This window comes from Crotalus tigris, unplaced genomic scaffold (assembly GCF_016545835.1).
Source record: "Crotalus tigris isolate CLP2741 ecotype Arizona unplaced genomic scaffold, ASM1654583v1 scf7180000019227.483876, whole genome shotgun sequence".
NCBI lineage: Eukaryota > Metazoa > Chordata > Lepidosauria > Squamata > Viperidae > Crotalus > Crotalus tigris.
In genome coordinates, this window is record NW_024097445.1 from 9046 (window position 1) to 81134 (window position 72089).

Here is a 72089-nt window from a genome sequence, read left to right on the forward strand (position 1 = left end):
CTTTAAAAGATTAATTTTTTCTTGATATAAGGCTGCTCATTAAGCCCTTCACAGAAAGGAGAGCAAGACCTTTCTCACCCTCTCCATAACATGTAATATACTATGAATATACATATATACAGGTCCTTACTTAAGGACTAATGACTTAGTATCCATTTGAAATTACAACAGATCCTCCCTAGAACTACTCACAACCCATTTTCAAAGTTCCAACAAATGAACACACACACACACACACACACACACACACCGCTGCAAAAAAGGTCATAAAATTGGGAGTAGTCATGTAGTGACTTGCTTAATGATTGCCATGATTTATAATTCCTAGTTTAATTACAGTCATAAATAAAAGACTAGCCGTAACACAGAAAGACACTTAAATAAGGGCACTTGAGAAGTTATGCCATAATCTTCAGTTTTTTTCAAATCAAAAGCCAAAGCCTTTTTTAACATGTGGTCTAGTGTTATAGCCAATGAATTAGGGATTTTCCTTATCAGTTGAACTATTAATATGATGAAAGAAATTAGGGAAGTATAAATGCCTGGCACAAATAAATGTGGACACCTCTCAACCCCATTAGTATGTAAGCAAACATTACAAATATTGGTTGGCAGCCTTACATCTCTTAAATAATAATCTTATAACAGGTCTAGAGCAAAAGTAGCTCCTCCCCTTTTTCTCTGGGAAAAAAATTCTGGTCTTGCTAATTCCTGCAGGAAAAAGAATGGAGAAACCTATGCCATGAATACCAGATGTACTTTCTGGCTTCCTTTGGGAAGCACATTCTATCCGACCATAAGATTAGGATTGTTAACCTTTTCTCTTACTTTTTCTAATTAAACCCAACATGCATATGTATCTGTTAGAGACTTCTTCCAGTTTGCTGGATAGAAAAATCTGCCTACAGATTGTTAAAAAAAAAAAAAGATTTATTGGTGTTATTAGAGACGTTAAGCATATGCTTGATATCATTTTCCCATTTAAAAAATTCATGAAAAGCCTTCATGTAGACAGGATTGTGCTTTTATTCTGTTTTGTTGTTTTTTAAAAAAGGTTTGGCATTGATGTATGCAATATAAATTGTAAGACAGTAATCTCCAGCTCTATGGGCAGTAAACATGGTGCATTTTCTGATTTAGAGGAAAGTGTTAGCATTGCTAGTTAGATCCTTCCTTCCTTCTTTCCTTCCTTCCTTCCTTCCTTCCTTCCTTCCTTCCTTCCTTCCTTCCTTCCTTCCTTCCTTCCTTCTTGCCTGTAATACAACAATTTTTGATGGATAGGTTTTGGTGTGCCCTTTCCATTAACATTCTTAGGGTCTGTACGTACTTTGAAAAAATGGTTTGGCTGCTTGAAAACTTGCATGAAACTCATGCTGCTTTAAGAATGTGATGCATTAAAGCCCCAGGATCTTTTTTTCAGGCTCAGATGTGCTTTAATGAATAGCAGAGGTGGCTGTGCTCACATAAGATCCAAATCTTATCTTTAAAAAAATGTTTTTGAAGCATGCACAGCCCAATTATAATATATATATATATATATATATATATATATATATATATATATATATATATATATATATTTGTTTTCTGAGTTTTTCGCGGGTATTTGTATGTAGGTCTTTGGTTGTTCGGGTTTTCTCCCGTGTAAAATTGGAAGTGACTTCGTCGAAACATCGCCAAGACACTTCCAATTTTACGCGGGAGAAAACCCGAACAACCAAAGACCTACATACAAATACAAATATATATATAATGAATTAGGGATTATTAGAATGAAGAATCTCATACAGCCATTAGTCTGAAATGGTAAGGGTATCCTGCTTAAGCAGGGGGTTGGACTAGAGGACCTCCAAGGTCTCTTCTAACTCTGTTATTCTATTAGCTTCATGTAACTGCCTGTGTTCACTTACGTCATTTTTGGACAACATTTTCATCTTCATTACAAATAATAAAAAGAAAATAAAAGTTCACCTTTCTCATACTACCAATTCACAATCACTGGAATATGTTTTTATTATCAATGATTAAAGTACTATATTGTTTATGATTGCTCCCCTATATCATAAATGTAGCCAGCACCAAACAGTCAAGCATGGCATCGTGAACAGCCACACAGTGTTTCTTAAAGGCTTTGAGTTATATGATGTCTCCGTGGGACTAACTAGTTTAAATGAGAAATTGGTTATAGCAATAGAATCTTTCTGGCCATTGATTCAATGGTCTTACTTTGACCACTCTGCTTTGCCTTGTGTTGCTTTGTTGTTGTCACAGCTCTTGAACTTGTTCTTGTCCCCATGCTTATTCAACTCATTTTCATGTCCCTTACTAGAACTGCATTTTGGATTTGATCTGATCTTAACTCTCCTTGTCTTTTGGTTCCTTTTTCTGAGTATTTGTGCCGCTCAACCCACAGCCCCAGGTCTTTCAACAAGGTTTCATTCTGTCAGAGGCTTGTGGTTTCCTATGCATTCACTGGGTGCCATTTGGACAGATGATTGATGATTTTAATGGGCCCTTTTGACTTGGTGAGAGCTTCCAAAGAAGTATCTACTTTTTCTAATTTTCTACTTTGCCTCAAAAGCGGTGATTTGAGAGAAATGTCCTCTTCAGGAGGTATGGCACAGGACAATGTATGCCACTTAGCCCAGCTCTTGAAAGCAATTCTTTTTTACGGCCAACACAAATGACAATGTGAACTAAGATGTACAGACACAGGAGCTCAGGTTTTTGTGGTCGAAAAAAGCCTTGTGCAGAAAACCCACCTTAAAAAGATAGATGTATGATTTACCTCCCTGCAGGGCTGTGTTTATCAGCTGAATAAAACAGGTTAAGTATTCTCTGCATGTTTGCTTCTTCCACTTGATAATGGATATATTTGGCTGTTTCGTCTATCTCTAGGACAGTAAGAGAAAAAAAGTTTCTTTGCATTATCCAGGGAATCTAATCATGCTTTTTTGCTACTGTCTCTCTTTCATCCCTGGGGAAAATGCCAGTTCTTCAAGCTTTGTTCAAAAAAACAATTTCCCATTGCTCAAGATTCAGTCAGTGAATTTCTCAGTTCCTTTCTTCTCCCTCCTGCCTTTTTTTTATTATATTTGAGCAAAATTTTTACTGACAAGAGTATGCTGTACATTCAGCCCCTGAGAATGAAGGTATCTATCTACCTAAGCTCAATTATTCCTATCAATTCTTCCCCTCCCCTCCCCTCCCTTCCCTTCCCTTCTCTTTTCTTCCTATAGGGCAGTGATGGCGAACCTATGGCACACATGCCAGAGGCAGCACTCAGATCTCTCTCTGTGGGCACACGTGCTGTTGCCCCAGCCCCACCTCCCCACATGGCCCCCTCCTCACCAGCAGCCCCCCAGAGGAGAGTCATCACCAGGCGCGGCCTGTGCGGAGCAGTGCGGCCAAGGACATGGCAGCCGGGCAGCGGGGACAAGACTCTGCCCTCATGCCCTGTCGCGCACGGATGATGCTCCGGGGCATGGGCAGAGGGCGTGACTGCCATGGTGTTGCAGGGCTGCCTGGGCAATCTGCGGTGGCCATGGAGGCAGTGGGTGGCCCTGTGGGCGGGCGGGGGCAGGGCAGGGCAGAGTGGGGGTGGAGTGGGGGTGGGCCAGGGGCAGGACAGTTTTTGGGCACTTTGTCTCTAAACGTTTCACCATCACTGCTATAGGGAGATGGATCTTGTGCATAATTTTCAGCTGATTTCAAATAATTACCAGAGGTTCATTCCCCTCCCCATGTTGTGAGTGTAGATTCTTATTGAAATGCCCATTTAAGGTATTTCTCAGGGACTTCTACAATCTTATTTCTCTTTCTTTGTTGTCTTTAAGGCAAAGGTGGAAGGGGGGTAGTCAGGTATAATTCCGTCATATAGATTATTTAGCAGACTACTGTATACTGCTGGTCTAAAATTTTGCTGAGGAAGAGTTGGGGAAACAACATTATGGTTTTGTTAGGTTTGTTTTTTCCTGTAGCTGTAAATTCATTTCTGGGTCAATTTGTGAATCTGGCCTGTATAAGCAGCAGCAGCAACAACAATGACAACAGCTTGGAAAATCATCTAGATTTTCATCTGTATTTTTTCCAAACGAGCACATTTATCTCATGGGCACATTTTCTGGAAATAATGTTTGGTTAATATAATATGTTTTTGTGCATTTTTTTTTAACATATAGGCTTTGTGTGTTTTTCCTTAATACATTAATGTCTGTGTGCATTTTAAACTTATACGAAGTGCAGGATTCACTACAGTACGAACGTGCTTTCTGGGTCATATATAGGCTTGGGCAATATCAACAATATCAAGTTTGCTTAAAAATTTGGCACCAATATATTTTTATTCCCACCTAGACAGAGGCTAAATGCCTCTATCACTCCTACACATCCATCTGTCCTTTTCCTGAAGCCACACTATGGATAGCCCATGAGCCCTAAGCTTCATGCAGCCCTCTGAGGCTCTCATGTGATTCTTAGACACTGAAATACAATTGTGCCAGGCAAGAGGTTCTACAAGAATATCACTGAGGAGAGAAGTTAAAGATTCATTGCTCCTCAGCAATCCTACAAATGTCTCTGTGGGGTGTGTGTGTGTATGTGTGTGCGAGAGGGAGACAAATGAGAAAAATGGATGTGCATGGGTTATGCTCCATTCATTCCCATGGCCTTTCAACCATTTCATGAGGCCCACCAACCCAGATATTTCTCTAGGAAAGTTAAGAGGAAAAAGGAGCAATGGGTTAGTATTGCCATCCCTTTACTTCAGTCATAGTTCACTTGCTTGACCACTGTTGTCTGGTTATCTGCAGTTTTACATATCTATTATGGATTGAGAACAGATTTTAGTGTATAATAAATTTTATTGTTTCTTAGACTTACATCTTGCCTTTATAAACTCAAAAAAGGAATATGGTGGCATAGTGATTAGAATGCAGTATTGCAGGCTAACTCTACCCACAACCTGGAGTTCGATCCTGTCGGGGTGCAAGGTTGTTGATTCAGGCTTCTACCTTTCTGAGATCAGTAAAATGATTGTTGGGGGCAATATGTTGACTCTGTAAACCACTTAGAGAGTGCTGTAAAGCACTGTGATGTGGTATATACAGTGCATTTTTTCTAAAAAAAAATGGTGCCGGAACTCACACATGTCATACAACCTGCCTTGCCTATCCTACAATGTTCCATCCAAAAAAGGTACCAGAACTCCATTCTGGGCGTTCTATGACAAAAAAAGCCCTGGGTATATAAGTCTAAGTGCTATTGCTGTTGCTATATAATGCTTTCACCTCTTATTTTCTCCACAACAATCCCATGAGGTGGATTGAGCTGAATTGAAAGAGACTGATTCAAAGTCACCAATGCAGTTTTTATGCCTAAAGGAGGTCTTAAACTCATAGTCCCCCATTTTCTAGCCCAGCATCTTAACCACTCCACCAAATTGGTTCTCTCATATAAAGGCTTTTGGGATTCTACACTTTGGCCCTGTTTTCTTTATACATGCAGCCAAAGGCAGACAGACTTTGATGTATTTGTAAAGTACGTTTTTAAGGACTGGGATTAAATCATCTGCAAAGTGTATTTGCTCCTCCTTTTCCTCAAACCATTGCAGTAGATCTTGCTGTGTCCAGCAAGTTGTGAGGCATCAGATGACTTCCTAGCAGCAGCTGGTTTTCTTTGAAGCCACTCACTCAACTGATATAGAGGGAAGAGGGAGTGGCCTTGAAAGGCAGAAGGAAGAACCATCACCAAGGCAACAAATAAAAGGCTGTTAGCCTGGGCTAACAATGTAATATGGGTAAGCACCTCAGACATCTGACATCTCAGACATCAAGATTAACATCTCTTGGGAGTCATCTTGCTGAACCTTCCAACATCTCCCAGAGTTCCCAGTCTGTAATAGCTGGAATTTCTGTGAGTGTAGAATTAATTGGGTTTTAGTTTAGGGATTATTTTCACGTTTCAAAAGAAAACATACTCTGCCTTAGAGACTATCCTTTTCAACTGGTTTGCTATGAGGCAGGATTTCTTCCTCCTGTTGACTAGCATGAGAAAAATCACTAATCACTATAACTTATTTTTATATAGACCGCAATAAAATTTGCATTTCAAATGTATGCACTTCTTTCAGAAAAATATTTACAGAATGATCGCATCTATTAAATGTCAGATAACAATGTATTAATACCTCCCCACACCAACCCTTGTGTGGACAACATGGATGAGCCAGTGGGAGGAAATGAAGCAGGCTTTCTATCTCTCTAGAATAGAGTTCCCCAACATTTCTGGCTTTGTGGGCTGGCAGGAGGGGAGGGGATAGTTCGCACAAGTGGCCGGCAAGAATGTGCACAGGTCCATTTGTGCGAGCAGCATGCACACGTGCCTGCCGCTCAAACAAATGGAGTTCATGCACATGCGCTCACCCACTATTCGTGCAAGTGAGATTGTGCATGTGCGTGCACACATGCTCATCAGCCGTTTCCACGGCCCAGTTGCAAACACCTCATGGCCCACTAATGGGCCATGCCCACAGATTGGGGACCCCTACTGTAGAAGACAATGTCAAAATTTAATAGGTTCTCATTTGCTATTTGGAGGGAGTAAGGAAATTTCCTCTTTCAGTGGTATGTAATATCCCCTTGTAATGAGGGCTATTTCACTGGACATTCATCATTTTTTTTATTTTAATATGTCCCCATTTGCTGTAAGCAAACAATTTGTCATATAAAAACATTATGACGGTAAGCTCAGTAAAGTGACAGAAAGTAGGACAAATATGATACACAGTTGGAGACCCAAACCATATGGAAGGCATTGTTTAGAGAAGCTTGCTCTAAGCCCTCATAAATAGGAATTTTTCCTTAAACATATTCTACAGAGCTACTCTGCCCATCATAGCAGAGAATAATGGGAAGCAATAGATTCTCTGTCTTCTTCAGATGATAGTGGTCTCCAGGTTAAAGGATGCTCCTAGTCTGGATCAGGAATTGCTAGTCCAGGGCAGGAATAGAGGGGCCAGTAGCCACACAGGCATCAATACCAGAGTCTGGTGGCATACAGCAGTGTTTCCCAAACTTGACAATTTTAAGGCATGTGGACTTCAACTCCCAGAATTCCACAGCCAGCAACGCTGGCTGTGAAATTCTGGGAGTTGAAGTCCACATGCCTTAAAATTGTCAAGTTTGGGAAACACTGGCATACAGGGTCTGATACTTTAGACTCTTCCTCTTTTTCTATTTCAGAGAAGATAACCCTTGATACAAGGCCCTAACATTCTCTGACAAGAAACTCAAACTATCCTATAGTCAGAAAATGAAACTGGAGAGGCATCTGAAAAAGAAACAGCATGGCTGGGCAGTGCTTCAGATTCAGATACATATCAGGAGTTAAGATTGAGAAGTGAAGTGGCTATCTTTGCTTGTGATATCAAATTGTAGATTGATTGATTTGTTAGATTTATATCCCATATTTCCTCCAGGAATTCAAGAAGGCTAGAAAAATCGAAAAGGGATTTGTTAGGAGTTCCCAAGAGATCTAACAGTAAATAGACTTCACAATGCCAGATGCAATTCAGGGTAAAGAAACACAAAGCAATATATATTGACACAAAGAACTCCAATTTCTCATATAAGTTTAGGATATTTTTGCTAACTGTGACTAACCAGGGAAAGGATCTTGGATTCACAGTAAGCAGCTGAAATGAAATATCACTCAGTGTTCAGCTATTATAAAAAGGGAAATTCTGTAGTTTAAATTATCAGGAAGGAAACTCAAAACTCAAGAACTGGAACTTTTTAACTTAGAGTGAAGGCAAGAGAAGACATAATGAAAATAAGTCATGCATAATGTGGACACAAAGAAGTATTTTATCCTCTTATATAATGAATGATGTACCCAGTGTCCATATTGATATCTGTTGATATGTTTTAATTTTATTTGTATGTATGTTTTTGACCTAATGGGATATATACTAATGTGTGTTTGTGTGTGTGTGTGTGTGTGTGTGTACACACATATATATACATACACACATAAACACACATATGCATGCATACACATACTAGTTGGAAACATTAGTGATTGGAGCAGCCTATATACCCTGGTATGTTAGTAAATAAATAAATAAAAATGTATCCCTTTCTCAGAAATATCAAAATGTGGGCTCATTTACTGAGATGAAATGCACGAAAAATCAGAAAAGATAGAAGAAAATGCTTTATTTTTTGATACAGTGCTGAGTTAAGGGGTGGAATTTGCCCCTAGCAATTGGCTGGTTATGGCAGCCAATTTAACTGGTTGCAACGCTTCAGAGGTTCAGGCTATCTATGGCTCATGATATTATTGTTGCTTATTACTTGCTATATCTTCCTATATCATAGGCAGTGTATAATAAGTATTGGTTGCTGAAAAGTAACAGAAGAAGCTCTCCAGGCTTGGGTGCTAAGTGTGTCCAATTGGCCATTATGGCCACTGAATGCTGGGTAGATGGCGTAACCCCTGATCTAACAGGGCTCTTTGGATCTTCCTGTGGGTCAGGAAAGATACAAGGATATTTGAGGAAATAAATGGCCTTCATATGATCCAAAAGTTATTTATTTTTTCCTAGATCATCTGATAATTCTATATCTCACTTACTGAAGAGTTTAAAAAAAGTCTATCCTTCAAAAAATCTTCAAAATATCTAGGTAGATTTTTGGAATGTTATACACCATCAGTCTGGTGCTGAAGAAAAACCAGCAGGATTAAAGTGAGTGCTAATTAATCTATTAGCATTTCACGTTGTTTTGATCTTAGCATACAAGAAGTTGTCCTTTTAGTCTTTATGTTTAGAGTATACTTTGATACACATATCTCTGGTTTGCATAAAAGTGTATGTCAAGATCCATCTGGAACCTTATAGGGACAAAGCAGAATAAAGTCCCAAGAATTCATTCTATTGTCATTATTGGTCAGGACTGTTAAAGTCTAAGTGTGGTCAGGGGCTCCTTTCTCTCTCTTGAGTTAGCAAGAAACATTTGAAAGAGCTGCCATCATTTCCCAGAATTAGCTTAAGTGACAGTCACTTTGTACACACATGTTTACAATCAAGAGCAGATGGTGCAGCTATTGGATCAGTTTCAATACCACTCCAGTACATGCAGCCAAACCAGGAATTGGAACAAGACACGATGACAGATAAATACCCGTATTCTGTCGTTGATCCTCCGAAATATATCTTTATTTTGCTCTCAGGAAACAGTAGTTGGGTCCTGTGCCAGCTGTCAGTATTTTTAGCTGGCTTCCTAGGTTTTTTTAAAGGAAAAGACTCAAGGACTTTATTATTTGGCAGGTGAGGAGCAGAAGAATCTACAAATAATCACCATTATTTCTCTTGCCAAATTATTTATAAAAAGCAGGAGAAAAGATTTGCATACCCCATGCCCCTGAGGTGAGTTTTGATCACATATTTACCCAAACGTGATATAATAAATGAGGATTACTGACAGCAAGGAAGTAAATATTCGTTTTTAACTTCAAGAAAAAGGCATCATAATTGAGCTGGTTTGACACATTTGCTAGGGCAGTAATGGTAGTAGATGGGAATGGTGAACGAACCCTAATATACTGCATACGCTATGAAAAATACAGACTAAATGGATCTGCATGTGTGATAGGGAACAAAAGGAAGCTTGGGATAGACAGGATAAAACACAGAAAGTGTATTTTTAGTTAGGCTCCAAAGGCAAAATTTTGTATGGTTTGTGTGCTTAAAGAAATCCTACCAAGTAGGCCAGATCAGGAAACTGACTCCACAGGATGACTTTATTGAGATAGACTTTAATAACAGAATTTTGGTATTTATATTTAACAGATTTATAGGACTGTCTGGCTCACACAAGGTTCCACTTGCACATATGATTGTGTTTTTCCTCCCCTCTCCCTTATTCTTCAGTGGATCAGGAAGGTGTTCTGTCCCAGCCTACGCCCATTCTTGTTGCATCACAACAAGAACAACCCCTTTTTTGTCAGTAGGCTGGAAAAACCAACCCTTTTTATTTCATAAACAGTCCTGATAAGTTTTCTCCAAAACAAAAACAACAGAATACTTTTCCAACAGATAATTGGTTAAAAAAGCAAACAGAGCAGGAGTTAAACAAGAAATTCACCGGTAAAACAAACAGACCATGATCCCTTGAAGTTCTTTACAGTTGCCTTCAGCAACCAGCACCGCTCACACCTTCACTTTTTATAAAGCAGCCCCAAGGTGTGGTTTCTCAATGCCTTCTCCTCCTCCCTTGGAGTTGTCGTATTGACTCCCTCTGATTTGTTCTAGATAACTGCCTTCATTTACCAGCATCTATAATGACGTCCAGTTTGAGTCCTCAAAGTCTAACTCATCTCCCCCCCCCCCACAGCTATGTCTCATCCTGAACATGATTGGAGGGGCCAGGCTCTTCATCAGATTGTGAGTCTTGTAACTCATCACAGCCTTCCTCCGACTCTGATGGCTCCTCCTCCCCCTCCTCTAATTTCCCGGACTCAGCTGCCGGGATCACAGGCTGGCACGGACTCACAACAGGAGGAGCCAGCCTGGGTTTCTTTTTAATTTCCAGGATTTAGGGAATACTTAAATACATTTAACAGTTTCTGAAATTCTGCTTCAAAGCCACCTCCCAGGCTCCCTATAATTTGGGGATGGTTGCATCAGTAGCTAAGGGATCCTTTTAGCTGGCAGCATCTTTCCTATATGGGTCTTTTGTTATGCAAGCCCAGCTTATTATAACTAAGAAGTTATTTTAAGCCACCTAGAGTTGCTGTGAGTGAATAGGTGGTTGTATAAATTTTCTAAATAAATAAGTAAATTTTAAAGATCAGCTCAATCTTTAAAATGTGTGGCTGCATTGTTACATTAAGGCAAACCTAATTCTGTTCAAAGAAAAATCAGATGCTGCAATTTGTGGAAACAAGGAACACTGAGAAAAGTTTACACAAATTCACTTCTGGCATATTAATCATATAACTTTGATTGGGAGCCACCCAGTGCAAGTTATAAGATGGGAAGATATATAAACATTTTAAACAAACAAACAAACAAACAAACTTTTGCCCCTCATGGAAAGGAAGAAAGGTGTAGTACTACACAGACTCCTGGAATCTTACCTTATGAATGTGGTTACTGTAAATTTCTGGGTTGGCCAATACTCTTTCATGTTTCATTTCATTTCATTAAGACAACTGCAGATCTTCAGTGGGGTGCATTGCCAAAGGGTTGACCAAAGTTGCCGCTTGAAGTGGCTTCACGAAGCAACACAGTCCTTTTGCTTTACTTTGCCTCTTCTAGCCAGCCTTTTGGAATAGTAAGAAGAGACTCATGAGCTCTGGCAGTGCTGGAGGAGATTGCAAACTAATCTCCAGGAAGCACTTTGTCAAAGCAAATTGCATCACTTCTTTTGCCTCAATGAGGTGCATCACTTTGTGCCAAATCAGAGCTGCCTTTCATAAATCTAACAGCGCTGCTCCATGACAATTGAGACTATCTACTGCTCAGAATAATAGATGCTTGCCTTTTAAAAAAAAAAATTAAAGAAAGTAGAGTCCCCACAGGGTACAGAGATTTAACACTTGGAATCTAAGTTGAGTGATGTTTTTCTCAGTGGAGCAATGCCATTTTGGTAAGAGCAGAAGAAAATTCAGAGGTACGTATCAATAATGAGCTCAAGCTGATGTCTCATTCAGGCTGGATTATCTATATGAAGCAGCCTTTGAAGAATTTTAAAAATTGCACCACCTCCAACAAAAGAATACAAGGCCTAGGTGTTCAGACAGGAGGCACTGTTTATTACGACTACAGTATGTGTATTCACTGCTGGAAATGGGCAGCTCTATAAATTGTTTAAATAAATAAATTTGAAGATTGAAGTTAAAGACACATTTACCAAATCATCTCTTTTAGCCATATCACTGAATCAGTTTGATATTTTCAGTTGAACTGCATACTTCTGAGGTGAATCAACAATCTGAATCAATTCTGCTACTTAGTTCATTACTAAAATTGAATATTATAGATGGTTCTTAACTGAACTGGCACAACCTGACAAAGTGCTTGGGGGATGTACATGCATATTTATTAACAGCTTGTTTCTGTCCATAATTTTGACCTTTGAAAATCTTTAATGGGGATCTTTAAAAATGTACTTGGGCCAAGCCAAGGATATATTTGAAACCACCTTGTTCTATACCAGTTTATACTACTGTATAATTTAAAAGCTCCTCTGCTAGGATGGAGACCAGAATTGATGCAGTTCTTTGCTGAAAAAAGTTAAGCTGACAATTCTTAGTTTCTCTTCTGCCATTTGATAAATACTTCATTTAGGAAAATAAAGCCTTACAAAACTAAAATAGAAAATACATTTATTCAACAACACTCTTTAATTTTAGTTACTAGTCCTCATGATTCCAAGGATAATGGGGTACTTATTTCTGGTAATTAATATGGCAGGAATAGATGAATGAGTACTTACTGCTCTAATGCTGGATGCAAGGATGAGAAGGACAGGATAAGAAGGTAGAGGGAGATGGGGTGGGGGGAGGAGGAGGAGGAAGAGGAGGAGGAGAAGAAGGAGGAGAAGGAGAAGGCGAAGGAGAAGGAAGTTTTTCAAAGCATCAAAAAGTCCTAACATGCTAATGTATGTTGATAGAAAGCTAATGTAGTCACTGATCCTTTCAGTCTGGCTTGGTATTGAACTTTCCAATAGAACTATTTTTATCCTCCTGGTTTTTGCAATAAAGATAAATGTTGAAAATAGCTTATTCTATAAACTGGCGGGTTAAGTGTTGCATAGTTAGTCTTGGCCTTCAAGAGTGTGGAATAAAGTTGTAAATAAATTCATGTTCTCATTTCAAAATGACTGTGATCCAAGCCATTCTAGCCAAAGGACGTGAGAATACAAGATATTACAGCTGCCAGTTATCCTTTCAGAGAAAGGTATTTTGTGTCAATCATTTGATGAAAGCAAAGTTGGGCTGGAAAACAGGAAAAGATCATCTTCATCTAATTCTTCCAATACATATTCTCAGGCAAAGAGTATGTAACATCTAGTTGTGATGCTACTTTTAGTATGAGAAAAAACCTGGATTCACTTCCATTGATGTATACCAGTGGTTCTCAACCTGTGGGTCGGGACCCCATTTGGGGTCGAATGACCATTTCACGGGGATCGCCAAACAATGCAGTCCACCATTTTTTCCCCTTTTCCTTAGCTGTGCTACTCCCTTTTATTCTATTGGCTTTTGAAAGCCAATAGAATAGACTCTCTTGAATAGAATCTAATTCTATTGGCTTTCAAAAGCCAATAGGAATTGTCCAGGCTGCCTCTGCTATGCTGAGCCCGCCAAAAGTCCCATTCTGCAAACGGTGCTGAAAGTTGTCTGCAGCGAAGGCAAGCTGTCTGGAAGCTTCCACCCCTCCCTGCTGAGCAACTACTAAAAATGTAAGTAAAAGAGGGCCAGGGATGGGAGGTGGGAGGCCGGCGGGCGCAGGGAGGGTTGCTGGTGCGCGTGGGGCCCGGCGGGTGCCTTACCTCCCTTGGGCTGGGCCAGCTGGTGGCCCAGCCGGTGGTCGCGCTGCGCCATCGCTGCCCCTTGCCAGCTATGCCACAGCCGGCACAGGGGGCAGCACCATGCATGCGCGGCGCTCCCGGGCAGGGAAAGTCCTTGACTTATGACCGGTTGGGTAGTCCTTGACTTACGACCGGTTGGGTAGTCCTCGACTTACGACCAGTTGGGGGTTGCGGCATTAAAAAGGTTGAGAACCACTGATGTATACTATGGTAGATAAGAGATAAGCTAACCCGGAAATATTAAAAGATATTTTTTAAGATGGAGCTGGCAGTTAGTAACTACTATACGTATCAACACTGTCCATAATGTTATCAGCTACTATAAACAGACTAAGATATGGAACACATTTTATCTAATAAGATAAGGAAGTCCAATGGAATTACAAATTATAGGTCAAGAAAGTTATTTGAAAAGGATGCTTTATTGGTTATACAAAGAAAATTGGCTGGTGTTAAAAATTAAAAAGGAAATACAAATGATAAATCTAATGGACAATCACTTAAATATGAGCCAGCGGTGTGCTGCAGCTGCCAAAAAGGCCAACACAGTGCTAGGCTGCATTAACAGAGGGATAGAATCGAGATCACATGAAGTATTAATACCACTTTACAATGCCTTGGTAAGGCCACACTTGGAATACTGCATCCAGTTTTGGTCACCACGATGTAAAAAAGATGTTGAGACTCTAAAAAGAGTACAGAGAAGAGCAACAAAGATGATTAGGTGACTGGAGGCTAAAGCATATAAGGAAAGGCTGCTGGAATTGGGTATGTCTAGTTTAATGAAGAGAAGGACGAGGGAGGGGCATGATAGCAGTATTCCATATCTCAGGGGCTGCCACAAAGAAGAGGGAGTCAAGCTATTTTCCAAGGCACCTGAAGGCAGGACAAGAAGCAATGGATGGAAACTAATCAAGGAGAGAAGCAAACTAGAACTAAGGAGAAACTTCCTGACAGTTAGAACAATTAACTAGTGGAACAACCTGCCTCCAGAAGCGGTGAATGCTCCAACACTGGAAGTTTTTAAGAAGAGACTGGACAGCCATTTGTCTGAAATGGTATAGGGTTTCCTGCCTGAGCAGGGGGTTGGACTAGATGACCTCCAAGTCTCTTCCAATATTATTATTATTATTATTATTATTATTATTATTATTATTATTATTATTGATCATCGCACAGTCAGCCAGATGTTCAGACTGGATTTGGCATTTTGTCTACCTATCGAGTCCTTATCCAGGACCTGGGATAGGCAGATGTGGATGTTTGATGGTATTACAGGTATCGTCGCAGGATGGAAGCAGTTCCTCGTAAGGCCGCCTTTTGCAATTGACTAATAGCGAATTTGTCAATGCCAATGGTGTTCAAGTGGTGCTCCAGTTGTTTTGGGATTGCACCCAAGGCGCCTATGACTATTGGTACTACCCTTGCTTGCTTTGGCCACAGTCTTTCTATTTGTAGGTCTTTGTATTTTTATTATTATTATTATTATTATTGATCATCGCACAGTCAGCCAGATGTTCAGACTGGATTTGGCATTTTGTCTACCTATCGAGTCCTTATCCAGGACCTGGGATAGGCAGATGTGGATGTTTGACGGTATTACAGATATCGTCGCAGGATGGAAGCAGTTCCTAGTAAGGCTGCCTTTTGCAATTGACTAATAGCGAATTTGTCAATACCAATGGTGTTCAAGTGGTGCTCCAGTTGTTTTGGGATTGCACCCAAGGAGCCTATCACTATTGGTACTACCCTTGCTTGCTTTGGTCACAGTCTTTCTGTTTCTATTTGTAGGTCTTTGTATTTTGTTATCTTCTCCAGTTCTTTCTCGTCTATTCTGCTATCTCCAGCCACTGCCACGTCCACTGTCCAGACTTTTTTGTCTTTCTTATCAACAATTGTTAGGTCTGGGGTGTTATGTTGCAGGTGCTTGTCTGTTTGAATTCTGAAGTCCCAGAGCAATTTAATTTTATCATTTTCTATGACTTTCTCTATTTTATGATCCCACCAGTTTTTGCTTACAGGCAAATGATTTTTTTTGCAGATCTTCCAATGCACCATTGTTGCTACTTTGTCATGCCGCTGCTTGTAATCAGTTTGTGCAATCTTCTTGCAACAGCTTACCAAGTGGTCCACTGTTTCTTCAGCTTCTTTGCATAGGCGGCACTTACTGTCTGTTGCTGTCTTCTCAATTTTGACTTTGTATGCATTTGTCCTTAAGGCTTGGTCTTGTGCAGCCAGAATTAGTCCCTCGGTCTCTTTCTTCAATTTTCCTGCTCTTAGCCATTGCCAGGTCTTGTTAATATCTGCTTTCCCAACTATTTTTTTAATGTATTGGTCATGTAGTGCTTTGTCTTCCCATGCCTCTATTCTGTTCTTCATTTGGTCTTTCTTGTAGGCCAGTTTGGTCTCTCCAGTAGTCAGTAAGCCTTCCTGATATACTAATTTCAGTGCATCTTCATCATATACTAATTTTATTATTATTATTATTATTATTATTATTATTATTATTATTATTATTATTATCACTACTACTACTACTACTACTACTACTACTACTACTACTACTACTACTACTATTAAAATGACCTAGAAATTTTTTCTTATTGGATCTACAAAAGAGGTTTGTTTAAAGCATTGAAGAAATCTATGTGATGGGATAAAGAAGAATTGAAGAGAAATCAAATCTGATGACAATATTTGATTGAATTAAATATTAAGACTATTAGAAGTAAAAGAAGAAGAAAATATAAATAGAAGGGATATTTTGCTGAGATCTGGATTGAAAAGTTGATGTGTTGTGGATTTGTTTAAAGATAAGGAATGGGATAGGGAATATTTGTTTAATCTTCTGAGAGTGAAGAGTTATTAAATTTGTTTATATGCGATTGTTTATGCATGATGGCTCGATAGTTAAAGATCCTGGGCTTTTCAGCTGGAAAGCTGACAGCCTAGTTCGAGACCCGAACACCATGTGACGGAGTGAGTTCGTGTTACTTGACCCAGCTGCTGCTCACCTAGCAATTTGAAAACATGCAAATGCAAGTAGATAAATAGGTATTGCTTTGGTGGGAAGCTAACAGCATTCTGTCCACCTTGCATGTAGTCATGCTGGCCACATGACCACGGAAATGTCTTCAGACAATGCGGCTCCCTTGGCTAAGAAATGGAGATGAGCATCACCCCCTAGAGTCAGCCATGACAGTACAGGGGACACCTTATACTTGCAATGAAGGTTGGAATTCTTATATATATTTCTTTTTCTTTATTATATTCTTCCTTTTTCTTCTTTTTCTTTTTCTTGTACTTTCTAGTTTTCTTTCCGTGCTATTTTATTTCTTTAAGCTTAGTTTGCATTAATTGAATTCAATTTATTGTGGTTGTAGACTAGCACACATAATAAAGAAAATAAAGTTTAAGATAGAATTAAAATACATTTGTAAAATAACCTAATAGCTAAAACTGTTAGTATCAACTGAGTAACAATATGCCAAATTTAGTTTCTATTAGTTTATTACTATAATTAAAATCCTTAATAAAAATATAGTGGTTAGGGAGAGAGAGAGAGAGAGAGAGAGAGAAAGAGAGAGAGAGAGAGAGAGAGAGAGAGAGAGAGAGAGAGAGAGAGAGAGAGAGAGAGAGAGAGAGAGAGTGAGTTTTCAATATGATAACAAAAAATGGAAGGTAAGTGAAATAAGGAAGGAGACCCTGGCGTTTTCTGTTTCCCTTAGCACTTCAACCCTTATACACAACTGCTCTGGTTCAATATGTTGTTCACTACTTATGCTGTAGTCTGAATTTGACATAATGGGTAAGGAGACAATGAGTTCTAGTCCCACCTTAGGCATGAAGCTACCTCAGTGCCCTAGGAAGCCAGTCTCTCTTAACAGCCCTAGGAAGAAAGCAATGGCAAACCACTTGGATAAAGCCTTGTTAAACAAACTGCAGGGAATAAACCAGGCAGTCACAAAGAATCAAAAACTGACTTGAAGGAACAAAAAAAAAGAGAGGCTGATTTTAGACTCTAGTCTACAGGCCTCTCTTCCTTATATCTGCCTGTTTATCTCTGTAATGTTGGCTTTATTATACAAGCCCAGAGTTCCCACTATTTTAGCTTGACCAGCTAATCAGAAAAGTCTCCATTTACTTATGATATATCATCCCTAATAGCATAGTATTACTGAAAATTGGAGCAACTGTTATTTGAGGGAGTGGGGACTCTTTTTACTTCGTTTTGATATAAGTAAGTGCAAATCAGAGTTGAGACACGCCAGCTGCAGCATCCTCCCACCCAGGGAGTCAATTGCTCTTGGGGAATTTGGCTTGATAATTGAATTCCCTTTCTCTCTCATCATTTAGCAGATCAGCTACTATATGTTCAGCTGCTGTTATTTGTGGCATCTCCCCAATTCATTTTTTTCCTCTTGTATTTTGAAATCACTGCTAATTTGATTTCCTTGCTTTGGTTGTCTTTCCTGTCTTTATTAAACGGCAGCGGGGGAAGTGAATGCTGACAGAGGGTTGTGTGTATTTGTGTGTGCACACGCTCACAGCAATCATCTCCTCTGTATGAAATTGGATTCCTTCTGCATTCATGCTTATTAAATTATGCCCAGTGGAAGAAAACACATTAGTCTGCAAAAAATAGATAATCCTTAGAGGTTATTTTAACCCCTATCTCTCAGGATACTTTCAAATGTCTTTACTGAAGGAAATATTAAGCTGACCCCACCACAAAACACATATTTAGAGTGTCTGGAGAGTTTGGTTACCAATAAAGCAGTAATGTTGCTTCATTCATTTCTTGAAAGTTGAAGGTGTATTTCTTCCTTCATAGCTGGAATAAACATTTATTTCTTATTATCCACCGAGATCCATTTCTTTTGCATTGTTTGCTCTCTCAGGAGGAATATGCAAAAGAAGAGAAGTGCAAAATTAATACACTGGGATTTTTGTTGTGACTGAGATATTTTTATTTTTAAAAATGACACCCCTACACACATGCCACAGGTGTACAGCCAGAATATTTTGGAAAAATTAAGGATTGGAACATTTTTCTTTTGGACTAGCATAAAATGTATACACTGTCAGATGTGGAATGGTTTATTGTGGCTACACAAATTCAGAATCCACAGGCTATTACACTGAAAGGAGATCACATGCTATTTATTTCCCAAACTGAGATTGTCTATTTATAGTGGGGGAAACAACAGTCCTTTATTTTAGTTCACCTTTACAAGATCCTTAGTTTTTAGAAGAACTAGACAACCAGTGCCCCCACTAGGTCATCATTTCAAAGATATTTCCTTATCTAAACAAAGAAACAGGATAACAAAATAAATGGAGGAAAAAAAGCAGAGGGAGCAGGAGCGATTTTTGATTTCCTGCCAGCTTCCCCACTGACGATGCTTGAGGAAAGCTGACAGGGAGCTTTTTTCTCCTCTTTAGCTGACCTATGGAACTGCCTACCGCTTTGCTGTAGGGAGGAGAACAAAAAGACATGGACCACAAGAAAAACTGCTCTTCTGCTTCCCATTCCAGCATGTCCCCAAGAGCCTCCTTCCAGCAGGGAAGAAGAAAGCTCATTCACTGGCTGCCAGCATCTCCCAGCCAGTCCTACCTCACCAGCAGTCATCCAAGTTGCTCCCTCAATCCTTCTTTTGCTACCCACCACTGATAAGAGATTTCAAATTTCAGTCTCCATTCCAAAGCAGCCAATCACTGCTTTCCCATCAGGTTTGCTGCCATCCAGTTGGGTGCTGGCTCAGAACAAAGGTGGGAAAGAAGGCTGGGATATGGCCCTCCCATGTTTCTTGCAATTTGCAACATACAGGTTTCTGGGAAGTGTAGTCAAAAGGCACAATGGTACTGAAGCGGTCACAAACTTATCAGATTTCAATCCTATGGGTGTAATGGGTTCTGTATTTGGTAAGTTAACCCATTTGAAGTATCTTGGTTGCTCTATGATGCATCGTTTTGTCCAGTTGAAGTTTACAAACAAACAGGCATGGAGTTCTAGTAGTAGATTTTGTAATAAAGCATTTGCACATTAGAGCAAAAAAGAGAGATTAAAAGGTGGGGTGTGCAGGACAAGAACTTTAACGATGTTACAACATTAATACCTGAGTACCACAAAATGTTCTGTACATTTGACTGGAAATCTTTCAAAATATCTTATTTTAGTACAATTAAATTATGCCTAACTTAAAATGTACCTGGATCATTAGCTATTACTGAGGTTAATTCAGTATTAGTTAACAACTCTAGGTAATTTTGATATAAACAAACAACTTCCTTGAAAGTGATGGCTATTGTTTGGCCCATTTCTCTTTTCCTGTAAGTCATCTATGAACGTTGAAAATAAACCAATCCTAAATCCCCTTACTTGAATGGAAGTCTGCATCCTCTTTAGTTGGACAGGGTATACAGGATTGTTGCATCCTAGCAGTCTGGAGAAAAGGACTTTTCTTTGAATGACATGATTAAGATGCATTGTCTCTTTTTTCCTTCCACCACAAGGTTGAATGTAAAGGATTGTTACAGACCCATTTGTGTTGCTGGCCCTATGTTAACCTTTTTTACACTTTCTTGTCAAAACAACTTATTTTGCAAAGGGCCTCGCTAGTGTGATCACTTCCAGTGAAATGCTATTGAAATGGCACAGTTTTGCTGATTAAAAGTCATTTTTCAGTAGTCATCAAAGTTAATAGTTCAAGAATAGTCCTTGTAATTGCCTTTCTCTCTTTCCATGTGATGCAGCTCTTTGTCTCCACTAGAGATCACCATTGAACTAAGACTTATAAGGCAGTCTTAGATGGGGGCACTTCAAGTAAGATTGTCCTCACCTTTGATGTTTCATTGTTGGAGGGAACATTCTGAATTAATTAAGGGTCTTCATTGGACCTTTCTAATCAGCTGGAAATGTTTTAATTTCTATAGCACTATTTCGCACATATACACACACACACCATTCATTCATTCATTCATTCATTCTGAACACAATGGCCGCATGGCAGGAACACCTTAATGAATGTAAAACAGAAGTCTGCATACTGTTCAGAGTTAGGGGAGAAACTGAACATATGGGAACACAAGCCGCAAACCAGTGATGGCACTGCAATTGACAGAGGAATGGAAATCATGTTTTCCAAGTTGCTCTTTATTTCCAAATCTAGCAATTATATGTACATCTCCACCCCACTGCCTTTAAAAATGCAGTTTATTTTCATTAGAGAGTTCAGCTCTGAGTGGAATCGAAGAAGTATAATTTTACATAATTCTCCTCATCTCACAGACCTAAAGCTCAAGGTAAAGGTTTCCCTTGTCCAGTCATGTCCGACTCTAGAGGGCAGTGCTCATCTCCATTTCTTAGCCAAGAGAGCCAGCGTTGTCCAAAGACACTTCTGTTGTCATGTGGCAGAATGACTATATGCCAAGTCACATGGAATGCTGTTACCTTCCCACTAAAGTGGTACCTATTTATCTACTTACATTTACATGCTTTCAAACTGCTAGGTGGGCAACAGCTGGGAGCTCACACTATTGTGTGGTGCTTGGGTCTCGAACCTGAGCTGTGGACTTTCCAGAGGGCAATCTTAACTACTGAACCACCATGTCCCTCTCCTCACGGACATATCCATGCACAAATAATGAATCAAATGGAGAATGTAATTAGCAATATCAAAGACACAATGTGAGAGTCCCTCGTTGTCATGAAACTCATAAACACCATGATAGTGCCTATTAAGATGACCATGCAGAGTGGAAATTAAAGTGCTGCAAACTAAAAACCGGGAGGTGTCTGCCACTGCCAAGCCATGTCATTCTGCTCCATTAATGATTCTGCTGAGCAGCAGCTATATCACGGGTGGGCATCTATGGCTCTTTACAATGTATGGATTTCAATTCCCAGAGTTCCTGAGCCAGCTGGAGTCCACAAGTCATAAAGAGGCCATAGTTGCCCACCCCTGAGCTAGCAGTGCTACAACACAATCCTTACATTATCTAAGCAAGGGCCATGAACTTTAGTGTAGGCCATAGCAAACCCAATCCATCACCATCATCACTGTCATCATCATCATCTCTTATAAGCTAACATCACTCCCTTTTCCATAGCCATACAATATACAGTATTATCATTAAACTGGCAAATGGCTATGAAAGTAGAACCAGAATTTATACTATTCCTCTTTATCGCATGCCATGTATCCCGTATCTTTTCATTTTTATTTTTAGTTATTTAAAGAAATTATAAAGCCTTCCCCAAAGAGATTCTAAGGTTTAGAGACAATAATAATAGTTTTAGAAAGACCAGGGCTAGAAACAATCCAATTCATAATGAATAACTTTAATCGGTAGAGCTTGTATATAAATCATAGATAATGTACATTTACTGCTCTACAGGGCAGTAAAAATGGGTACAGTATGTGGCAGTTCCAATGCTGTCTTTGATTGGATACTATTTCCACTGCTGTTCATTGTATCTGCTGATACTTTGGAGATACTTGCTATCATCCAGATGTTCATTGGTGGAGGTAAAGTTCTCCTACTTTTAACTCTACCTTCCCAATTCACTACAAGGATGGGAAGGGGAAAGTAGCTATGAATATCTATCAGAACATTCATGTAGGTGATGTGATATCAAAGTGAATGGATATAATTTGCCTATTGCTATTATGAACTCAAGGGATTGACTATAAAGTTATCTTCATTGTTGTTCTCTGTGTTATTAACTTTAATTTGGGTTCTGTGGTCTTCTCTTATATATACATTCATTCTTACTTTATAGTTTTAAATATCCATATATAGTGCACTGAAAAAACAACTGCAGGGCCATATGGCCTCATTGGCAATTCCTATTTCTAAAACAGAGGACTAGATATGGGTTTGGGTCATTATGGCAGCTAATTAGCTATCAATGAATATAGCACCAGTTGAATTATTTTCTGTTACATTATGTGAATTGCTACTGTTTGGTGATTAGAGCTACAGATCTATGCTGCCATTAGATCAGTGGTTCTCAACCTTTTTAATGCCGCGACCCCCAACCAGTCGTAAGTCGAGGACTACTCAACCGGTCGTAAGTCGAGGACTACTCAACTGGTGCAGCACCGTTTGCAGAATAGGACTTTTGGCGGGCTCAGCAGGGCAGAGACAGCCTGGACAATTCCTATTGGCTTTTGAAAGCCAATAGAATTAGACTCTATTCAAGAGAGTCTATTCTATTGGCTTTCAACAGCCAATAGAATAAAAGGGAGTAGCACAGCTAAGGAAAAGGAGAAAAAAATGGCAGACTGCGTTGTTTGGCGACCCCCGTGAAATGGTCGTTCGACCCCAAATGGGGTCCCAACCCACAGGTTGAGAACCACTGCATTAGATGGAAGCAAAGAGTTAGAGTTTTCTGTAACTCTCTACTTCCACCTAGTGGCATCTGAAGTTTTCTACTGAGTTCTGCTAGTCCTCTGAGTGGCAGAATATATGTTTTGTGTGCAGGTCCCAGATTCCATCTCCATTTAAACAAACAATGTACCCAGACCTCATCTGCCCCAAATGCCACATCTGCTCAAATCACAACTAAATATCAATCAGCTTTTCTGTTACCAACTTTTCTTATGCTCTTGTTTTTAATCAGAGAGGAACTGCAGTGCTGAAGTCAGAAGTTGTATTTATCATGGACAGACTAATAGGGCTGCACAGTGCTTCATACACAGTTCAAGAAAAATGCTTCACAACATTCAACTCCTTAAAGCAGCTGTATATTCAGGATATTGTGGTATCCCTTTGAAGCTGCCATACTGTCCACTATTAAGCCACCACCCAAAATTATTGCTTTAAAGGAACTGGTATCTCTGTGGGGTCCAAAGAATTGAATCCGACATATTGCAGAATCTCACTAACTACCTATTACTAGTTAGCTAAGATGTCATACCTCTCTCTTCAATTTGCAATTTAATTATACTGACTTTCTTAATAATTGTTGTAAAGCAGGAATGCTCAACCTTTTCTGAGTCAAGGACCACACTCAGTCTTCGGATAACATATTAAGGTCTGCATTCCAAAAATGGGCAGGATGAAAATGACATTTGATTGGAATGTATGCTTAATTACACTTAAACATAATTAATTGCATTTTGATAATATGATTAGTCCCAATATACTTAATATTTTTGCATTCTGTTACACTAACAAATATATTTTGATAGGAACCTCTGGAGGATATTGAAGAAGCAGCTCCCAAGGCTTTGGGGACCCTAAAGCATGCTGACTGGCAAATTCTGGGAATTGAAGTCCACACATTTTAAAATGGCCAAGGTTGAGAAACACTGCTCTAAGTCAAACTGGGAATTCTGGGAATTGTAGTCCCATCAGCTCTGTCAGACACCCCCCCCCCCCAGGTTAAAGAAAGATATATTATTTCTTTGCAAAGACTTGGTTGAAATAGAAGGCAACTTGTTCTTTTAATATTATTTTTTTAAAAAGAATCATCCCTACTTTGAGACAAAAACAGAGATAATAAAAACAACACAAATGAAAATAACATCACCAGCCTGAATGTTAGGATTTAGGAATTTACTTCAGACAGTTTAACCTTGGTTTTCAGTACGAGTGGATAGAAGATTCCAGAGACATGAAGCGATTCATTTGCTTGCTTTCTAGAGCTTCAGTAAACCTGCAAGGAGGCACTGGGATGTAGTCACCTAGCAACCTTACTTGATTTTCAAAACAGGTGATCCAGGGGTGCTTAAAATATAATATAACTGATTTGGGGAGGGGGAAGGAAATAGTCTCTGAACTAGCAGAACAATGGTTTAACAAATATCATATATTTGGAGTTTACTATAATAAAAAAGCAAGTTCGTCTGATACAATTGTTCTACCATAGCTGGAAAACATGGATCCAGTTTTTCTGGAATAAGACTAAGTTTAAATTCTGACCCAGATGAAACAGGCCATCTTGCCACCGGTCCAGACCCACTAGGACATGGGTATCAAACTTGCTGTATCATGTGACATGTCACGACGTATCACGACTTTTTTTGCTTTGCTGGAGCTGGGTGGGCGCAGCATCCATATGATGCAACCGGCCCATGGGTCGGCAGTTTGACACCCTTCCCTAGGACTAAGTGGAGTTGGTATTCTTTGAGGGACTGCCTGAAGTTGCTGCTTAGGAAGTATCTGCCCTCCCAGGTACTCTAGACAAGAAACTCAACTAGATGAAATAATCGACTTTATTGTAAAGCTTCATTAAGAAAATCTTGCAAGTCTGAAGATACAAATTTCCCATCACTACTTGTAACCCTCTGAATACTTAGGGATGGTCCTTCTTAAGTTTCTTCCACTGATAGTTAATCCCTTAGGTGTTCCTAATTCTCTTGTTGGATTGTTTCCTAGGCAGCATCTCCTCCTCTCATCCACCAAGGTCACCCACACATTTTATTACAGTAGAGGTGGGGAACTATGGCCCTTTATGACTTGTGGACTTCAACTCCCAGAATTGAAGTCGACAAGTCGTAAATGGGCTGTGGTTCCTCACCGCTGTATTAAAGGGAGATAGTTTGTCACCAGAGGTTGAGAAAGGGATACTTCTTCACAGATTTCTAATTCATCAAGCATAATGGCAGAATCAGGAGGAATAACTGAGAAAAAATAATGTAACTTGCACAATGAGGCAAGAAAGGAAAACAGTAGTGTGGATATCTGCCTGGGCTAATGTTGTTTTGAAACCTGATATCTAATTTCTACCCTCAGTATTTGATTGAGTAGAAGGGCAGGATGTAAACTAAATAATAAATAACAAATCCTGAAGGAGACTTTTGTTTTCAATCCCATTTTCAGAAGTATTACCATTCCAGACTTTAGACTTGCTTTAAAATCTGTTGAAGGGATATTTTGAAAGTACTGTAATGTTGCAATGGCAGTAGTGCTGATGTGCTCTAGCACGTGTTTTTCCATCACTCTAGCTGTTTGTACTTCCTGATCTGCAAAAACAGGACATGGGAAGCTACTATCTCTAGACTGGACAACCTTCCACATCCCTCAATTACTTTGCTCTAAGAAAAATATAAGATTCCCATAAATGCCATTCCTGAGTCTCTCTCTCTCTCTCTCTCTCTCTCTCTCTCTCTCTCTCTCTCTCTCTCTCTCTCTCTCTCTCTCTCTCTCTCACACACACACACACACACACACACACACACACACACATATCTTCTCAAACACCAACACCTTTTACATCAGATTAAAGTAGAAAGTTTGAAAAAAAAATGCAAAAGAAACTTGCTGTACATTTACTGCAAGTGAAGAAAATATCTCAGTGATCTGATCCAGCAGTGAGTTTCCATTTTGATAGCTTCACATGCCTAAATTTTATAGGAAATCTTTCAGGGCTGGTGTGGAAAGTTCTTTTAAATTCTACCACTGAGGCTAAAGAGTTAAACCAGAGAAAAGCCTCCCCTGAACTCATTCCCTATACTTCTTAGGTATCATGGCACAAAGACAAATCATGTGCAATGGGTGGAAAGATTATGGTTTCTGGCAGCTCTTAATTAACATAATTCTATTAGAATCCTGCCTGGTGCTCTTGTTTTTATTTCCCTTGTTGTTTTTACTTTTTGATCATTCCCTGTGCCACTTTGAAATGGAGATAAACCAAGATGGCCCTAGGGCCCCCTTTGAAACGCAAGAACAACTCCACTTGCAATAACCCAAACTCCTGACACACCAAGACTGTTAAATCAAACTGGTTTGAGGCTTTAAGACAACTTTGTTTCATGGTGTATTTATTTAAAAAAAAATTTTGAAAGTCTATTCTTGGTAACATCGGGAAACAAACATACTTAAAAGCATAAATATTTCTCCCTCCCCCCCCTTTCCCGCCGGGTCTAAATATTCTCTTTTATTTCCTATGTTTCATTATTTGACTTGAATATGAGAAGAAAATAAATTCCAGATTGTACAAGCAGAAGGGCAAGATAAATGGATGAATGATTCGTTTTCAGTAAATTAAGCATTCCCCAATCAGTATGTTTGTAGGAGTGAATGAGGCGAGCAGGTCTTTGGAAACAAAAGCATATTATTGTATGGGTGAACTTGGCAGCAGACAGAGGAATGTACACCAAGTGGCTTTGTAACAAAGCCTAAATGCAAAATAAAATTCACTTATACTGAACAAAGGAAACCCTGTAAACAGAAAGAGCTGAGCTAAGTTTTAATAGGCAGTCCAAACTTTCTTCATAATATGCAGGCTGATCCTAACTATGTTTACTTGGCTTTCAATCCTTTTGTTTGCAACAGTTTTATTTCCAAAGCTAGGTTTGCCAACATCGCCTTATTATTTCAAAACCACAGAAAAATCCCAGACTGTTGACAGTTTTTGCTCAAGTCATTCATAATGGCATAGTGAAGTGTTGGCATTCTTGTGAAATATACTGGCAGTATTTAGGCAGATATATGAAAACATCACAAAACTAATTTAGATCCTATTGATAGCTGTTCAACTTTACAACCAATTCATACAGTAATTGATTATGACTGGTCCAGATTCAAAAATAGTACTAAATAATCCCAGGTCAAAGGCTGTTGTAGGAAAGGAGTATTGTCCCAAATTCTCCTTATAAGTTTCCTAGAAATGGTAGAGATGATAGACAGACAGACATTTGGAAACTGGGAAAAGACAGCCATTGATTATTGGAAAAAATGGAGCACTGGATTGGATGGATCTTTTTCCATCAAGATTTGTCAACCCCAACATGCAGATTAAACCAAGAAATCAACTTCATAGGAAGGCTAAAAGTATTTTTATTGGCTATAGTAACAAATGGGTGGATGGGGTGCCCTGTGGGGGGTAGCACCTCTGGTGAGAGACCACTTTTTAAGGCTGCTCATTCACCTTTGGTCTTTGCCTAGCACTCAACTCTCTTCTGTGGCTCCAAGTAGCTGTGATATGCACAGCTGTCATACCCTGGTAAACAATGTCAACAGATGGACCAAACCAGGTGACATAGTTGAGGGGTCTTTGACCTATGGTGAAGAATGGAGTCTAGCCATAGCAGAATGGGTGGAGGAGACTGATCAACAAACAATCAAGAAGACAGGCCCAGCAGGCATTGTGGAGCACTAAGAGTATGATAAGATACCAAGATTATGGTCATCCCTACATCAGCAGAGGTCTCCAACCATAATGGTTGTCTGTGCCACTGGATTACAGTCTCTTCAGCTGAGAGAGTGGGACTGTTTCTATACAATGGTTGCCCCACTTAAAACTCCCTCATACACAGGTTTCTATTGTGCATTTCCTCTTCATCTACAACACATCTGCAATTCATCTCATTTCCAAACCTCATTCGCTGAACTCTGTAATGATGAGAGAATGATAAAACAACAGGTGGAGATGACCACATGGAGCACAAACCTGCACGTGGATGGCCTTTGGACCAGTAGCCATTCATTTCAGTGTCCAGGAAGCAGAGATATCCAGAGAATTAGGCAATTCTTCTTAGTATAGTATTGCCCACCCTCACATAAGAGTGGGAGTTAGAAAAGGTACCCTAAATATTGCCTGTCTCACAACATTTGGCTGTGTGGCTGGCAGATCATCTTCTTAAAGGTTGAGTAAAAAGAAAAACAAATCAAAGAAAACTCATCAATGGAGCCTGGAATGTCTATACCAGTGGTGGTGAACCTATGGCATGCGTTCCAGAAGTGGCACTCGGAGCCCTCTCTGTGGGCACACGTGCCGTTGTCCCAGCCTTGCCTCCCCCCTGGAGGAGAGTTGCCCCCGAGCGTGGCCCATGCAAAGCAGCGCAGCCAAGGACATGGCAGTTAGGCAGTGTAGACAAGATTCTGCTCTCACACCCCATCGCGCACAATTGATGCTGCAGGGTGCAGGCAGAGGCCACAATGGCACTGCTGGGCTGCCTGGGAGATCTGCGGTGGGCCCTGGAGGCGGTAGGTGGCCCTGCGGGCAGGCAGGGTGGAGGTGGGGCGGGGGTGGAGCGGGAGTGGGGCCAGTTTTGGGGCACTCGGTTTCTAAAAGGTTTGCCATCACTGGTTATACATTGCTGGATAGAGGCAAGATGTCAAGATCTGAAAGATGAGCAGCATTCATAGCAGCCAAACTTCACCAGTATATCATCAAGATCGTTGCACTCAGTGAGACCAGGCTTGAAGATGTGGGTTCATTACAGGAAACAACAAATGGATATGATTCTTTTGCAAAACGAAACCATAGACTGAAAACAGGACTCATGGATCAGATTTTGCAATCAACATTTTCTGCTGAAGAACATCTCTACTTTCCCCTTGAATAAATGAATGTACTATGAAATTCCACTTTCCTCTTAACAAGTCCTGGTACATCACCCTTGTCAGTGTCTGTGCTCCAATCCTTATAAAGTCCAGACAAAGATAAGGAAGGTTTCTACAAGAACCTAAACCAGATTATTCAAAAAAAAAAATCATCAGCAATAAGTTCATCATTCTAAGCAACTTCATCAGCAGGGTGGAAACAGAAAGTGACAATGGGACAGAGATTCCTTTGGAAGCATGAGATGGGAAACTAAACAGTAACAATCTGCAACTTCTGAGCAAATTTGCCAGGCACAACTTGTGCATCACTAAAATGATGTTCAGCCTTGCAAACAAATACAAAACTATCTGGATGCATCTAAGGAGCAGACACTGGCATCTATTTCACTATGTCATAGTTTGCCAACACAACCTTAGACATCACCCTCAAATAGGTCCTGTGGGGTACTGAGTCCTGGACAAATCACAGACTGGTCCAGTCGGTCCTCAACCTGCAAATAACCCCTTTAAACCGTAAGCAACCAAGGACTATCAGAACGTCATTCAATATCAGCAGGCTGCAAGACCCAGGCCAAGTCCTGGGACACATTTTCAAGATGTGTCAGATCCCCAAAGAAATGTATCACTTTTCTATCTATCCCATACTTGCTTTTATACCCATTTCTTGGGGCCTGCCGTTCTGTTGGGAGGGGGGATGGTTTGCTTTGCCACACTGCCCTTCTCCCAGGGGAAGAAATGCAGCCGAATACCATCATCCTTATCTGGAAGATGGTTTACGCTTGGAACCAGAAGGAAATGAAACTGAGAGAGACTTTGAGGAGCACGCCAAAGGAGTCAGTTACCAAAACAACATACCACCTGTGGATTGGCCGAGATTTAAATGGACAATGGGATCCTGGGGGGAGGAGTAATGAATATTGCTTTTGATATACTGCTTGTGCGGGGTGTTTTTCCCCAGACCTCGCTTTACTTCCTAGCTGTCACTAACTCCTGATAAAAGTTCCTTTTGAGACAATGCCTGTTTCAAGAGTTCTGCTTTCTTGAGAGACCTAGTTGAGGCAGGTCCTTACAAGATGTATTTAATTAAACTCTCTGGAAATGTACTGCTTGTAGAAACCTGTTCTGAAAAGTGGTTGCAGTTTAAAGATATCATCATACAAACTGCAACAACTTTAGCTAGGCTGAAAACCTCAGCACAACAACATTAGTTAAATTAAAACCACAAGACCATTTCATCAGCCCTCCAGGTCAAACACAAGGCGTATGCATGCTGGCAGAATGAGCCATCATTTGTCTCAAAGAAAGACAAGTTTAAAACCTGCAGTCCAAAGTAAAGGCAGAACTGCAAGAGAAAGGCTGATTAGGTGGAACATTATGCAGGTATGCATGCCACCAAGGAGGTCTTCAGCACCATGAAGACAGTTTATGGTCTTTTGAAATCAGGATGCTTCTCCTTGCTGTCATCTGATGGATCAAGCCTAATCAAAGACCAGAAAGGACTGAAAAGCCAGTGGGGATGAACACTCTTCCAACCAACTCTATAGACTGTTCACAATTGACTCTGATGTCATACAGCAGATTCTTCAGCTGTGTATCCTAGGATTTCCTTGGATGTCCTAAGCTTGCCACCCTGTCAGCCCTCCCAGGTAAATCAGACAGGAAATAGAACTAGATGAGCGAAACTTACTTTAGTATATATTGGTCTGGTAGTTAACACATCAGACTAGAAAGTGGGAGACTGTGAATTCAAGTCTGGCCTTAGCCATGGAAGCCAGCTGGTGACTTTGGACCAGTCACTCTCTTTAAGCTCAACCCACCTCACAGAATTGTTTTGATTGTGAGGAAAATAGGAGGAGGAAGATGTGTTCATGCCTTGAGTTATTTGTAGAAATAATAAAGGCAGAATACACATATGAAGTCTATATTAACACAAGCTTGCAGGTCTGAAGGTACAAACTTCCCACCACCATTTTTAATTGTCTGATCAATTAAGTCAGTCTTTTTTAAATTTCTTTCTCTAACTCTCGTGATTGCTTTTGTCTGAATGGCAGCATCTCTTTTCCACATTCCCCCAAGGTTATCCATACATTCAGTGGTGGGATTCAAATATGTGAACAATCAGTTCTCTGAGTGGATGCCGTTTCCAGAAGTCCATTCTGGGCTTGGGCAACAAAAAATTAGCTATCGGTTCTGCCGAACTGGTGCAAACCAGCTGAATCCCACCACATATTCTATTACATTCCCTGCACAGATGAGATTAAAAAAAAACATAATCTCACAGATGAAGTAGAACAAAGCAGGAGGGCAGGATGGCATTCCTGCAGAGATCTACAAAGCACTAGACCCAAACACCTTACAGGCTTTCCAAGTTTCTTGGAAAACATCTGGCTCACAGAGAAGATGCTTGATGACTTCTGCAATGCCCTCAACGTGACTCTCTATAAAAATAAGGGAAGCAAATCAGACACAGGGATATCTCACTGCTGTCCATTGCAAGCAAGATCTTTGTCTACATTCTCCTAAACGTTGTATTGTCTCAGAAAGGAACTTCCCAGAGGCATAGTGTAGCTTTTGGCTAGAATGAGAACAGCAGACATGATACTTGCTGTCAGACAAGTTCAGGAAAAGTACATTGAGCAGAACAAACCACTTTACTCTGTCTTTGTTGATCTGCCAAAGGCACTTGACACAGTAAACTGGAGGGGGTCTCTCTAGAGCATCCTGAGACATTATTGATTGGGGAGCTTCCTTACTATCTACAATTCTTCTGTTATTGCTAAACTCATGACCCATGTTACATAATTGATTGCTTCATATTTCAATGGGAGGAAATCAGGGTGTCCACAAGGACAAAGAACCACTGCTTATAGAATACAGATTACAGAATAACATAGTTGGAAGGGACCTTGGAGGTCTTCTAATCCAACCTCCTGCTCAAGCAGGAGACCCTATGCCATTCCAGACAAATGGCTGTACAATTTCTTCTTAGAAACCTCCAGTGATAGAGCGCCCACAACTTGTACTTTAATGTTCTCACTGTCGGCAAATTTCTCCTTAGATCTAGGTTGGATTTCTCCTTGGTAAGTTTCCATCCATTACTTCTTGTCTTGCCTTCTGGTGCTTTGGAGAACAGGTTGACTCCCTCTTCTTTGTGACAACTCTTCAAATATTGGAAGTTTTCATGTTACCCCTAGGCCTTCTTTTCATAAGACTAGACATACTCAGTTCCTGCAACATTCACCATATGTTTTAGCCTCCAGATCCCTATTCTTCCTTGTTGCTCATTTCTGCACTCTTTCTTGAATCTCAGCACCTTTTCTGTGACCAGAAATGGATGCACTATTCCAAGTGTGGTCTTACCAAAGCAATATATAGTGATAGTAATAGATCACAACACTGTACCAGTCATCTTGCAGATTTTGACCACCTCTATAGAAACCACTGGAAGTGAGTGACATCAACATCATAGGATTCAACCTAATGATTCAAAAAAAGTAGCACCCTACACAAATCTCCTACTCTAACATTACAGTACCTATGTCATTAAACATTTTATTTTTGGGAACAAGTGCTACTTTTTTTTATTGAAAGTTTTTTAAATTTTACAAAACAAATCCCCTCCCCAAACCTCCCCCCACCCTCCCATACCCTCCCCCACCTCCCCAAACCTCCCAAACCCTCCCCCAACCTTCCCAGAGCTGAGTACAGGCTTAATTAAAATTTTTCAGAAAAAGAAAAAAAAAACTTAAAACACATATAAATCCTAAACAAATCTAAATACATTAAATTAAATAGGTTATCTTCTCTAAAAAATAATAATTGCAATCATTAAACACATTATAATATACTCTAAACATTTTCTAGTATCATACTTATATTATTATCCATCATTCTGTATAACTCCCTCCAAAACACAAATTTAAACATTACTTTCTTTGAATATCTATACCTACAATATAAAATCTAATCTCTCCCTCTTTCTTTATCCTAGAACAGAAAAATAAACATATAAAGCTTCATTATACCATTAAAACTAAATACTCTTTGAATACTTAAACTAAATACTTAAACTTAAACTTCTTATCTAAGATTTTCATTCAATCTCCATAATCTTCTCTCCTATCAAAAAAAAAACTTAAAAGACATATAAATCCTAAACAAATCTAGATACATTTAATTAAACAAGTTATCTTCTCTTAAAAATAATAATAATAATAATAATAATAATAATAATAAAAAACCCCAATCATTAAACACATTATAATATACTCTGAACCTTTTCATATCATACTTATGTTGTTATCCATCATTCTTTATAAACTCCCTCCAAAACACAAATTTGAATATTACTTAAAACATTAGAATTCCCTTATACACATTTAAATCTTTACCAATAACAAATTCCATCCACAATAAACACATTCCTTATCAGTCTCTCTTGTCCATAAACCATTAAAATTCTCTTATACACATTTAAATCTTTACCAATAACAAATTCCATCCACAATAAACACATTCCTTATCAGTCTCTCTTATCCATAAACCTCAAAAGAAGTGCTTTGAAAACTGCCCTTAAAGCTAACTCCAAAAAGTTTGTAAATCTTGCTTTTCCCACAGACTCAGTACTCTTTTGAATACTTAAACTAAGTACTTAAACTTAAACTTCTTATCTAGAATTTTCATTCGATCTCCATCCTTATCAGTCTCTCTTATCCATAAATCTCGAAAGAAGTGCTTTGAAATCTGCCCTTAAAGGTAGCTCCAAAAAGTTTATAAATCCTGCTTCTCCCGCAGACTCAGGAGCCAATACTTGTGAGGCTTCCTTAAACTCCTTCTTCTGTTGCTCTTTTTCTTTACGATTATATGTTGCACGAGTTGTCCTCTGCTCCTTCATCTCGACTTGTTGAGGCCCCTCAAACTGAGATTTCCCATTTTTCATTAATATAGGCTCTTCAGACTGCAATTCTACCCTTAAAGGTTGCTCCAAAAAATTTATAAATCCTACTTCTCCCGCAGATTCAGAAACCAATAGTTGTGAGGCTTCCTTAACCTTCTTCTGTTGCTCCTTTTCTTTACAGTTATATGTTGCACAGGTTATCCTCTGCTCCTCCATCTCAACTTGTTGAGGCCCCTCAAACTGAGGTTTCCCAATTTTCATAAGTATAGGCTCTTCAGACTGCAATTCTACCTTCTTTTCTTCCAAAGCTTTAAACTTAATAGATGGCGATGAACATACCCCCAGGACCGAAGTATAAAAGTCTTTTGCTTGAGAAACAGTATTAAGTCTATAACATATCCCCAGGTAATTCACCACCATTCCAATCGGAACATCCCATCTGAACAAGATTCGTCTCTTTTTAAGTTCATCTGCTAAAAAAGCAAACTCCTTTCTTCTTCTTAAAATTTTAGATGGGATCTCCTTTAGAATTATAACATCTTGTGAAGCAATTTGAAATCTCTTCTTATAAAAAGCTTGTATAATTTCGTTGCGCAGGGATCTTTTCCCAAAGTAAATTACCACATCTCTTGGCAAATTCTTTTGCACTGCCACCACAGAGTTAACTCTAAATAATTTTTCAATTTCACTAAGTATTTCCTCTTTTTCTTTATTCAAAATCACAGCAAAATCCTTTGCAACCATCTCTCTCAGATCTCCTTGCACAGACTCTCCCAAACCTCTGATTCTTAAGGCATATTCCATTTATCTATATTGAAGCATAAGAATCTCATTTTCCATTTCTTTTTCCATGCTTTCAAATTTTCCCTCCATCAATTCCACTTTTTCTGGTACCTCTTCTACACGAGAGTTCAGCTTTTCAAGAACAGAGGCAACTCCTTTTAGAGCCAAAACTATCTCTTGCCTCAAAATCTTATTATTTTCCTCTAAAATCTCTTTCATTTCTGCCCTAATTTGAGATATAACATTTCCCATCATATCTTGCAAATCCTTCACAATTATTGGCTGTACCAAGGAAGAGGGTGAAACTATTGATTTAGGTTTTTGCACTGATGATAACACCGAAGAAGAAGCCACCTTAGGAGCTGTAGGAATTACTGGACGCTTTGGAGCCATCTTAAAAAAAATCTTTACTCCTTAAAAATTACAAAAATTAAGCAAAAGAAAAAGAGAGATTAAGTCCAAAAAAATTCAAAAAATCCTTCAAAAGGAGATCATTATAACAAAAAGATACTGAACGCTTTGGAGCCATCTTAGAAAAATCTTTACTCCTTCTTAAAAGCTACAAAAATTAAACAAAAGAAAAAGAGAGATTAACTCGAAAAAAAATCAAAAAGTCCTTCAAAAGGAGATCATTATAATAAAAAGAAAGGAGTTAAAAAAAGAAAAGGGAAGAAGAAAAAAGTAATTAAATAGAAAAAATCCATTCCATTTTTTTTAAAAATACAAAAAGCAAAACAAAGAAGTTAAAAAAAAATAATAATGCTTCTAAAATCCAAACCCAACATCAAAATCAAATCCACATTCCGTTCCAATCATTAAAAAAAAGGAAAAGGATAAAAAAAAACAGCAAAAAGCCTGCCGATCGCCATTCTACCTTCCCAAAGGAAAAAAAAAACCGAAAGGCTTGCCAATCGCCATTTTACTTTCCCTTTCAACAAAAGGAAAAAAAATAAAAAGAGGGAATATAAAAGTAAAAATAAATCTTTAAACTTAAAATCCAAATAAAATCAAAGAAAGCAAAAGCTAAATCCTCTACTCAGCTCTGTCCGCCTCTAAAAAAACTCACCAGATCACTTTAATCGCGGAGGTGGTTGCAGCGGCTTGTTTTGTCCCTAGGGACAAAAGCAGCTGGGAAGCGGAGACAGTCTGAACTCCGTGGGAGCACTCCTCTCACCCCCCAAAAAAGCCTTGGGGGTGCATGAGAGTGGCTCTACCACTATTCAGACAACCCTCTTCCCCCCCCCTTTGCCCGGGAGGGGGATTTTGAACCGCTGAACAGCTGATGGCCGCTGTTCATAGCGATTCAAACACTTACCCAGGAGGACGGCTACAAAGTAGCCGCCATCGCGCGCGCAGATCCACCGGAAGTGAAGTGCTACTTTTATCAGAGAAGCTTACTTATATGCGCCTTGTGAAAGAGAATTTTTGCTGAATTTTTCTGCTTCAAACTTTCCCATCAAATTAAATAATAGTTAAATTGTAGAATAAAACTTGAGTGCTGTAGAAAACAATGGAGAGCAATATGCTTATTGAGGACATAAGTGTCTTTGATTACATGCCATTATAAACATTGTTACCTGCTTTCATTAATATGAGAGATGCACGTTTAAGAATTCAGAATCAAATTCCATCAAGCACTTTCTCTAGCTATTCCCTACGAGCATTCATTTGATCCGTTACTTCCAGAGAGACATTTGAGATGCTGGCTTTTTCACTAAATGACTTTGAGAGAAAAAGCAAGTGAGCATATGGCGATATATAATTTCTTTCAAGCAATCTGTGAGATAAAGGCTGGGCAAATTTCAATCCAACTTTATCTGAATGTCATTGGATGGATGATAGAAGGCAAACTGTGGGCCAGTTTGAGAACTTAATCCCCCTGCCACCAAATACATTCTTTGCATTGTCCTCCTAGGACAGTGTTTCCCAAACTTGACAATTTTAAGGCATGTGGACTTCAACTCCCAGAATTCCACAGCCAGCGTTGCTGGCTGTGGAATTCTGGGAGTTGAAGTCCTCATGCCTTAAAATTGTCAAGTTTGGGAAACACTGTCCTAGGACACTGAAGGTAAAGCCCTTTATCCATTTTTATTTTCCGTCTATGTTTTAACATGTGACCTTGTCTTTCATTGAAGTGAATCAAATCACTGAAACTGTAACTTTCAGCATTCAAAGGATGTGACCTATCAATAAGCTGGGGAATTTCCTCGTTCCCTCTGGGTCATGAGCTCTTCTCTTTGAAGAGGCCAGAACTAAATTTTTGACCCAGCTTCGTGTTTCCTGTCACTTTTGTAAATTGAGTTCTTGCTCACAGATGAGGAGAAATAGGCCTCACCTTCATCCCTTGCAAGAAAGAGACCGAAGTCAATTTAATATAAGTGCCCTACTGGATCAGAACAAAAGGCTCTAACCTGGCAACATGGGTCAGAGGGATGAATCTGGAATGACTACGTGATGAAAGGAATAGACTAGTCGGAGTTCCTCTCTCAAGGGGTGTTATTCAGAAAAACAATGTCTCTTTTAAAAAGAGAGAGAAAGAGAAAGACGTTTTATAGCTAATAGTCCTTGAGAACTGGTTTAATCTCCTTTAATGCCATCTAGGCTAGTGGCCAGCATCATACTGTGAGACTGCAATTAATTATGTCTTGAATGAAAAATGCCCAATCTAAATGTATCTGCCAAACAATTTCATTGGGTGATCTCAAACATTATTATTATTATTATTATTATTATTATTATTATTATTATTATTATTATTATTTGAGAGGAAGAACTCTTGGATCATTCCATCCTGTTTGTAATGAACTAAAAGTGGACTGTCCTGAGGGTGACACATTTGTACAAAGCCTTCCATACAGTTGCACGTTCAGGAGGAAAGATTCCTTTCCCCCCTCCCCCCATAATCCAGAAAATAAAGTCATTGATTGTAAGATTTGTCCAGCTCTATAGATTAAGATAGGTGTCTAATTATATTTTGGAGGGAGGAGTATGTCTATCAGAACCGGGCTACAAAATCCGTACTACCCAGATTGCAGCAATCACAGGTCATTCTCGACTTAAGACTACAATTGAGCCCAACATTTCCATTGCTAAGTGAGGCAGTTGTGGAGTGAATTGCGCCTCATTTTATGATCTTTTTGCCCATTGTTAAGCAAATTACTGCACTCGTTAAATGAATCTGACTTCTCCCATTGAGGTTGCTTGTCAGATATTGTCTGGGAAGGTTACAAGTGGTGATCAAATGATCCCATTTGACAGTGCAACTGTCATAAATATGTGCCAGTTGCCAAGTACTCCAATTTTGATCACATGACCATGGGGATGCTGCAACGGTTATAAGTGTGAAAATCGGTCATAAGTCGCTTTTTTCAATGCTGTTGTAATGTCGAATGGTCACTAAACAAATGGCTGTAAGCTGAGGATTACCTGCAAATACAGAAAACTCCAGTCCTTTTCTGCCATCTGGATTTTTGCAGCTCAGGTCCTTGGGAGAAAGGAATGCAGTGGACAAAATCCCTAATCTAAACAGCATTTCTGTGAAACACCGGAAGATGCCTTATACCAGATCAGAGTCTTTGTCTATCTTGTCAAAGTCTCAAGGAAGATTTTTCAAGCCCAACTTGGAGATTTTAGTATAGATGTGGGATTTTCTATAGATAAATCACTTCCTTTACCTCTCAAGTACAGATATATTAGCAAGACCAATAGGACAACTGTACCTTCACTGTGACTCTGACAATAAGCTGGATGCTATTGCCTTGATCTGGGAACCTCAATCTTCTCCAAACATATGGTTCAGATAGTCCTTGACTGACAACCACAATTGAGTCCAAAATGTTTGTTGCCAAGCGAGCCATTTGTTCAGTGAATTTTGCCCCATTTTATGACCTTTCTTGCCATAGTTGTTAAGTGAACCACTGCAGTTGTTAAATTAGTAGCACAGTTGTTAAATGAATCTGGCTTCCCCATTGACCTTGTTTATCAGAAGGTTGCAAAACGGAACACTGCAACTGTCATAAATGCATGCCAATTGCCAAGCATCCAAATTTTGATCACGTGATCATGGGGATGCTGCAACAGTCATAAGTGTGAAAAACGGCCATAAGTCCCTTTTTTCACTGATCTTTGAACAATCACTAAATGAACTGTTGTAAGTAGAGGACTACCTGTAATCCTTTCTCTCAGATTACCCTGCAATTCATCAGCAATTCACAAGAGTATGATTGAGTGAAAAGCAGTGGAGTGCTAGGGGCAAGGCCAGACCATTATCCTTCCAGATGCTCCCTTCTTAAGGAAATGGGTGGGGTCATCTCGTATGTTGCCCAAAAGGATTAAGTTGATTGTGGGAATGTTGTTGTCTGTTTGGAACTATTTGTTGTCTCTCAGCTTTGAACGGACTGTACAGTAAATTGATTAATCATGAAATTTAGCTATCATACTATGTTTTGCTCAACATGACCTTTTAAAGAAAGCATGATAAATCATAAGCCATGGTTTACAAATCACAACAACCATCGAATCAAAATGGACCAAAGCAAATTATGTCTTAGCCAGTGAGTGACCTTAGTTACTCTGAGGTCTAAGTGGATCCATGCTCATGTCATGTCATGTCATGTCATATCATGTCATGATAGCAGATGAAGTGCAGCTTGTAGCTTTGTATATATAGTTCTTCATACAGAGGTTTTCCTTTACTATATAAACCTTCTTCAGATATTCAGCAATGTGTGTGGGGCTTCCAACTATAGAAGATTGGAGGCATCTTTTAATCTCACTCTTTTCTGTCCCCAACCTCCATGCATTCAGCCAATAGTTCAATCATCCAAGTCAGACATGTCAAACTCGCACGACGTATAGCAGCTTTTTCCCCATTGCCAACAATGGGTGGGTGCAGTTTCCTCCTGACATGTCTGGCCTACAGGCCGGCAGTTTGACACCCCTGATCCAAGTGATCCAGGAATACACTAAGAGCTGTACTCAGTGCAGTACTTAACTTCACTGTGTTGCTCTAGAAATGAATGCAGCTCATTCAGATATCTGGTTGAATCTATAAAATCAAGAAGAGCTGGTCTTCTTCTCCATCCAATTTCACGTGGGGGATATACTACACATTGTATATTTACGCAAGCTTTTTCATGGTCTATCCGTTTCACCTTTTACATGTGTTAGGAAAGCACTTGAGAATGAGATACTTAACTCTGCCTCATAGGATGACATTGTCATCTTTGGTAGGGTATAGTATTTATGTATTGGATTGTCTATTTTTTTTATTTTTAACCATTGTAGAATTCGATAAGCTACTTATTTGGCAGTATTGAAGCCTAAATAAAAAAAGTAAAGGGTTGAGCCACTGCATTTCCACTAAGCACACAAAATCCATAACTCAGAAGGTAGATGAACCAGGCCTTAATTTGCAAACAGTCTTCAATAATTAGATGACTTGGGTAACAGAGCTTTATAGTCCTCCTACCACATAAATTAATGGATTAGCATCTTGTAATTCATCTGCAAATAACAGAAGCAAAATCTGTTTATCCCAAATGGAAATGGGGGGAAGGGCATGAAAAAGTGTCACAGTTTAACAACTATAGAATTTACATAAAAATTAAAAACAAAAATCCAGAACCAAGAGGCGTCTTTGCTGAGTCCTTTAGGTGTGGGAATATAATCTGTCACTTGACTGTTAAGCCCCATCCTTATTTAGATTTATCTTTTCCCTCTGTGGATGATTATAATCAAAATCAGGAACCCATAGCCACAGCTACAGCTACTTGTTTGAAATCCATCTAGTCTCTTGTTACAGGAAAAGACTGGAAAATCTTTGAATCAAATGTGAACATGCATTTCTTTGATTATAACGTACTGTTGAACTGCAAGAAGCTGAAAGACAAGGGGCCTAACAGATCTCTCACTGTCCCACTAGGTATGGTCTTCTCATATCTAGGTTCTCATTCTTTCACTACAGGTAGTCCACCTTGAGCAACTAGTTGGGACTGGCAACTTAGTCATTAACTGAAGCAGTCGCTAAGTGAAACCACAACTGTGCTTAATGTCTGACTTCAGTCTTCCTTTGCTTTGCAGACCTGCAAAGGTCATAAATATGAGGATTGGTCACAAAATTACTTTTTCATGATTGTCATAACTGTGAAGAGTCGCTGTACGAGGCAGTCACCAAAGGAGGAGTATGTGTACACATTAAATTCCACCCTTTGAAGAAAAAATTTCACAAAGCTTTTAAAAGACTGCCATCCATGCAAAATCAGTGTTTGTGCTGCTGTAATTTATGGCACTGGAAATATGGGCATCTGCTCTTCAGATAAACTATATTTTAAAATCTATATCAGCCAAATAGCTCATTTTCATTAGAAATTCCTTTTTTCCTTTTTTTTTCTTTTGCATTCCCACTGAGCAGATATTCACACAAGTAGCAAAAATAGTGAATAGAATAAATAGAGAGAGGCTTCAAGACAAGCTAAGTTTTATGTATGGAAATGCACTTGAACCTGTAAAAATAAACCACACAAATGGAAAGGCTGGGTTTTACTATAATAGTACGATTTCTATAAGCGGCAGCAAACTGTATACTTGCTGGATACAAAGTCAAGTCTTTTATTATTTTCTCCCTTTTTTGCAAGTATCTCAAGTCATTAATTTAAACTTGCTTGACAGCTTTGCATTGCACCTATCTGGCAGCCTAGGACTTCAAAACCTTGCTAGCTGTCTTTAGAAAGTCTAGGAATGTGTTCGTCCCTTTGAAACCTGACCCCAGGATCCTCCATTTCCAACTGTAATCTGATTTCCTTTGACAGGTAATAATACTCTTTCAACTTACAAATAACACTGACTTGGAGCATTTGGGTCATTCTCCAAGCAGATCTTTAGCTCTCTTAAGGTTTTTCTCTTTTATTCTCTGCCTCCAAAGACTGACTGATGCCCAATATGGCATGGGATCTACATCCCTTTTGGCTTCTTTTTATACCAGTCATGTTGAAAGAAACGAAGAAATGGGTGACAAAAGGCAAAAGGCAGTGCAATGTGGTAGAGTTTGGTCTCAGAAATCTATGCAAATATTACTCAGAGGAATGGGGCTAATACACGGCTAGTAGCCTGGCAAAATTTATACAAGGACTCCAATCACTGGAATAGGTTAAGCAGCTACTATGATTCGTACCTCGAGTCTTTTTCAACAACATTGGGATCCTATCATAGGGAAGTGCCATTAGAAGGGTTAGTAGAAGTGCCATTAGAAGGGTTAGTAGACTCACCACTCAGTTCTATATCCTTTATCCAAAAGTGTCTCCTTAGATGGCAGTGTGGTTGTACTCTCCTGGAATTAGCCCCAATGCTGACCTCCGCAACAGAAGCAGGAATACAGTAATGCAACTTTCAGCAGAAAACAAAGAACTGCTAAACTCCTGGGTAGCCACCTTTTCAACTTCCCACAATGCAGGGCTGCAAAGCATTCCCTCTTGGGTATTCTGTGTCATGGTAATATAGCATAGTTTACAAACCGCTGTGGCCAATTTGACATATCTGTTATACTAGGTCTAGGAGATCTATGAGATCTGAGTAGCATAAAATCCAAATTATCCTGAGAGGGCAGACAAGAGCTAGCTTTTTTTTTTTTTTATCTTTTCATCGCCATCTAATGGAACTGGCAATCCAGCTCATTTAGTTCTAATTAAGTCATTATGGAGTTTGCTTGGTTTTGTCTTAATATGCTGCCAGAGATTCTCAGCCATAGTCTTCTCCCAGTGACTTTTCAATTTACTATTTGAATCATCTGTGCTGGGTGTGCTTCTCCAAAGAGGACTGTGATCCTATGTGTTTAAACTTATTTGAATGAACAGATATATAGAGATACAGACCAATGGAAATTGAAACGAGATATAACTAATGAGGAATGATGACAATACCTGACAACTATACACTTGTCCAGATCCTATGTTATTGGTTTGTACTATATTAAAACCGATTTGTCAGGGAACAGCAAGTAAAATATATGGCTACTTAAGGGAGAATCAACTGTAGTGTGAGGGTATCGTTTTTGTAAAGATTTTTTTTCCTGGAGAAATGAAGAAAGTGAATTCCCCTATTACAGTCTTTTGATGGTTTTTCTACATCACATTAAAAGGATATATTTCAACAAATTGATGTTTCTGCAGTAGAGTGGGAGAAAGAGCTGAGCTCAAATTTTGAGCTGAGAACCAAGCAAACAATTCCCCATTTTACCCTGCCTGGTATTTTCCCAAGAATTCTGGGAATTATAATCCCAACACATCTGGAGAACAATATAATTGCATACTGAACCTGGGATGCTCGATGCCTATAAAAACACTTTTTTAAAAAAAATATTGGGGGAAGCAGTGGAAGTTATTATGCTCTTTGTAACAGAAATACCATATGAAGTATCTGATAGGAGTCAGATATGGCACTGATAAATTATTCAAGTCAGCATCCTCTATTTTCCAGTAATAGATTTTGCCAATTCTTGAGAAATCTCAATATTTGTTTTTCCCTTAAAATGGTCTGTCTGTCTGTCTGTCTCTACCTACCTGTCTACCTACCTATCTCTATCCATCCATCCATCCATCCCACTAAATGATAATGTGGATTTTTGGTTTTTCACCCTAACTCTTGGTGAATCTAATCATTGTAATCTGTGGAACATAGTTTCTTCCTTCTTAACAGTAAAACCTGGAAACATTCAAATGTGGGAAGAGGAGTTAAAAAGGCAAGCTGACAAAAATGATCTTGCAATGCAAGCTCTCCTCCTTTGTACAGGTAGTCTTTGACTTATGTCCAGCTGCTTGGTGACCAAAGTTATGCCAGAGCTCCCCAGAGCTACTTATGACCCAGTTTCAAAGTTCCAATGGCCCTTCATTTATGTGATCCCATTTGGTTATTTACTTCCAGTTTCCAGCAAAAACCATCCATTTAGTACAATGGATTCATTTAATGACCATTACGTTCACTTAACTTAAAAATCCCCCCCCCAAAAAATGGGTGTGGTCATCTGATGACCTGCTTAATGATTGCTGTGACTTATGACCATAATTCTGGGCTCAATTACAATCATGAGGACTATTTATATATGTATCGATGTTAAAAGTCACTCGGAGTGCTGCAGGATGAAAATTAAATGATAAATAAAGAAATAGAGCTGGATTTGTATTATAACATTGCATGCGCCATCTTGCTTTTTTCTGACTGAGACATCCACATAGACAAGCAGAGAAAGGGAGGGAGGGATTCATCCCACCTGAAAAAGCACTCCTGGAAAATCCCTTTTTGAAAGCCAATAGAATAGACTCTCTTGAATAGAGTCTAATTCTATTGGCTTTCAAAAGCCAATAGGAATTGTCCAGGCTGTCTCTGCCCTGCTGAGCCCGCCAAAAGTCCCATTCTGTAAACGGTGCTGCACTAGTTGAGTAGTCCTCGACTTACGACCGGTTGAGTAGTTCTTGACTTACGACCGATTGGGGGTCGCGGCATTAAAAAGGTTGAGAACCACTGCTGTAGCAGAAATATTGTAGCAGAAGCAGACAGGTTCACGGGCTTAGCACAATGATCCAAGTCAGCAAGGGAGCACTCAAGAATTCCAAAATCAGATTATTTCATCATGGCCCAAAGAAATCAAGAAAAATTATGGGAAAACCTCATTCAGTTCCACACACCCTGCACAAAGCAAAGGATTTATAAAACCAGCCAGAAAAAGAAAGGATATTTTTGTGAAGCATATACAGTACTTGTCAGTATTTATGAAGATACTATGAGGCATAAGATACCAGCACAATTTCAAAGAAACTTCAAAACCTCCTGAATGCTAATAAGCTCCTGGTCCAATCCAGAATCCAGGGAGAGAGCAATGAAAACAAAATTATTTGTTTCAGTTTTCTATTTAGCTTTATTTATTATTTTCTACTCCCATATAATCCACCCTTTCCTGTGAGTGACCATTTCAGTAGAAATGATAGGCAGCCATTTTCTAGATGGTGAAATAGGTAAGAAATCTGCCTCTGGATATAGGAAAGCAAATCCTCTTGTCCGCTGCTTTAGGGGGAAAAAAAGCCTAGATCCCATCCCTGAGCAATCCTGGCAATTTACTCTCTTTTCACTGAGTAGAGATGGCAGTTCTGACAAAGGTGACATGTTCTCCCCAGCACTCGTCACCTTTCAAGAAGCTCAAGGTTCACTTAGTTCACTACTTTATGGATATACCAATATCCCACTATGCAGTTGCAGAAAATATTGCAAGGAACAAAGGAAGAAAAAAAATTTTTTTTGAGGACTTAGCCTAGAGAATTTTGCAGTTTGGTCTCAGGCATTGCTTCTATAATAATTGGAAAGTAACAATGATTTCTGAAGTTTCTATAGAACAGTGGAGTGGTGAGAGGTAAAAAAAAAAAAAAAAGGATGGTGTTGGCTGTCCTTGCCATTAATACATCAAACAGCAAATAAGGGGAAGAAATTCTTTTCTTTGACCCACATGATTTTCTAATGGCTCTTGTATCTTTCCGGAGACTGTGCCAAATGAGCACACTGCAAGTCAGTGGTTAAATGTGTCTTGCTTTCTTGAAAGACTCCTCAATGCTATTTCCTATCCAACTACATTGCTGATAATCAGCCCCTTCCACCCAAGCGCTTCAGACAGGAGGACCCACTTAAGTCATTTGGAACTCAGAAGAGCAAATACATGCAAGGGATCGGTGTATAAAGTGTATATTTGGTTTCCGCATGTTGTGAAGAGGAAGCTAACATCACACTGATTTGTTTTGATGGTTTTGTGATTTATATATTTGGTTTTAGATTTACTGTGGATATTTTTAATTTATATAGATCTTCAGGTTGTTGTTGCTGCTCTCAGTAAATCACAAAGAACTGGGTAACTTCAGTGGGTATAAATGTTGCTGCTGTTCTCAGTAAACCACTAAGAACTGGATAACTTTAGTGAGTATAAATATAATAAATAAATAAATATCCCCCAATCTGAGAATGTCAATATGTAGAGAAATCTATGATCTACTGACCAAATTCAGTCATGATGAAGTAATATATAGCTCTGAATTAGATCCTCTGTCAGTCTGTTGTCAGACTATTTGCGGGACCAAATTTGTGGGACTCTCTAGGGAGTGGTCAGATAAGAGACAGCACAGTCTGCAGCTGGACAGTGGGCAAGGCAAGAGGTTCAGAAGAGACCCTTTCTAATTTCTCAGGGTGTAAAGCAGTGTTTCTCAACCTTGACAATTTTAAGGCATGTGGACTTCAACTCCCAGAATTCCACAGCCAGCAATTGCTGGCTGTGGAATTCTGGGAGTTGAAGTCCACATGCCTTAAAATTGTCAAGGTTGAGAAACACTGGTGTAAAGGAATCAGGGGGAGAGGCAATTGTACTTTCAGACTTGCAAGATTATGTTAATGCAGCTTTAAAATGAATAGAATTTGCTCAAACCGGCAATTTTTACTTTCTAGACCACCTTGTAAAGCTGACATCATCCTACCAGATCAGATGGGGTAGACACATTCTAGATCCTTCCCTGAAATTTTGCCATGTAGGGGGACCTTGGAGTCTGCCTTCTGATATGAAACACCCTCCCCTTCTCAGTGATTCAGCATCGTCCACCATTTTAGCCTTTTAGAAGACCATTGAAACCTGACTTTTTGTCTACACACCAAGATAGAATGAGGATACCTAAAGATAGTTATGAGGCATTCAATGAAATGGTTGAGGGACCAGGTTTTTTGTTCTCATTTTATGATTACTGGGTTTTATTGTTATTGGAAGTTGCCAAGGATTGTGTTTAAGATGGATGGCCATACAAATCTTTTAAGTAAATAAAATAAACAAATACCTGTTAGAAAATAGGGCTGCATAACAATCTAGTTCAAAGATCTGATTCAAAGGCAATTCAATCAAATCTCCAATTTTAACTGGCATTCCAAATTAAATTAGAAATAAAATCAAATGATTAAAGCAATTTGAATTGGAGGCCTTCAAATAGATTTTGATGTGGCACATGCACAAAACAGAGTTTTTCTAAATTAATTCAGACATCCATGTCAAATTGATTGTTTAATGGACTTCCTAATTGAATCGTCAATTCAGATGGAATCAGAATTCTTACATCCATCACCAAGGAACATATTAAAGAAGTCAGACTTGTTTATACTTTTTGTTGAAACTTCTCCCATGCAGTAATGCTTTGTGTGAAGGTATTTTCAATGCGGTTAGAAGATATATAACCATTTGTATATTTTGGTGACCTACTTGGTCAGAATACTTCCAGAATTTCCAATAACCTTCTAAGCTTGTATTTTTTCTGACATGTCTTGTCCTCGACTTGCCTTTCCACAATCTCTCAAGCCAATCCTTATGGCCTAATCAATATCAAAAGAGTCTTGGATCTCCACTCTTCCAAGATACTGCACTCGGGATGACTGACCTGTCATTCACTAATTCCCTTAACTCCTTCCATTTTTCCTATTTTTCCCTCCTGCACTGTTTTTGCAGAAAAAAAAATCTGGGGCTAATATTGGAACTGGAACCTCGTGGAGGGTTTCTAATCAAAACAAGGTAATTTAGAGCCATGCATTTTACTTCACGTTCTTAAGAACCTGTACCAAATTACTCTAATCTGTTTTAGGATTCAGAGTATTCTGTCAAGCTCTCATACAGTTGGGGTTGTTTTTTTTTTACCCTAATGTACACTTATCTTTTTTCCATTGTTTTTCCCTCCTTTCATATGTTGCCTTCAAATTCATTTTGCAAAGAGTGACATGCCATTCTGTATCTCTGTGCCTTTCTTTCTAACACCATTGCATCAACACAGGCATGAAAATAGCTTTTCCAGATCATGCCTCTTAAGAGTAAAAGCAATGTATTCTTGATCTGATTGAATCACAGTATGCCACAAGTCTCTGTATACAAGGAGATAAAAAAACCCATTCTCTCTCTATCACCCTGAAGCATGGCAGCACAATTTAGAGCTATTCCAGTTATGAATCAATTATGCCTATACATCTTCCTTTGTGCAGTGGGACTTTTGTGATATTACCTTGGAGACTAATTAAGCTGAATGTGAGTACCAGAACACCTTGACACCCAGAAGGTTAATGGTCCAAACCAGCCTGCCTCCCAGAGATGAGAAGCCCACATGGAAGTCAACTTGGCAACATTAATTGTTGCACTGAACGGAGCAGAGCAAATGCTTCTGAAGTCATTCTTTGCCATTACATTAATGCAACTGCTATGTGTATGTTCTTTAAGTAATTGGCAGTCTTTTCCACACAGGTCTTGTCCTCCATTTGCTTTCACAGAAGATTAGACACTATTGTATACTATACACTATCTTCTCAGTGCATAAGATTTATATATAGAAATGAGAATAGAATATGTTAACAGGGAAAAAAATAGAAAGTCAGGAATAGAAGGAAGAATTGTAGGGAACTGGGAGGGAAGTGAAAATATGTGACGTTTGTATCATCAACCATTATGCATAGCATTTCTGTTGCAAAGTACAGCTTTAAGTATGACAGTTTCCATTATTTCAGATGTCTGGTCTTTACAAAGGAAAAAAAAGGAAATGAAGGTGTTTGAATTAACAGATGCTTTTGTTTGTAAAAGGCAAGATCTACAGCAAATATTGTATGGTATTCAAGATCATTCAAGGTCAGAACTACATTTAGACTTGGGAGCTTTCTGTATCGTATCATTCAAAAATTGCTTTGCAATGATGCATTGGTGTTATGATTCAGCATACAAAAGCTAACGTTTCCAAGTGACAGCATGTGGAAAGACATTCAAAATATTGAGGTGCCTCAATTTTCCCTGCTTCTTCTAGACTATGTAAAGTTTGTACTGGCAACATTACATGCTACGTTTTTCTGGATCCAAGACTGAAAATTACATTAAGGTGCACCATGCCCAGGATAGATTGGAGACATGATCCCAATTTCCTCACAAGTCTTCTCCCATTATGACATAATTGCATCATCCAACATTGCTTGATTAGACTTAGCAATCATTAATTCAATGTTCTTCAGCAAAGTGTGTGTCAGTTATAGAAATGGTGAGTTTTGTCCCATTTTATGACTTTTCTTCCCACAGTTGTTAAGAGAATCATTGCAATTCTTAAGTTAGTAACATGGTTGTCCCAAAGGTGCTTTTTCAAGAGGCAACTGGACTTTGTTTTTTCTTTGAAAGAAAAGAAAAGAAAGAAAAACAAGAAAATCAATTGACTCTTGAAAAAGCACCTTTGGGACAACCATGACCTGGATGAGGGAGAATCTCCATAGACAGTTAGTAACATGGTTGTTAAGTGAATCTGGCTTCTCCATTGACTTTGCTTGTTGGAAGCTCGCAAAAGGGGATCACATGACCCCCCCCCCCAAGAGATTGCAACCCTCATAAATATGAGTCAATTGCTAAGTGCCTGAATTTTGATCATGTGACCTCAAGGATAATGCAACAGTTGTAACCAGTGGTGGGATTCAAATATGTGAACAACTGGTTCTCTGTGTGGATGCCACTTCCAGAAGTCCATTCTGATCCTAGGCAACAAAAAATTAGCTCCCGGTTTTGCGGAACTGGTGCGAACCGGCTGAATCCCACTACTGGTTGTAACTGTGAAAAATGGTCATAATTCACTTTTTTCAGTGTCGTTATAACTTCAAATGGTCACTAAACAAACTGTTGTAAGACAAGGATTACCTGTATAAAACACAGATCCTCTTTACTTATGGTCCAAACACTCTCCCTAGCTTTACCTCTAGCAAATACATATTATTTCAAAAAGAAGCAGGACCTGTTTCATTAGAAAAAAATAGTGAGAGGAAAAAAAGCAATAATACAGAAAACAGCAAAATCTCCACTTCCACATAGATTGTTTCTCTAAAACTATTGCAAGAATAATCCCTTTAGAATTTCCAAGTTTAGCTGTCCAGGGTAAGGCCATGGGTTATTAGACCCAAACAAGTTTCTGGAAAGGAATATCCAAGGACATTCAAAATTGCAAAATAACATGAGGCAAATGGGAAGGAAATGTGCTTCTAACAAGAGAGTAACATGATGAGAGACTTAATTTATACTTACAAGTGTAGGGAATGACAGAAGGCATGTAAATGGGAACTGGAATGAGGACAGAAGTTGGATAGAATAATAGTAAACCAACAGCTCTTTTTGAAGGTTTAATAAACATCTGGAGAAGATTCAGAAGCTTTTTCACACCCATGTTATATTAATTATCATGCACCATTATTTTATTGACATTTCTAGAGAAAATTATAAAATTTGAAAACCCAATCTCCAATGCATAAAAGCATTGTGCTTAAGCAGTGAAGGGCATTGTGCTTAAAACCAGAAGCAACCAACACATCTAATAAAACCAAAAGCAGCTGGCAAAGATGAATTGTCAACAGAATCTGAGACACTTCCAGAATCACATGGTACAGTTGTCCATCTCCATCTAAGCACTGCTTTGCAGTGGAATAACATGCAAGTTCCCAAAATCTTCTATCTGTCTGTTTGTCTGTCTGTCTGTCTGTCTGTCTGTCTGTCTGTCTGTCTATCTATCTATCTATCTATCTATCTATCTATCTATCTATCTATCTATCTATCTCTATAATGGATACTGTATATTGATCTGAGATCCCCACCTATTTGCAGGTGCTGAAAGAGAAAGAAAGTTAAGAAGGAAATCCCATTTTTAATTCTTCCCTGATCAGCAATTTACCTCTTAGTTTGTCAGTTTCATTTTGCTGGTGAATAAAATGATGGGCTCTTAGCACAATCCCAACTCTCATTTAAAATGGAAATAAAGAATCACAAAAAGAGGGCAACAATCTGGCATCTGTTGAAAAAAGCAAGACAGAGATGAATCAATTGGATTTGGCAGCAGTGATAGCCAAGACCAGAAGGAATATATCTGCTATGATGTGAAATGTAGAATTAACTGGAAAGCTTTAGAAACAGTTCGCTTTTGGCAGCTCGCCTTTTGTAAACATAAGAGAGCAGCTCTGTGGCTGCTTCTGAACAATGCAAAGGCTTCATTTTGCCGCAGTTAATTCATTACAACACAAACTGAAATGATGGCCAGCCCTAATTCTAGTACTCCAATATGAATTAGTTAACAAAAGGACAAGCCTGTCCAGATTAAACAATTGGGGGGGGGGCATTTGTACTTGACAGGCTGACCATTTGAACAGCATTTTCAACTCAATTTTTGATGACTTCCTATGCAATCTTCAGCAGATGATGGATGCTTTTGAACTAAGTAGAAAACAAACTGAAGGAACATTTAAATTGCTAGGCTTGGTACTTTACAAATGTACATAACTTTCACTCCCAACTTGAAGCAGCCCACCACCTGCTGGAAAAGGCTTTCTATCTTTGGAATCTCAGGCAAAATTAGCATTTATTACGCCCCCAATAGGTCGATATGTACAACCCACAGTCTGTGTTAGTTTTGATGAATGACCACACTTGCCTCATCTATACAGAAATGTATTATTTCGTTTAGGAAAAGCAAAAGCAGAACACTCAAGTCAATCAGTGGCTAATGTCATTTGCCTTATTCTTCAAAGTCACTGAATGTCACATCAAAAGTGGGAGGGGGAGAGGAGGTGGGAGAGTATCTGATACATAAACCTAATGCAATTGCCATTTATTTCTGTATAGAATTCCATAACTGAATGCACACATCACACTAAGTCATAATGTGGTTTGTTCAGCATTAGTTTAGGCAATCTATAACCTAAATATGGTTTAGTCAATAAACCACAGTCATTATGTTAGTTATGTAAGATAATCAAATATTGATCTACCACATATAAAAAATGCAGCATATACATACTTATAGGATCTAAAAGCAGATCTGCACTTTTTGTTTAAGCTGTTTCATCTAGTGGTCATGCCAACTTGATTTTAAGAAAATATTGCCTGGATTGACATATTTTGACACCAGTTTGTAGGGTATTCAGTCTGGATAGCAGGCTACCACTGCTTCCTATTGGTCAGTTCTCTGTCCAGTTTTCATTTTCCTGTGGAAGGGTTTTACCAGATATGCACATGTTTTTACACAGACACAACATACATAGACATACGTACACAGAGATATGCATTAACACTTATACAGTTAAACTTATATGTTCACAGTTAAAGCATACATACACAAACACAAATGAGCAGTTTTAAAAATATTCTACGAGGGCAATTCAGAAATAAACCTCCATTTGGTTATCAATGACAGACACTCACAGATACAGAACTTTTATTATACACATTAGAAAACTACAACATTACATTACTTTTTGACATAATCACCATTCAAATTGAGGCACTTGTTATAACATCTTACAAGGTTTGAAATTCCTTAGTAGTAGTCACTCGGCACCAAATCTGGGCTATGGGGCAGTGATCAAAAACATCCCAACGGAACTGCTTCGAAAGTTCTTGGGTGTGTCTAGCGGTGTGTGGGTGAGCATTATTATGACCCAACACCACATCGGAAGTCAGCATGCCCTAACGCTTGTTATGGATGGCTCGTCTGAGTTTTCATAACGTTTCACAACAGACTTCTGAACTGATGGTCGAACTATGCTCCATGCACTTCACTAGCAGTGCTCCTTTGGTATCTTCACATTTGGCAGGATTTTCTATGGCACTACTTCCAATGTGGTATTGGTTCAGGATAATGCTTGCCCGCACACTGGTAGATGCATCCAAGAACTTTTGAAGCAGTTCCATTGGGATGTTTTTGATCACTGCCCCATAGCCCAAATTTGGCACTTAGTGACTACTACTAAGGTATTTCAAACCTTGTAAGATGTTATGACAAGTGCCTCAATTTGAATGGTGATTATGTCAAAAAGTAATATAATGTTGTAGCTTTCTAATGTGTGTAATAAAAGTTCTGTATCTGCAAGTGTCTCTCATTGATAACCAAACAGAGGTTTATTTCCAAATTGCTCTCGTATTTTAGTATCCTATTGATTCCAAATGTCCTTTACCATGAATTCTGTAGTGCTTTTATTTGTTTGGGAGCAGTAGTAAAATCCTTCAATTTAGATGGCTGGAAAAATGGTAAGTGCAATGCTGGATTTCAAAAAGGAAGAAGCACAGAGAAAGAAACGGGAGTAATTTTTAAGTTGCTGATAGTACTTGCTCTTTACAAGGCAGGATTTCTAACTTGTACTGGTTCAGCATTCATGGCAAGGGTAGCTCTAAAAAGTATTAGAGACTATGGCGAACATTCATTCAATTGAAAGGACATTCTTGCATTTGACAATGTAGCCAGAGAAAGAAACGGGAGTAATTTTTAAGTTGCTGATAGTACTTGCTCTTTACAAGGCAGGATTTCTAACTTGTACTGGTTCAGCATTCATGGCAAGGGTAGCTCTAAAAAGTATTAGAGACTATGGCGAACATTCATTCAATTGAAAGGACATTCTTGCATTTGACAATGTAGCCAGTGAACTGTTGAGTTTAGTCTTCAGTGGTGTGAAATATGCAACCTCACATGAACAGGAGCATCAAAATGACATATCATAGAAAATTGTATTCTGAAACTGAAGCAGTAAACTTGCCCTGAAGTCACTTTGACAAAAAGTAGGGGATTAACAAAGCTTGATGTTGTCCATTTCTGTCCTCCAGACATGGTTACTTGTTTTGGAGATGGGGCAACTAGGAAATGTGGATATGTTTTAAGATCATCCAATGATGGGAAGTGTTCCAACTTTGAAGTAAGCTCATCATTTGTTCCTTAGAACAAGGAACTATTCTTTTTACAGAAAAGGCAGGTAAAGAAAAGCCAGGTCAATGACATTAGCAGGCACATAAAGAGAAGGGTAATTTCATTCAAGGCAATCCACGAGAAAAACTTATACTTCATGGAAAAGGGAACGACAACCCAGCCTGTAAAATGGTGCTTATTTCAAGAAAGGACTCTGCCTTACAAAAGTCTTTGTACTGTTTCTCTCATCACAGCATCTTTTTCCAACAAGCCTCCAGTAAAAAGTGAAAAAGAAAAACTTATACTGGTTATGTAAAAGGCATGATATTGTTTTGAAACTATAAAATGTGTTGCAAAGGTTACAGAAGCTTCTTAATTTTGCACAGAATGCAGTTGAAAAAGTTATATTTGAATTAGGGACCAAAGTCAACTCTTATCCCAGTTTGTCATTACTGAGAATCCCCAAACCCCAAAAGGTTTGATTTCTTTTTATGTTATTTAAATTGCTCCATGAAATGAAGCAATGGAGAAGTATGCATATGCTATGGCCATTTGCAAGGGGGCAAATGATGAAAGATGCATTGTGGCACCATCATGCAAATTTGGAGGCTTTTGTTCTTGCATTGCAAGTATGTAAGGGACACAGCTTTCATCGAAATGTCATGCACATTTGTCACTTTAAAGAAATGCGTGACATGGTCAAATCTTTATCCGAGAATAAAGAAATGCATGACATGGTCAAATCTTTATCCGAGAATACCAATTGCTGCTACTTTATGATATGAAATTTATTTTAAAACTGTTTAAAAACACTTCTGTGTTCTTTTATATATTGCTGAACCTAGGTAATTGTATATTTCTTTGTTTCATTTTTTTTTCATTATATTTCTCATCCCCTTCCTCTGTCATTTGTGACAGCTTACAGTAGCAGAAAGCAACTCTTGGTAGACCAGAAACAAAAGCACAGGGTGCGTTATAACAGCTTGCATTGTAGCATCACCTTCATTCAGAAAATGTTTATGGACTGGAGTCCTGGAAAAGAATTTATCTGTCATAGGACAAGAGTTGAAAGGGTTCTGAAAGAGAGGGTTCTCACAAAAACTGTAAAATTCATTCATTCGTTCATTTGATTTATATAGACATCCATTTCAAATACATAACTATGGACAGTTTATCATAATTAACAGCAATACAAAAAAATAGGATACCATGTAAAACCGCATTAAAAGCTATATAACATATTTTGCAGCCAAGGTATAAAAGCCAATCAACAACATTCAATATAAATAATAAAGGAGAATATTTGTAGCTCAGGGTTGATATGAGGGATCCTTGGTGCTCTCTGAGGTTGCTTGTTTTCTTGCAGATGTTTCATTACCCAAATTAGATAACATCATCAGTGCTAGCACCTAGTTTGAGCAATAATAATAATAATAATGATAAAGTTGGAAGGGACCTTAGAGGTCATCTAGTCCAACCCCCTGCTCAGGCAGGAAACCCTATACCATTTTGGACAAATGGCTGTCCAGTCTCTTCTTAAAAACTTCCAGTGTTGGAGCATTCACCGCTTCTGGAGACAGGTTGTTCCACTGGTTAATTGTTCTAAATAAATCAAGAGAGGAAAATGTCTGCAAGAAAACAAGCAAGCTCAGAGAACACCAAGGACCCCTCACTCAACATAACTATCATACTTCCCATCACAACCGGATCCCCAACTTACAAAAGGCCATGGGGATTGCAACTTGATCTCCAGGAAGATGACATTCCAAAGGGTTGGTGCCACAACAGAAAAAAAAATGCTCTTTTCTTTGACCTGCCAGATGGCTTTTGCTAATAGATAGGATTCTAAGCCATATCTCTCCTGAGGGACAAAACGTTACAGGTAATGTAACCAAAGCAAGGCAATCCCTCATATACAAATGTATTATATGTCTGATTTCCCACTGTTAACTATTTCTGAGTGCATTAATCTGCATAAGCATGAGCTTGAGCCGAGGTGGCGCAGCAGTTAGAGTGCAGTACTGCAGGCCACTTTAGCTGACTGTGTTCAGCAGGTCAGCGGTTCAAATCTCACTGGCTCAAGATTGACTCAGCCTTCCATCCTTCCGAGGTAGGTAAAATGAGGACCCAGATTGTTGGGGGCAATGTAAATATATATATACATTGCTTACTGGTGTACACCGCTTAGAGAGTGCTTGCACTTAAAGCGGTATATAAGTCTCATAAATAAATAAATAAATAAATAAATAAATAAAATTCAGGTAGTTATTACTGTCTTGTTATATACATTGATGTTATTTTATTGTTTAAAAATAAAGTCTGTATTCTCTGCAAGGAAATTGCCATGAACATATTTGGTGTTAGGCTGTCAAGCATGATAAAGATAGAGTCTTCACCGACACTGAGAACTTAATTCTGAAAGTTGTCATCCCCCCCCACCTTCGGTATGTACACAGAAGAAAAGGCTTTGAAATAAATTATTTCATTTTTCTAGAGTTATAGTGGAAAGAATTTCTGGTGAATATTACCACTATACAAGCTGCCTTTAAACCCTTCCTTCACTGGACAGCATATAAATCTTATTTTCTCAGTACAGAATGTTTTCCAAACTAGACTGAAAAATTTCTGAAACTGTCTAACAATGAACACAGAATGTCAAATGATCATGCAAGTACCATTTCTTTTTTTCAAAAAAAACCCACATATGTTTCTGTTTTATGACACAGTTAAAAAATTGAAAAAGATGACACAATTGCTGTTGAAATGCATTACATCAGGAAATCTTGATGAGAAAAGCTGTTCCCAAAATAGGAAAAAATGCATTATATGGATATTTTACAAATGCAAAAAAACAAACGGTCTCTGCTCATCTGAAACCACAGCATTCTAGAAGAATTTTTCAAGCCTTTCTCAACTGTGCAATGGTTTAATTTAAAAAAAAAAAGATTTATTTTTCTTTTCCTCCTCTGTTGTTTGAGCTCTGCTAGTTATATCCTTTTTCAGAGGTGGAATTTTTATTGCAAGGCTTTATCTTGTGTGCTTGATCCAGTTGGACAAGGATGTATACTGTATGTCAAGTTATAATATTCCTAACTTGAGCAATCCTGGACCAATTAAAATAATGAAGGATTGGAAATTGACAAACTCTGCTCTTAAATGGAGAGGCTTGTTTATTTCTTTTCTAGCACACTGTCTGTATTACCACTTGCACTGAACATATTTGCCTTAATTGAATTTGCTGAATACATATTTTTCTCATATGCAAAACATGTGGAATGAGAATCAAAGTAAGGGAATTGACAAAGAATTAGCTTTTTGCAAATATGAAGTCTCTGATGTGCTGATTTCCACATGATCATAATTGACCTTTCTTTTCTTACATTTGCAAGATAGAAACAATATGACTCATGAAAAAGATTAATATAATTGAAAAAGCAATTTTAATTTAACCAGTCAAGCTGCTCAAATTGCTAGAGGTTTTATTACTATCCAATTCTGATTTTTTAAAAAGTATTGTTTAAAAAATTGTTTTGATATCTTCTTATGAGGTTGCCATCAAATGAAGTTATTTGTGAGAAGCACCGTTGAAATCAGTATTGTGATTAGTCCTTATGACTAATTTGAATTCTGTCCATTTCAGTGCAACATAGTAATGGCTAACTTAGAATGAATGCTACTTATGAATTCCCAGAACAAAATGTCTAGAAAACCACTGCATAAATAGATCGGAGATGTTATGGTGCCTTTCTACTAAAACATAATTTGTGCTCTGGCTAAGGCAATAGATTATCTAAACAAAATCCAGCATTCTTGTGGCAAATCCATCACTAGAGGTGATATCAGTTGTCTACTCACAAAATCAAGATGCATACAGATCCAAATAAACACCACTCCATCCCTGATTGATCTATTTCCTTGAGCAGAACAAGTGTAACAGCATAAGCAAAGCTTGTCTACATGTCAGTCCAAATTTTGGAGCATGGTAGAGTTTAGCCAATGTTTAAAAACATTGATCCAAGGTTTCTAAAAAAACTCAAATGATTTGATGACATTCATCCTGCTACAGTAGTCAAGTTAGGAAAAGGGGAGAGGAGAATCTAGCATGGCTGATATCACATAACCTTGAGGAAAAGGCCCTACTAGAAATATGGAGGATTTAATTTGGCTTTGTTGAGACATTATGGCTGTCTGGTTTTACAAAACTTGCTCTATGAACTTAAAATAGGACTATGTCATTTGTGGTTCAGTTGCTGTGAGAGCTCAACTACACGTTGTTTGTTTGGAAATTATCATGGAAACAGTGATTATGCTTTATTAACACTTTAAAATGGCACAAGAACCAAGTATATGGTTATTGTCCTATTCTTAATTCTATAAGAATACATTTAATTGGACAAAAATTGTTCTAACTCCAGCAATGCCAGTGACAGCAGATCATTCTTCTCCACCATGCAGAGCAAAGCACAGATGTCATGCCATGTTGTTCAGAATCCCCAAAGCCAAAACCTGGACTTAAAATAAGCAAAACAAGGCCAGACAGTCACAGTCCCTATGAATTCATTTGAGGCTGTGTCCAATTCCCAGAAAATATATTTACTTTCAAGGTTTCCTTCTAAGTTCCAGCAGATATCTCCACTTCATCCCCAGCTCCTGACTGCATTAATATGATAATGATGAGTCATTTAACACTAAATTCCAAGGGTGAAGGCAATTACTTGTATGCATATTGGTAAATGGGGGAGATGCTAATGAGACCTTTTGGAGCTTATGTGAACTGAAATTGACCTATCAAAAGGTGTAATGCCAGATCTCTTAAATTGTGCTTGACTGAAATCATCAGAGAGGTAATATCATCCCAGCAACACCCCAGAACAAAAGCAGCTGTACTGATGGACCAATGTTTCTATAATTGTCTTAGGATGCAGGAACTACTATGCTCCTTTCTTACTGTTCTAGTAATGGAAAACCCTATTCTAGACTTTGTCTATGGAAATTCTCAGTCATCCAGGTCATGGTTGCCCCAAGGGTGCCTTTTCAAAAGGCAGCTGGACTTTGTTTTTCCCTTAAAGACATTTCATTTCTCATCCAAGAAGTTTCTCTAGTTCAGTTCATTTCGTTTAAGTGAAATGTCTTCAAGGAAAAACAAAGTCCAGTTGCCTTTTGAAAAAGCACCTTCGGGTCTATTCTAGACTATTTCAACAGAGCTCAGTGTACAGCTCCTTTACATGCCAGCATTTGGGGGGGGTGAGGGGGTGAAATCAGAAAACATAAAAAAGGCTGCTGAACCACTACTCCTTGAATCAATTAGTATTAGAAGGGAAAGGAGGGAAAGAATGAAAGATGATCAACAAACCTATACAGGAGTGTTTCTCAACCTTAGAAAATTTAAGATGTAGACTTCAGTTCCCAGAAGTCACCAGCCAGCATGGCTGACTGGATAATTCTGGGAGTTGATGTTCACATGTCTTAAAGTGGGCAAGAATGAGAAATGTTGCTATAGATAGATATAGATTGTTAATATAATGGAAAATGAGGAGAGAAAGGTTTAGAAATATAAGCAGCTCTGCCTTGAACATAGTGAATATGACATGGCAATGAGATCTCCAAGTATTATTATTATTTAAATGCAAATGACTTAATTTTAAATTTTGATTTAATTTTGCCTGTTAGATACGTTGAACTTCGAAGCATGAAAGGATAGAATATCAACTGAAATTAATAAAGATGTACATAACCAACCTTGCCTGATTTCAGAAATTAAACAAGGTTATTACTTAAATGTAGACCACCTGGGAATTTCAGAGCTGTTAGTTCAACTAGGAAGTCAAGAAAACATAATCCAAGAAGGCAAACCACTTCTGTGTTGCTGCCAAGAGAACTGCACAGATGCATTCACCAGCATCTCATGGTTGTATTGATTGTTATGCTTTTCATCACACCAGAGAATTCCCCAGTTCTGTGCTCCGGAGACAGCTTCTGTGTAGGCCAGGTCACTACCATGACCTTATAATGACATGTAGCTGTATACATTCTTCCTAGAGACAATGGAAGGCATTTTTCCAAAGTGGAGGTTAAATGATTAACAATTGGAGAAGGAAAAAGAAACAACTACAGCAATGGGGGAGAAGAAAGAAGCTAAGGATGAAGCAGGAGAGCATGTGTTTGCATGCTCAAACAACCCCAATAGGTTGATACACAACTTCTCTAAACTTGGTTGCCCAGTAGCATGCGGCTTCCTGTTAACAAATCCTGAAGTCAATTATCTCTTCAAAACAAAAGCTTCTGGGTGAATAGTTGATAGAGCGACCATTTTTATTCATATACAGTATATCATTTTCTATCTCTTACTACAGGTATGCCAAGCCATACTTCCATTTAGATGTACATATGCAAATGTTTTGACTGCTTCATGGTGTTCCTCACTTTTCTCTGAGTTGCAGTGCCTGGAAGCTTCCTGAATTTCCATGAAATGGCATCTCCCCAATAAGAAGTGAGGAAAGGGAGAGGGGGAGAGAGAGAGAGAGAGAGACAGAGAGACAGAGAGAGAGAGAGAGAGAGAGAGAGAGAGAGAGAGAGAGAGAAGAGTCGCAGAGACAGAGGGAGGGAGAGAGACAGAAACAGAGACACAGAGATAGAGAGACAGACAGACAGACAGACAGACAGACAGACACAGACACAGACACAGACACAGACACACAGAGAGACAAAGAGAGCGCTCAGTGGAATTTTCCCATCCCAGAGGCAGAGATCTAGGTGTATATTAGACTAGGCAGCCTACTTTGCCCATTTAAAATTAAACCCTGATGCAGCCATGACTCCTTGTAGATAATGTTTGGACCTAATGCTTTGTTTAAGCCACAGCATACTTTGTATGTGTGTGGATGGATGGATGGATGGATGGATGGATGGATGGATGGATGGACGGACGGACGGACAGACAGACAGACAGATATTTTTTTAATTATAATTATAATTTTGTAAATCATGGGGCATGACAGCCATACAAATATTTCAAGCTACAGAATTAGGATTTCACAAAATAGTCCATAATAATAATAATCTGAGGAATGGAAATAATTATTTCACTGGGATGGACATTTATCCTATGAGAGTATAGTGCAGTGATGGCGAAACTTTTAGAGATCGAATGCTCAAACTGCAACCCAAAACCCACTTATTTATCACCGGGTGCCAGATGGGTGCGGCCCACTGGGTGAGCATGGCTGGGGTCATGGCAGACTGGGTGGGTGTGGCCAAGGTGAGCATGGTCACCTTGATGTTGCTTGTGGGGAGGGACGCCTGTGGACCAGGCAGGATTGGGGGAGGTCCAAGGTATCTCTGCCAGGTGGGACGGTGGGCAGGAGGCTCATTCTGTGGGGTGAGGCAAGGCAAGGTGGGGTGGGGGTGCCATTGCAGGGGAAGGCAAGGCCGGGGTGGCTGCTGCCTGACACCATCGGCCCCCGCACACAGAGGCCAGCGAGCACATGGGTGCCAACAGTGTCCATCAGCAGCCACAGCCTGCCAGCCCTTTGACCAGTGCACTCTGGGGCTCTGCAGCCCATTGCCAGCAGTTCAGCCCACCACCTCTGAGCTACACGGCCAGCTGACAGCTGAGGAGAAGATGCAGTGGGTCGTGCCTGGGAAAAGAGGAGCATGCGAGGCCAGGAGGGATGGGACGGGGGAGAAGGAAACCAGCCGTGCTGGGATAATAATCTGGGGAATGGGACACGTGGGACCTCGGTGAGTTAATGGGTGGCTGGTTGAAGAGGGATGGTTGCCATTTCCGGGGCATGGTGCATATGCCCATAGAGAGGGCTCTGAGTGCCGCCTCTGGACGCGTGCCATAGGTTCGCCACCACTGGTATAGTGTAACTCTTTGTCATTCTTTTAATTGGGTCCTGAGCTGCTGTGTTCTAAGGATTATTTCTTGTGAGTTGCTATCCTCTCTTTTTCTATGTATTAAACTCATGGCTGATGCCACCATTCAGATTCATTAGTTGATTTACATTATGAGGCTACAATCAGCCAAGCTTCATGATGACATTAGTGAATGAGGACCACTGAACATAATTTACATGGAGAAGCCATTCCTTCCCCAAAGTTTGCCAACCTATTGTTAAAACCTGCAATGCCTGCATACTTATCTGGCAGTCAGCCTTGCTAAATAGATGTATGTGAAATTGCACCACATATTTGGTACTGATAAAAAACATTTATAATCAATAGAACAGTTTCTATGTCCATCTCCAATAAACAACTGTCAGTAAACAAATGTATAAATGTGTATGAATGTGTCTGTGCATTCATATTTATGTATCAAGTTCAAAAGAGACAGAAATCTGATCAGGTTGTTTAGAATGTCAGGGAATAAATGGGAATAGTCTCCTGTTACCATTTTGCTAGTGAAAACTGCTGCTTCTTTTCCAAGAAGTCTGCAGGTTTTAGTCTGCAGGTTTTTGCCTTTACTAAATATTTACTAAATAGCTGTGGAAAAGTAGAGAGGGACATGTTGGAAAGCTCTAATGCAGGGGTGTCAAACTGCTGGCCCACAGGCCGGATGCGTCATGGCAAAACCGTGCCCACCCCGTTGCCGGCAATGAAAAAAAGTCGTGACACGTCCCGACACGTCACATGACGTTGTGAGTTTGACACCCCTGCCTAATGTCCTTTATAATTTCTGTGGTTGCAAATACTGTCAACAATTGTTTAACAGGGAGAAGAAGGTGATCAGCAGGGGCTTTGCAGATACCAAGAGGTAAATGAAAAAGCTCCAGGGGGGGGGATAAATGCATTGTGTACTGTAGTTGTTTGCCCTTGAAAGAATGTAATTACTGGTTTCACTAGAGGACCATGTTGCAGCACCACCGTGCATAAGCAGAGCATATTTATCCCATTACTTCTTTACACTGCTGGACTACTGACACTTTGTTAATGGGAAACTTGTAGCCTGATAGGATTTACCTAGCGCATTTGGCAAGCTAGCGGGCTCACTCCTCACAGTACATTCACATTCAGAGCCTGTCACAAGCAAGGGAACAGCTATGTCAGGCCTGAAATCCCCAGCTGATCTGTTCTGCTTGAATCGGTTCACAGCACAATAGACCTAGATATTTGTGCTGCTATAAATTCAGGGATGCAAAATAGGTTAAGGCAATTAAAGTGATATCTTTTATTGAACTGCCTTCTTGTTAATATAGTGGTAGACTTGTGAATTAAACACTTCTTCATTAGATGTCATGGAAAATTATCCATATCTCAAGAACACATAAACAAGGATGATCTCTTACTGAGGCTTCAATTCTGTATTCACTTATCTAGCAATAAGGCTGCCTAAGCATAGAGAGACTTTTTCCAGCAAAAAGGGATACTATTGCAGAGATACAGCAGATCTCTGTAAAAGAGAAGGAGGGGGAGTCGCTACTTTTTTTAAAAAAAAAAAAAAACGTTACAAGAATATACAAGCCTATGAATTCCCCAGATATTTTTTTGTAATGTCTTGTTTATTCTTCATCAAGCAAAAGATTGTGGCAGGGGGGGAAATGTGTCAATGTAGTGCTTTGGCTGTGAGATTAAAGGCCCCACCCTCTTTTTATGTGTCAACATATGTGAAACAGGGCTACTGTCACATGATGGCAGCCCCCATCTTGAATGTATTCACTTGGCATCTTTATCCTTGATGTTTTGCCTGGCAAAATCATGATCATTCTTTTCTGGAGGAAGTTTTCCTCCTCTGAAGGAGCAGATAAATAGTTTGGGTATGCTGTGGGACCATCATTAAAGGGAGCTCAGTGGCCTGTCCACTGGAAGTTTTTAAGAAGAGACTGGACAGCCATTTGTCCGAAATGGTATAGGGTTTCCTGCCTGAGCAGGGGGTTGGACTAGATGACCTCCAAGGTCCCTTCCAACTTATTATTATTATTATTATTATTATTATTATTATTATTATTAACCAGTGGAATGGCTTGCCTTCAGAAGTTGTGGGTGCCACAAAATTGGAGTCTTTCAAGAAGAGACTGGACAGCCATTTGTCTGAAATGGTATAGGGCCGTGGTGGCGAACCTATGGCACGCATGCCACAGGTGGCATGCAGAGCCCTCTCTGTGGGCATGTGCGCCGTCACCCCAGTCCTAGGCCTTCAGATGGGTTTTATAAAACCTTTTTGCTTTAGGCCTCCGCTGCCATGTGCAAAAAAAAAAGGTTCAATCAATCAATCAATTTCAACTTCTCACGGGAAAAAAAGATCTCGCAAAGTTGGAATTGATTGATTGAACTTTTTAGTCCCACCCAGTCTGCCGTTACCACCACAGCCATGTTCACCCAGTTGGCCACGCCCACCCAATGGGTCACACCCACCCAGTACCCGATGATACATAAGTGGGTTCTGGGTTGCAGTTTGACGGTCTCTAAAAGGTTCGCCATCACCGGTATAGGGTCTCCTGCTTGAGCAGGGATTGGACTAGATGACCTCCAAGGTACCTTCCAACTGTTATTCTATGTTTTCTATGTTTTTATTAGCTCAGGCAAATATAAACCATACCAAATCAGAGATACCTTGAAACAGAGCTCCATAATCTGACTTGATTTTCTTGCATTGTGAATAAACTAATCTTTGAAACTAGTCTGTAAATTGTATATAATCCAAAGCCATGTGACTAACAGGACAAACTATGAGATTGTTCAGCTCTTCCAGTAAGGAAAAATAAACCTTGACCTATACATTACATGTGGCCCACAGAGTTCAGACTATTTAAATTCAGCAAGAAAGATGTATTTTCCCCAAGTTTAAAAAAAGATATTAAAAGTCAAAACAGGTAATTAAGCCTTCAAGGAGCATAATACAACTATTTATGGAGATGGAGGTGAAAAAATACATGTAATTGTTTCTATTAAAAAATAAAATTGGCCAATCATTTCAAATGCATATACCCGAGAAATAATTGAATCCACATAGTTCTTTCTGTGACTTCCAGTAAAACCCCAAGATCTGAGCTGCAAATTGTATGTGAGCAAAGAATAAATAAATAATAGAATAGCAGAATTAGAAGGGACCTTGGAAGTCTTCTACTCCAACCCCCTGCTCAAGCAGGAGACCCTATACCATTTCAGACAAATGGTTGTCCAATCTCTTAAAAACTTCCAGTGTTGGAGCACACACAACTTCTGAGGCAAGTTGTTCCACTGATTAATTGTTCTGTCAGGAACTTTCTCCTTAGTTCTAGGTTGGCTCTCTCTTTGATTAGTTTACATCCGTTGCTCCTTGTTCTGCCTCCAGGTGCTTTGGAGAATAGGTGGACTCCCTCTTCACTGTGGTAGCCCCTTTGATATTAGTACATTGCTGTCATGTCACCCCCGTCCTTCTTTTCATTAAAGTAGAAAGAAAGAAAGAAAGAAAGAAAGAAAGAAAGAAAGAAAGAAAGAAAGAAAGAAAGAAGGAAGGAAGGAAGGAAGGAAGGAAGGAAGGAAGGAAGGAAGGAAGGAAGGAAGGAAGGAAGGAAGGAAGGAAGGAAGAGCCTCTTTGCTGATAGTTAGTGTTTAGATTTTGTAGTCCAGATTTGCTAGTCATATCCCAAAGCAAAATGATGATGATGGTGGTGGCAGCGATGATAATTCCTAAACAGGTCCAAGTTGGCCATTTCTGCCAAGATGTTTTCCAATACAGTATGTTTACCGTATTTACAAATTCTAGGGGCCTTAAATATATTCTTGCAGTAACCCTGAATTAGAACTGCAAGTTAAAGAACCATTTTTAAGTCTGTCTGATTTACTGTTTTTAGCTGTTTTTGCATTTTTTAAAAAAGTTTTATGCACCACCCAGAATCCACTGGATTTGGGCAGCCAATAAATTTAATGAATCAAAGTGGTACTCAAAAAGAAACATTTGATGCTGATGTTATGGTCCTTTGCCATGAAGACTTTCTTATGTTTTCAGGGTATTATAGAAGGGGTGTGCACACGTGCATCCATGCACTTTTAGATTTATATTTTTTGGCTCTACTTTGCTTCTGTATAGTATTGTACTTTTACCCTTTGGTGCTGTTTTTACCTGGGCTGTATAACAATGCTGTTTTAATTACTGCTTATTGTCTACATTCACTTTTTCAATCATCTGTTTAGTGGCCAGAGAACTCCAAGTATCCAACAACAATGAAAGCATAATTAGTGAATAAATGTTTCTTCAAGCATAGGAGAAAAGGGAAATTATCATTTGGGCTCCAGGATAGAAATATGTCTTAGAAGAATGCTGCAGGCAATGACCATGAAAAATATACCTCTATGCAAGTCATTTTTCACTCCAGTCCTTTTTAAAGCTTGGCATCTGCCTATTCTGATTTTATGTATGAAATTGGTCAGATCCAATCAGGTCAAATTCCTGGACTTATGTCTTCAACAGTATTTCCACATCAGCTGTAATATATTTTTGGATGACCTCCAGAATACATTTCTTTACTTCCCAGAGCAGAACAAATGCAGAAGTGTAGATGGGAATATAATGTATTTGGTCACTCTGTTCTACAGAGTTCCATTTTGTTGAGATATCAGGTTAGAGAATGCACAGAAGGGATGCAAAGCACTTGTAGCTATCCCAATATTCTCCTTAATTAGCTATTTTGGCTAAAATTATTGGGATTTGTAGTAGCAACAACTGGAGCTTGACTAGTTCCTCCATACCTGGAGCTGTAAGATAGATAGATAGATAGATAGATAGATAGATAGATAGATAGATAGATAGATAGATAGATAGATACATAGATAGATAGATAGATAGATGGATAACCTTTATTGTCATTTTTTTTTACTGTGGGCATAATGGCACACATTCAAAATGAAATTTAGTTGCTTGCTCTCAAAGTATACACATACCTAACACACATTGAAACATACTATATACAACATATGTATAGACCTACACCCTTACATATAAGTAACATATAAATATTAATCATTGTCCATCTTGAATACATAACGGAAGGAGGAAGCTTTAGAGTTCACAATACTGTATGGAAGAAAACTGTGACTGAATCTGGATGTTCTGTTTTGGATACCACCAGGCCTCTTCCCAGAGGGCAACAAAGAAAATAGGTCGTGAAGAGGATGTGTAGTGTCCCAAGACTTCCCCTAGATACCACATGTCTTTGCTAGGGAAAAACATTTCTCCTGAAATATATTATTATTATCCTCCATATATTTATTCAGCCAGATATTTAGACTCAATTTGGCATTTTTATCCACCTTTTGAGTTCTTCCCTAGGACCTGGGATAGACAAAGGTTGTTGTTTGATAGTGTTAATATGTCATTGCAGGATATAAGTTGTTTTGCAATGGACTAATAGTGATTTTGTCAATGCTATGATGAAGTTCAAGTGGTGCTCCAGATGTTTTGAGATTGCACCCTAGGCACTAATCACTATTGGTAATAACTTTGCTTTCTTTTGCTTCAAGTCTTTGTAATTTGTGTTTTTCTTCCGTTTTTTTCTCTCTCTTATATTCTGTCCCAGTATTGCAACATCCACAATCCAGACTTTTTTTATTTTTTTGTCTTTTTATCAACAATGGTTATGTCTGGAGTATTATGCGGCAGGTGCTTGAATTCTAAAGTCCCAGAACTTCTTTCTTCATTTTCACTACATTATTTATTGTGTGGTCCTACCGGTTCTTGCTTGCAGGCATTTCTTGCAGATTTCAATACACCATTGTTTTTTTTTTTTTTGTCATGCCAATGTTTGTAATCAGTCTATGAAATCTTCTTGCAGCAGCTCAGTAAATGGTCTATTGTTTCTTTACCTAAAAATTATTTGGGAACAGTCATTAGCCTTCCCTTTGGCTGGACTTTTGAAAGGCCAGCTTCTTTATGTCTGGCACTGTACTGTACGTCTATTTGTGAAATGGTAACAGTCAGAATCAGGGACCACACAATTCCTTACAAAAGTGGACTATTGTGAACTAGTACAAATAGAGACTTCTTTACCGCAAAGATTTTTTTCTCTCTATTTCTAAAAACTACCTTACAATTTTATTTGCTATAGAATATCTTCTATATTCTTATCTATATTAACTACTCTATGTTGGGATGACTAAACTGATGTAGGATCTAAAATGGGATAAGGGAAGTAAGGAAATAGAAAGGGAGGAGGAGGAGTCACTGTATGTAAGTTGGGCAGTTATATAAATTTGGCAAGTAAATAAAAAAGGCCATGGACTTCTCAATTTTTTTAAAAAAAATCCCTCTACAAATGCTAAATGTCAGTAGTTTATAGCACAGAAGGCACTCTGCATCTCTCCAGTGTGCACCACCCAATTTAAGGTCATGTTGACTAGGATGACTGAGAAGGACTGAGACACTATTTAAATACAAAGGGATTGGACATCAGGAGACCACTAATATCCTAAGGCTGAGTTATCAAAATTTCCCTGAACCTGAATGGCAGTAGCAGCCGCCATAAAGACAAGCTGCTCTTCTCTTGATATACTTTTAGCCATGTGACCTGCATTCTTTCTCCAACCATGACCAATCAGATATTGTTTACCAGAAGCAGAAGAAAACTATAGTTCCAGAAGAAAAGCTTCCAGCTAAGGGGAGAGAGGAAACCAGATGGTGAAAATTGATGCTTCAGAAGAACGGTGCAAGGGAAAGCAAAGACAGGAATTTTATGGGCATTACAGAGAAATAAGGAGAGATAAATTATAAGTTTTGCATTGCCTTATCATACATCTTGTCCAAAATGGAATCTTTCTGATTCTGCATCAGAAGCTCATATATCTTACAACAGTTAGAGTGATGTACAAATTCTCTTTTGCATTCAGAAACATTATTTTATTATTGAGCTGATATGTTCCAATATATATGTGTCATTGCCTTTGGCTGGAATGCTGACATGTATTGATTAATATATATTAATATTAATATATAGAAGCAAAATCTCTTATATGTTTTGTTGACACTATCGTTCATACTGAAGACCAAAATGGAACTCCTCTGCTCTCTCAAGCATCATTCCAAGATAAATTATGAAAGTTGCCAATCACACTGATACCCCAAAATACAACACTTTCTTGATTTTCTCCAACATCTTTAACAGCATCTGTAATTCCAGAAATCAGCAAATGAAACTACCTGTGAAATCCATAGACTGAGCTTCTGTTAGAAGTACCGATAGAAGAGAATATCCGTTGCTCAGAATTGAACTGTTAGCACCAATGATGTTATCTAGTTAGGTAATGAAATGTCTGCAAGAAAACAACCAAGCTCAGAGGCCACCAAGAACCCTTCTGTTAGAAGTACTAGAGTAGATATCACTGAGCAATTCAGACAAGCCTAACCTATCCATGACTTGTTTATTTATTCAAAAGTTATAAAGCCACTCATCTTAAAGCAATTAAACCAACACGTCTAGAATAATAGCTGTAATGAACACAAACGAGAAAATTCAATGAAAACTTTAGTGACAGATTTCAAACATCAGCATATGCCATCATAATCACACAGCCTCTTAGCAAATGGGCAGCCATATAAATTTGATTGATTACTTAATTAAACACCTCCCCATCTCCCCAGGTTATTCAGTGGACTTCTATTTTAAGGCTATGTCATCTTTCTTTTTAAATCTTCTACTGTATTGCTATCCTATCTAAATAAAAAAACAGAAGTGTATTCAGTGTCTGATATTCACTCACATTTAATTACATCATGCGCTATTAGCCACACAACAAAGAAAAATTGTTATATATATATATATATATATATATATATATATATATATATATATATATAAAATAAACTATAATTCTTTTTAACCTGACAGACTCCCTTTAATTAAGTGATCAGATGAACTGGAGCATGAATAACAAGGTGCTAATTCATGCCTAATAAGTTAGGCAGAAGGCCAAAAAAGAGCTTCTTACCATAATTTTTAAAAATTCATTAAAAATACTTAACATAGGCTTTTTAAAAAACCTGTTAATTTAACAAGAGAACTAATAAGTTATGAGCAAGAAAAGTACATTCTATTCATCTTCCAACTGGTAGGCCCAAGAGTCTCAACATCTTTTTTACATCGTGGTGACCAAAACTGGATGGAATACTGCATCCAGTTTTGGTCACCACGATGTAAAAAAGATGTTGAGACTCTAGAAAGAGTACAGAGAAGAACAACAAAGGTGATTAGGGGACTGGAGGCTAAAACATATAAGGAACGGTTGCTGGAATTGGGTATGTCTAGTTTAACAAAGGGAAGGACAAGGGGGGACATGATAGCAGTATTCCAATATCTCAGGGGCTGCCACAAAGAAGAGGGAGTCAAGCTATTTTCCAAAGTGCCTGAAGGCAGGACAAGAAGCAATGGATGGAAACTCACCAAGGAGAGAAGCAACCTAGAACTACGGAGAAACTTCCTGACAGTGAGAACAATTAATCAGTGGAACAATATAATAATCCACAATAATGCAATGAAAGGGTTGTGGTATTAAAATGGGAGTTTGGGAAAGTAGTTCCAAGGTGACAGTCCACGATCAGCACCTTCTGTGGTTCCATAAGCTTTAATAGCTATGCCTTTCTTTTCAGGAAAAACTCTATCATCATCCTTCGAAGAAGTGTCTAAATAGCCATTTATTAACTGTTGTAAGTATCATTAGGCGGCATGGTGGGATGGAATAGAGATCCGGGAAAGATAGCAAGGGAGATCAGAAGACCATTTTTCCTGTTCACAATGTCATTACACATTCCATCGTGGCATATTACTGAGATGATTAGTGGCATCAAATGACTCTGAAAAATGATTATGTACCATTAAAAACATTAGTCTGTTTGAAACTAGCACAAGCAAATGGCCTTGCAGGGGGATGAGTCATTAGTTTTAAGGATGGCTGACGTGATGGGAAAGGCAAGCAAATATCTTTGCAAATTAACATGTGCAACAAGTCAGAGGGGATGTGGTCATGATGGTTTCTCAGGGAGATGAGGATTTTTCTTTTTTTTTTTTTCCAACAAGGTGATGGGGTTGTAGAGAATAGTTCAGTTGTGAGTGATTAAAAACCGGGCTGAGCGATGGCTATATGGTGGGAATCAATATTCTCTACAATAGTAAGGGCAGTTACAGGCTAACAAATTGTTAGCCACCCAAAGTCACGTATATGAGATGGATGGCCAGATAAATTAAATAAATATATAGACAGCTAGAAGGATATGGGTGTGGATCTCAAAACTGCTGTAGTTATGATATAGTTATGGACACGGATGATATAGTTATGGATATGAATATAGGTATAGACAGGAGCCAATATGTATTTATACGATGCAAATAAGATTCAGATGACTGGGAAAATTGATTGTGATTTATGAGCCGAGGTGGCGCAGCAGTTAGAGTGCAGTACTGCAGGCCACTTTAGCTGACTGTGTTCAGCAGGTCAGCGGTTCAAATCTCACCGGCTCAAGGTTGACTCAGCCTTCCATCCTTCCGGGGTAGGTAAAATGAGGACCCAGATTGTTGGGGGCAATGTAAATATATATATACATTGCTTACTGGTGTACACCGCTTAAAGAGTGCTTGCACTTAAAGCGGTATATAAGTCTCATAAATAAATAAATAAATAAATTTATTCCTGGAGGTTTAAATTCAACAGAAGCTCTTGTTAGAGGACGTGCTCTGAACATTTGTAGAATGCAGATAAAAAATTCTGAGACATTGAACAGTAGAAAGTCAGTAAATAGTATGAAATGCTCATAATATAGCTTCTGTGTATGTCAAATATGGGATAATGTTCACCCAGTTAACATTAAAAGCTAGCAAACATTTGTTAACTTTCTTAAGAAACACATTGGCCCAAGTTGTTGGCATCCTATCATGATCTGTAGTTTATGCAACTGGATTTACCAGGGTTTCTTGGCTGTTTTTCTTAAGCAAATGTCTCTGCAAGAGCTAAGTCCAAAGGATGCGACATGCAGAAGCTACTGAAGAAGAAGAATGAAACTGAAGCCCAGATCAAGGCTTACTGTGAAATTCCGTAGGATCAAAAAAGTGTTGGGATATGTGAGCCACTACAAAATGCCCAGGTCCAGAGAGTGAAACACATCATCTGTTTACAAATTATCACAATGCCTTAACACATCGGGAACATCTATATGTCCAAGAAAAGGAGAAACATGGCAGGGATGAAGGGTAGGCTTGAGCTGAACCTAGACCCAGGCTTTGCCTCTGCCCTTGGTCTAAGCAATTCTGCTATTCTGCCTGGATCCCCAGCAAGCTTTTTGGCTTTATTAGAGGGTGATAAGATAATGGAGTTTGACTCTGTCAATAGCCACAGCATCCAGACCCTGCAGAACATTGCACAGACCATTAAGCATGACATCCCTGCAGAGAAGAAAAAATCCCACCTGGGCTCACTCCAAAATGCTGGAATGGAAAAGGACTTCTGGGTTGGACTACCGGTCCTTTGCCAAAATGACTTCTCAATGACGTAGCTCATGGTTATCTGGAGACATCTCAGTTCGATGTTATTATCTATCCCCAAAAGATGGAAAGCTGAAAGTGAATTCGGAAATTTGAAGGTTTTACTGTATTTTATACAGATGCCAGTTTCCTTATACTTTTTAACCTGGGTGTAAAGGCAACAGGGAGGGCGTGAAGCTTTTTTTTTTTTTTTTTTTTTTGTGGAATGGTGGCAACTTACTTCTGCAGGCTTCCTTTTGGTTCTTCCCTATTTCTTTTCTTAGCAAGGTAATCAGTAAAGAATTATGCTTTGCCTAAGGAAAAGAACCCAGGATATAAAAGCCTCTCTTCTATCTAAACT